Source organism: Camellia sinensis, chromosome 2 (genome assembly GCF_055761805.1).
Source record: "Camellia sinensis isolate YWXY chromosome 2, ASM5576180v1, whole genome shotgun sequence".
In the NCBI taxonomy this organism is placed as follows: domain Eukaryota; kingdom Viridiplantae; phylum Streptophyta; class Magnoliopsida; order Ericales; family Theaceae; genus Camellia; species Camellia sinensis.
This window is the reverse complement of record NC_138962.1, coordinates 182,451,712-182,523,800: the sequence shown is the minus strand read 5'-3', so window position 1 is coordinate 182,523,800 and position 72,089 is coordinate 182,451,712. Positions and strand designations below refer to the sequence as shown.

General features: G+C 37.1%; 1 long non-coding RNA gene across 1 annotated transcript; it reads left to right on the top strand.

The window, feature by feature from the left end:
• Positions 1-33,769: 33,769 nt before the first annotated feature.
• On the top strand, positions 33,770-66,461 carry LOC114279344 (uncharacterized). The gene is made up of 2 exons (XR_003635228.2): positions 33,770-33,903; positions 66,030-66,461. It is a non-coding gene; the product is annotated as an uncharacterized LOC114279344 (long non-coding RNA).
• The last annotated feature ends 5,628 nt before the right edge of the window (positions 66,462-72,089 follow it).

The following is a 72,089-nucleotide window of genomic DNA, read 5'->3' as shown; positions in this document are numbered from 1 at the left end:
AATTATCATTATTTAATTTAGATTCTTTTTTTGCTGCAAAATAATTTTTTTTGTGTTGCTATCATTAATATCCCCTGCGCTAACGGGTCGATAAGCACATGCAGTATGAATGCATGTTATAGTGGACTTACTCTTCCAAAGAGTGATGTTAAACTCACACACTATACAGATCATAGTCTGGCTTAAGCTAAGAACTAACTCAATCCTGGCTTCGTTTGACAAAACCAGTTGAGACTAAAAAAGCACAAAAGAGAAAACAGGTTAAATAAGTTAATAAGACAACATTCAAACCATGATTATTTTACTTTTCCTCTCATAAAAATCAAAAAAATCAAAAAAAAATTTGTCAAAGGAATTTTTTAGTTCCAAGCTAAAAAAGTCCTAACTCAAAAAGTTAATTAAATATTTTTTTGTCAAACGACAACCCTATCAATTTGATGATTTGAAGACCTAGAACCAAATCAATGTACTTAAAAATTAAACCAACCCAATCCATAAATGTTTGTTTGAGTTTCTGTCAACACAGGCTTTAACATAATTTTCACTAACAAAGTTGGTTCAGTTCGATTCTTCAGTTGATCGGATAATTTGAACACTCTTAGATTGTGCAGAAATAATTGTGATTCGGTTATGTTTGGAATTGTATTTTAGGAGATTTTATTTTTAAATTAGATATTTTTATGACAATTTTACTCTTATTTTGGTCAACATGCTTATATGACTTTTTTTTTTCCCTTCAAAACTTCAAAATATTCTATAAACTTTAAAATACATATCTATTTTTGATAAAATTTTAATTTTTAAAAATTACTCGACAAGATCTATCAACACAAGATATCAATTGAATATAAAATTATATAAAATAAAAAAAAATTACAATTTTTTTAGATTGAAAGTAAGAAAATTTTCTATTTTTAAACTTCACACTTTTGAGAAATATTTTTTGTCATGCGACTCCTCCTCTTCGCATTTATATCTATTATATATATATATATATATATAATAGCGTGAATTTTTTAATAAATGTGAAAATTATAAAATATAAATATTCACACTTTTAATTAATAAAATATCAGGACTTTTTGCAAGGTATAAAAGTTACTGTAAATATTCATATTTTTTTAAAAAAAATATTTACACTTTTCTGAAAATTCATATTATTTTAATTTATTGAAATTGTTAATATTTGCACTTTCAAAAAATTCGCACTATTATATTCATTGAAAATGTGAATATTTAAAATTTTTACAATTATTATAAAATTCACAGTATTATAAAAAAGGCTGCATATATAATCTTTACTTTGTAACCATAAATAACAATAATTAGTGAGATTTTATTTTGTAATTATAAACAAGCATAAGTAGTGAGATTGGATTTTTTTGGGAGGAAATTTTAGTGCAGTGCACACTTTTAAAAAATTACAGATAAATCGTAATTTTATAAGAAAATTATTGAAAAGTTCAATCTAACAATTGTATAAGGCATTAGGTTCAGTGAATTTTTTTTTATTAGTGAGAGGTTCATCTTTTGTAAAATAATTTAGTAAGAAATCTATTTATTATTTTGAAGGACATTTTGTTTTCAAATTTACTCTTTAATCTATCATTTAAATTTTTAACTATTTGTTCAAATATTTTATTTATTTTATTTTTTGACTACTGTTCAAATTTTTTTTATCTGTTTAATTTTTTCAACTATCAGTCAAATTTGAGTCTGTCTGTTGAAATATCTATCTGTTGAAATTCCTTATTTGTTCAAATATTTGTCTAAATTTTATTATTTGTTCAATTTTTCTACTTATCTATTTAAATCTATTTGTTGAAATATTTTATCTGTTTAAAATTTTTTATCTATTTAAATTTTAAACATATTTTATTATCTGTTCTATTCGTCAATTTTTTTTTTTAATTTATTACAATTTGTTTCATCATCATCATTAAAAACAACAACAACAACAACAACAACAGCAGCAGCAAAAAATTTGAGCCAAAAAAAAAAAAAGATTTAAGACAAGAAAATCCCTACTGGAATTAAACAAGGGAATCATGACTTGGTTCCTCTGATCTAATTTGGAACCCTTTAAAACTTATAGATCTAGTTCAAATCTGGTGTGAAACCCTCAGATCTTGGACCGTCCAAGCGAGCTCATACCTTTGATCCTTGGATGATCGACGGTCAAGATGCAACAAATAGAGGTTTCTAGGGTGGTAAAATGGCTTTGAGGAGTTGGAAAATTCTAAGGCCGTTGTTGTCAGTGCCGGAGATGAAGTAAGCGATTCTTACGAAGGAGAGAAACCCTAATCCTCTGGATCCACGCGGATCTCAACCAAAGCCATCGGTCGTTCATCTTCTTCGTTGATGCCCAAACAAAATATGTGTGGTGGTGGTCTTCACATAATATGGAGAAGACTTGGAATTATTATCGGAATTCGATTCGAAAGAAGACGATGACGAATTGTCGTCATGAAACTTTTCAATGATCGTCTCCATGAACGACTTGCCTTTGGAATCGGACTCATCGTGCTTGGCCATTCCACAAAGCTCCGATTCCAAACCTTAGAGTTCCAATGAAAACAATTGGGGCTTTTCCAAATTAAGTCAAATTAGCAATCTATTTTTTAAATTAGGTCTAGCTTGGATAGAATTCTTAAATTAGGTTAAAACGTGGTTTACAATCACGCTTTTAAAGTTTTTGTGACTGTCGCGTGAAAATTTCCTAAAATCGTAAAAGCGTGTTTCTAAATCACGCTTTTAATTAAGAAAGCGTGGTCACAAACCACGCTTTTAATTAAAATTTTTTTTTTCCTGAAAACGCAGTTGTGAACCACGCTTTTAACTGAAATTTTTTTTTTCTTCTGAAAACGTGGTTGTGAATTATGCTTTTAACTAAAAAAAATTTTCTTCTGAAAACGTGGTTGTGAATTATGCTTTTAACTAAAAAAAATTTTCTTCTGAAAACGTAATTGTGAATCACGCTTTTAACTAAAAAAAATTTTATTCGTAAAACGTAGTTGTGAACCACGCTTTTACTCACCAAAAAAAGCGTGAATGATAACCACGTTTTTGCTGTTCATGTATTTTTTTTTCTTTTTTCTTTTCTGTTGTCTTTGTTTTGGTAATAATGTAATTTAGAAATTTTTTTTGGCTTTACTAAAGCCGTTCTCATGTTAATTTTTTTTTCTTTTTTTTCTTTTGTCTTTGTTTTGGGTTAGAAGGTGTAATTCAGAAATTTTTTTTGACTTTACTAAAGCCGTTTTCATGTAAATTGTTTTTGTTTTTTCTTTTGTCTTTGTTTTGGGTTAGAAGGTGATAATGTAATTCAGAAAACTGGTTTAGTAAAACTGTTTTCTAGCCGTTTTCATTAATTTTTTTTTTCTTTCGTCTTTGTTTTGGGTTAGAAGGTGATATACATGCTCTACAGTCCGAAGCACACCTACACACTGTGCAGTTCGACGAACAACGACAAAGAGTGAGACGCGAAGAGCACCGCAAAGGAGGCCAAGAAGACGAAGGCCACCGCGAGAGCTGCAGCAAGAAGGAAGAAGAGAAAGACCTCAAATTTTGGTGATGTATTTTTTATATACAAATGGTACTTTTTTCGTTTTTTGCTATATAATGTGACTTGTATGTAATTTGAATTCTGATTACGAACAGGAACTTATGTAATGTAAATATTGGATTGGAGTTGATGTTATTGTGATTCAATTAGTTTCGCTTATTTCATAAGACTGATGTTGTGCAATAAATGAATGTTTTGAAAGGTTATTTGTTTTATTCAATTGGTAGTGTATTTTTTGTAAGAATGAGAACGTTATTTGTTATATTCAATGAATAATGGTTACATTTTTGGGTTGTCATGATTGAGAAGGTGAACAAGTTAAAAGAATGTGTATTTCTCCTAAAATAAATTTTGTCAACATTTTTTGTAATAAAACTTAATACATAATATACGAAGTCACTAATTTACTAAATACTTATACAGGCATGAAAACAATATAACTGAAGTTGCAAATGTAACGGTTTTTAGTTACATAGGTAGTACACACATAAGTCTCCCATAAAAATACATTATGGACACCATGAACTAAACACACAATACATACATTCTGGACACCCTGAACTGAACACACAATACATGAACATAATAGTTAGATAGACAAATATTAGGCAAACAATCTGACAAACTCATTACGGAAACACTTAGTCTAACACAGACATTACATATTAATGCATGACCTAATATTGCCGAAGTATAGACATAAACACCTAATTCGCGCTTAAATCGGCAATCTCAGAGTCTGAATAATCCGAAAGCTCAAGGTCAGAATCAAGTTCAGGATCCTTCATGATACCCTTGATAGCCGCAACATTTGGTTCTGTTCTGTTTTTCTGGGCATCCTTCTTAACTATGTATAGTTGCATATCGCGGGCTAACCTATGGTGCATTTGAGAAATCTCACATTGTAGTCTTTCACATAGTCAATCAACATTATCAGGATCTTTCTTTTGGATCTCAACAGAACATACTTTTAGCACCTTAAGTTGATTTTCCCGACTTAAGTTTTCCAGCTGTACCCGCTCTATAAATAGTGCGGGCCACTTGAGACGAGCAGCGTCAGATAAACCATATCCTGTTTGATTGTCAGATGGCTCCATACATGAACCTCCTTGAACTCGATAATACTTGGGCATCAAAAAATATCGCTTCCCAAACCTATCACAATAACCACAAGCATAATCTAAAACAGGTATTGTTGTTTCGTCTTCAGCATCACCACGTCCCCTTCCCCATCCTCGTCGTGAACTGTCACCCCTTTGCAAGTTCCTACCACCTCTGCGATTCGCACTCCCTCCCATGAATCGTGTAGCCATGCTAATTTTTTTAAACAAATGAATGATAATTTCATAGGACGAAATGAGTTGTAAGGTTGTGTCTTCACCTATAGTCATTTATATAGTTGGTTATGAACGACTTTAGAAAGACATTGAAGGAAAAACCATAGAAAATAAATGCCTCTGCATGACAATCCCACATATATGAACAAGGTATGAGTTGTCACTAGAATGAAAAAACAGAGAAAAGCAAATACTATGTACCAAGTCACGTGACTTGACAATCCATCTACATATACCGACAAAATAAGGGCATGCTCACTGTAAGGTAAATCAGTGAATACGAGACAGTTTCCATGTGACTTTCTGAATTGATAATCCCACATATATCAATAAGAGATGAGTTGTCACTGTAATCAGAAAACAGAGAAAAACAATGCATGTGCACCAAGTCACATGACTTGACAATCCATCTACATATACCGACAAAATAAGGGCATGCTCACTGTAAGGTAAATTAGTGAATTCACTGTTGCCATGTGACTTTCTGAATTGAGAATCCCACATATATCAATAAGAGATGAGTTGTCACTGTAATCAAAAAATCGAGAAAACCAAAGCCTATACACCAAGTCACATGACTTGACAATCCATCTGCATATACCGACAAGTCTCTCCATGATTTGACTACTCAATGTGTGAAAAAAAGAAGTTTATGTAGGCAATGTTGTGTTTCACTTAGCTATGCATCATTCGTTGTTACGACCAACTATTTGTACTTCATTGAAAAGTATGACTATTTGAATTTTTGTTGTCATTTGGAATTATTTTAAAATCAACTTCTGAATATTTAATTCGTAATATTTTGAGAAACATTTACAACATCAACTGAACATTGGTCGTAACGTACCCATCCGCAGATCAATCGTAACAAATTTGTAAATCCCACGCACGCCCACTTAACCCCATAGATATGGAAGATTAATTGTTATTTTGGTTTTTTCTTGAAATCACTCATAATAAATTTGCAAATCTCACGAACAACCACTTAACCCAATAGTATTGGAAGACTAGTGTATGAAAATATTGTTGGAATGAAAATGTATGTATTAAAATAATTGTTATAAATTTTAAATCCAAAACTTACTTGGTTTTCTAATTTCCAAGAATAATTTTTTGGAATTTATTAGTCCCCCAACTGGACCAACCACTTGGCTTTGAGCTTATTTGTTCTGCCCCCAAATTTAGTTTTCTGTCAACCCCCATTCCTTACCAGAGTCATCATTTTCACTGGACTTCCAAGAATTAGAAGGTGACTCTTTCTTCTTTCCTGATGGAGATTGAAATTCTCTACGTAGAGGTCATTATTTAAGGAGCCCTTGTTCAGGGAAAATTTTGATTGAGCTACCTGCTCTATGAGAACCCGAATATAAAAATTAAGTAAATAATTAAATAATAATAATATTACAATCTCAAATATTTTTGTGGTCAATCCTAAAGTTCAAATTAAATATTTGGAAGGTCTTTTAATTAATTTTTAAACCTAAAATAAATTTATAGTGGAAATCTCTAATTTAGAGATAAGATTTTAATAATAACAAAATAAATAAATAAATAAATAAAAGAAAAAGGATAAGGGAGTCAGATTTTGTAAAGTGTGTGGGTAACCCTAAACTCTCATATTATTCAACTAGCAGCCATGAAGAGGAGATAGGAATAGCTTTTGGTGAAAATTGAACAACTAGTTTGGTGCTTTAATAACTCCATCTCCAAGGTTGAAACCAATATTCTGTGAATATAGTTATTTTGTATTTATGTTTCTGTGCATTCATTGGAAGAGGATGGAATGAAAGCTTAACTGATTAGGTGGCTTGAATATCTATCAGGTTAATAGTTGGTGTGAAATAGTGTAATGGGTATAGTGGATGTATGAAGAACAAGTATATGGCATGGGTTATATTCCTTGAGTGTTTTTGCTTGTAATGGTGGATCTTGTGAGTGAAACGTGGGTTAGGTAGGAGTACTTGGCCACCAATGTTTGTGAATATCATGTGTATTTTATGTAGTTTGAGGAATATCAGATGGGTACATAAAGTTGAGGGTATAATCTATGAGTATGAAATTCTACACATAACCACAATCTTTAAAAATGAAGAAACCTTATCAAACGGATGAATTTTGAACTGAAATTTTTACAGTTGATTAATTACATATTGAATTGCATATCAGAATTTTCTCATAATTTTTTAAAGTCAAAATCTATATTAACTGGTGCATTCAAATCTGTTCAGAAAACTGGTGTTAAACAGTGATTTCAGAAGTGTTGTTCTCTTTGGGTATAAATCTGAAAAATATCAAATCAGCGTCATTAGAACTGGTTACAAGTCTAGTTTCTTACATTTTTAGCCTTGCATTGATTGCTATTCTATACTAAGAGAATCGTCAATTTCTTTAAAGATGTGCAGAAAACAATCTCTTTGGGTATAATTAATTGTAAGTAGTTATTTTGACAAGCAAATCAGTAAAACCAATTGGGTTTTAAACTTAGGCCTCGTTTGGGAAGGCTCTGTTTTAGCTAAAAAGTCAAAAAGTTACTAAATTAGCCAATTAGCCAATTAGTCATACCAAAAAGTCAACAATTACGGCTTCTCTCTACTTTTTGCACAGCTTTTCGTAATTAGTCAAAAAGTCATCCCAAACATACAAGTTTTTTTTACCTACCTTTTTAGCCAATTAGCCAAAAAGTTACTAAATTAGCCTGTTTCCAAACGAGGCCTTAGTTCCCCAACTGGACCAACCACTTGGCTTTGAGCTTGTTTGTTCAGCCCCCAAGTTTAATTTTCTGTCAACCCCCCATTCCTTACCAGAGTCATCATTTTGGCTAGACTTCCAGGAATTGGAAGGCGACTCTTTCTTCTTTCCTGATGGAGATTGAAATTGTTTATGTAAAGGATCACTATTTGACGAGCCCCAGTTAAGGAAAGCTTTTCACTAAGCTACCTGTTCTGTTTTATGTGCTGTTGAAGGTGGTAGTTCGTTTGTCTGAACTTTATTAGTCTCTCAACTGGACCAATCACTTAGCTTTGAGCTTGTTTGTCCTGCTCCCAAGTTTAGTTTTCTATCAACCCCCTATTCCTTACTAGATTTATCATTTTGACTGGACTTGCAGAAATTGAAAGGCGACTCTTTCGTCTTTCCTGATGGAGATTGAAATTCTTTACGTAGAAGATCACTATTTGAGGAGCCCCAGTTAAGGGAAGCTTTTGACTGAGCTACCTGTTCTGTTTTCTGTGCTGTTGAAGGCGGCAGTTCGTCTGTCGTAACTTTATTAGTCCCCTAATTGGACCAACCACTTGGCTTTAAGATTTTTTCTCCAGCTAACAAATTCTGTTTTATCTGTCAAGAAGAGAATTGGTTGATAATTAAATATTATCTGATTATCAACCAATCATCTTCTTCACACATCATCGAGTCTATAAAGTGGGTACAAAAAATGGAGTTGTATATCATGTTTGAAAAGAAAAAAAAAAACCTTAAGTATTCACATAATTCAGCATACATTAATCCAGAACATTCATTAACTCATTGCAATTCAATAAAGAAAGTCATGAACTAATAAATGTGTACTTATAAATGTAGTTATTTCATAAACTTTAGGTTCATATAACAAATAGTTGAAATACATCCGTAACTTAGATGAACAACAACATTGTCTTACACTCTAGTAAGGAAGATACGACACAACATACAAACATATATGAAAGATAAAGGTGTTTGATTTCTCATTCCTCATCTGACATGTAGTAGTCAAAGAGATATTTTTCATTGTTTAAGACATTATTTCGCTCAATCACTGTCAAATCTCTGTTGCTTGCTTCTGCCATTTTGGTGGCTAGCTGAAGCATGAAATGTCGACATCTCCGCATCAACATTCTGTTGTTCTCCTTCTTAATTCTGCTAACTGTTTTTTCATAGTCACTCACATTTCGTCTAGCCACGGTCAATAAACGACGATGAGGTACCGGTGCCTCAAAGTTACATAGATCATTAAACAATCCTTCTTGCTCCGTTACCCTGAATGCCCATTCTGCTCAGATACCAGCATAATAATCCTTCGGACTCGAGTATTTTTCGCTCTTGTAGTCATAAGTAAATGGAGGTAGCAGCCACACTTTTGGATTTCTTTGCCGGCGTGAACTTCCTGCACCTCTTGAAGACATTGTTCATAAAATAAAAAAATTAATAATAATAGTAATTGTAGATATATTACTATTGTTATGACTTGAACAAACATCATACTGGGGGTAGCGCTATTTATAGACATCATACTGGGGGTTAACTAGAGATGATCTGGTGACGATAATTGAGTCGGGGCACTATGGAAGAAGTGATACTCGTGATATTATTTTATCTTATTCATTTCATACAATCCTGAGTACCTGTGACTTTGTGTACCTGTGATGTAGTCACGGACGTGGTTGTCAGATAAAATCATAATTTCATACCGTCCTTTTCACAATGCAATCCCTTCATATTCGAGCAGTGAGTTGTCAAATTAATCAGTAATGCAGTGAGTTGTCATATCGCCACATTAAACTATTTTTTCATGCTTACTTTTTTAATACAGTAAGTAGTCACTTCGAATTGACGATTTTAGTACAAATTGGTGTTTTAAAAAAATTATAAATTAAATCATAAAATGAAACAGCGGCTTTAATTTTCTTTGTTTTAAAGTAATATTGTTCATAAACAACTATGAAACATAGTGCACGTAAATACACAATCGTCCAACTCACTTCAACCTACAAAACTATCGTTGATTTTTTCACCAAAACAATGTTCATAACAAAAGAAAACAAAATAATAAAATGGTCACCTGATATGTAAACAAGATTGGCACTACAACCTATATTTTATCTTATTTTCACTTAATGAACTTCACAGTCATCTCCTTTTCTCCTCTTTGCATTTTCTGCTTCTTTTTATATTCGATAAATTACACTTCACTCCTTTCACTCCTTCAGTCCTTTATATAATTGTTTATCAACACTATTGCCATGTTGTTGTATTAATGTAACTTAGATGAATTCTGAAATGTGAGGAAAAAACAAAGCATCTAAGTTGCGCTGCACAAAGTCACATGCATCACGTAATGTGGAAAAAAGTCACAAAGTCACATGCATCACTGCATCACTGCACAAAGTCACATGCATCGCTGCACAAAGTCACATGCATCGCTGCATCGCTGCACAAAGTCACATAGCATCTGAGGAAAAAATAAAGCATACAAATTATTACGTCTGTTCAAGTCACTGCACTGCATCACTGAGAAATGTTGGACGTATCACTGCATCGAGCTACAATTTATTATCGTACCATACCTACCGTGCCCATGTGAATTCTGCAATTCATAATGGGATGAGGGGGTGTCAGAACAAAATAACAAAACAATTAGACCCTTTGTGTTTAAAAAGCCACCCTATGCAGCTCCAAATAGATTCATAACCGTTGAAGATAAAATATTATAGAGTTAGAATGTATTAAAGATTAATTTGTAGTAGAGTTAGAATGAATGGGTTTTTCGATGTACAGAACTTGAAAGTGTTATAGATAAAACCTAGCCTAGTATGCAGACAAGAACAACACCGACTTAAATCAACACATAATTAACTTCAAATTAAATTGGTCAAATTTCTCCAATTAAATTAAATGAAATATGTAAGGTAAAAAGTGAAATTAAATATATTGTCAAGGCAAAATAAATTGAATTATATTTGTAAGCGGAAAAATTATATTAAATTTCTAAGTGGATTTGAACTATGCTTAAAACCTTCAAATATGCACTGAGTAGTAAATAAAAGTCGAAGTGACAACTCCTATAAAGTTGATGCATAGTTGTTCAGGTCATAAAAGTTGATGTGATAACTCTGATGCATAGTTGTTTACAATAATTTCATACATACAGCTACCATGTGTATATGTGGTATAAATATTGCATCATACCACAACAAAACTTTTATAGCTATTTCGAGCGATATCATCATGAGATATATGGTGGTTGATCTATATTCAGCAATGGGTCGCTATTGGGTTGTAGATGGAGATGAATTTCAATACCCATTAAATCCAAATTTGCGTTACTCACATGCCACCGTCAATACCATGAGAGCTGAGTGGGAATTTCGCATAACTCGAGCAAACGTTCTCGTTAAGCTATGTCGTGAAGTTAATATTAAATTTCCTCGCCGGTTAGCCATGTGTATGCCAACTGACACTCCACAGTTGTTGCAAAGGGCATTGCATCGTATCCGCGACGAAGTTAATCGCATGACCCAACGTTTGCGAAGGTCCAGACTAATGAAGACCGCAAATGAGCGTGCCGAAGATGGGTTAATGGATGATGCACACCAGTACTTCGCCTAGAGCATGGATGTTATGTATGAATCTGATATTGAGATGTCAGATGATGATGATAATGAATGAAATTGTTTGGATGAATGACCAAACCATTTATGTTGTAATGGATTTGTAATGCTTATCCACGACTTATCAATGAAGGGAGATATTTCAATTGTTTTTGAATAGTTCTTGTAATTCTACAAATAACAAATATCTTTGCTTTCTCTCCGTTATTGTTATTTTGAAGAACGCTACTTGAACTAGACTTTCATGATTTCATGCATTATTGATGTGGAATATAATGATGATACTGAATGAACTTGGTTGCATGCATGACCAAACGTTTTCATTCAGTATAATGGCTTTGCAATGCTTAGACATGAGTTATCAATAGGAAGAGAAATTCGTAACGAATCTTGACATGTGTACTTATAAATGTAGTGATTTCATAAACTTCAGGTTCATATAACAAATAGTTGAAATAAACGTTTCAGCTAGATGAACAACAAATATATAATTCTAGATTTTGTTTGGTTATAATAGAAAATACATGAAAAAAGAAAGTGAATGCAATCATACTGAAAAGTGAAATAAAAGGGGAAAAAAATTATGTGTTTGTTTAGATAGAGTCCTATAAAATAATAGAACTAGTTTGTTAGATAGGCTAACAATTTTTTACAAAATATATATGAAATTTTATTTTTTCTCAAAAATTTATTTTGTTTCCTTTTTACTCATATTTCTCACCACAACTAACCATTATGCAATGTTTTTTTTTTTCCCAAATAATTTTTGTATAAATTTTTTCATCTATTCATTTTTTTTTTCTTTTTTTTTCAATTCACTTCGTACTATTTTTATTTTCTATCATTGGTTTCTTTCCAAACAAATGAAACCTAAATATAACTTATAATCCTATAAATTCTTATCATTTTCTTTATGTTTTCCTTTTCATTTTTATTTCGCTCATCAAATCTAAGCAAACACTGCCTTTTTGTTTGTTTAGCACATGAGCGCTTCCAATGTCATTTGTTCAATAAGAAAAGCTAATACAATTAAATGAACATAAGAACTTTAGTAATCAAATAGTGGACATGAGGCTAGACGAAAAAGAACTCCATGAAAGAAAGTATACACAGAACCTTAACAATTTAAGTAGAAATATTACCTAATGAATGAGGAGCCATGGTCTCACTGGGCAAACCCTTTCCAATGAAGATTAATCTCTCTCTCTCTCTCTCGCTTTTCTTTGTATATTCTGTGTATGTATATATATATATATATATATATTAGGGCTTTTGAAATTGAAAAAATGTAGAGACTACGGAGAAGGAGAGAGAGATAGAGATAAAGATGTGAAAGAGATTTTGAAAATCATCAAAATAAGTTAGAATAAAAAATTGTAAAATTATATTTTCGAATAAATAAGTATGACAGATTTACATCATCTGCACAAGTTTGATTTACAAAAACTATAAATAAAAAAACTATACACTCCATATCACACCCGCTAATGCCCTAACCTGCCCCCAGTCCCACAACCCCGACCGTGGACCTCCCTCCTCGGTCTCCTGCGGTAGACTCTCTGAATATCTGGCTCCCCCAATCGTAAATGCGTATCCAGTGGCACTCCCTCCCCTGCATGTGGCCCTCCACTGACTGCCTGTGGAGCCTGTGAGTGTGACCCCCCCTCTCCTGCATGTGCTGCCCCTGATCCTGTCTCCGGCCGAAGATCGGATATTGCTGTGAGCTGTGAAACTCTCTCATCTGGTGCAACTGTATCACGATCTGTAGCTGGACCTCGACCTCGACCTCGACCTCGACTTATGCCTCTGCTCTCACCCCGACCTCGGCCGCGACGTCCGCCACGACCATAACCTCGGCCTCTCCTTCGCGCTCTGGGGGGGTTCAATATGGGCCTGATCGTCAATGTGGGAGATGTTAGTGAGAACTGCATCATGTGAACTCATGGTTGCGGTCGAACTAGTCCCCACAAAAGTAGGTGTATGTAGTGTGGGACTATGTGATGTACATGTATCAACCCCAACACTACAAACACCTGAACTGTCTGGTGGTGGTAACTGGGTGGGTGGGGTAACAACGTCATGCATGTGTCGGGGCGGTGTCCAATCAGGGTCAGCTACATAAGGTATGCCAGTATGCTGGGTAGGAAGTACGTAGAGGGAATCTGGAGATATGTATAGGGTAGTATGTGGTGGGGTGACTTATGTCCAAGGAGCTGATATGGCCGGCGCTGAAGTGGAAGGCGCTGACGTGGACGGAGCTGATGTGTCTGGAGCAGCTGCTGCACTGTGTACACCGTAGTGGCCAAAATGCAAACGATCTCCCCGATGGGCAAGCTGGATCGCCTGGTACAATAACTCTCGGATCTCTGCAACGGCCTGTAAGGCATGCTGTCCATTACGTCTGAAAAGGGTGTCCTCAACCAAGTGATATGACCTCCCAGCTCCAGCCACCTGAACAAAAATTCAGACGTATTAGGCTATAGTTGACTCAAAGTAAATCAATTATGATCTTAATAATTATCTAACACATACTATGATACTCACCAATGCCTCAAGATAAGGCCCAACTCCCTGATATCCAGAGTCAGACAGGTGGCTCGGATTACCGACTAGTAGGTGTGTATGTCGCCGATACCACAACATGTAAGGGTCGGAAGAGGGGAGCACCTCATCGCTACAATCAGCTTGTACAATATTGTCTCGACGGGCATCCCACAATTGTATATATGGCATATAAAACAAACTCCAGTCAGTGCCAGCTTGGCCACGCCTATCAGTGACGTGCAACCGCCACTCGGTGTCGAACAGATTCGGCACGGACTGGACCCGACCAAACTGTCGGAGGACACGATGGGGGAGATGCCACTCAACCACGTCAAAACAAATAAGTGGCACTCTCACTATCCATATCTCCTGACCTAGTCGGCAGTAGTCGGGAAGCGTACTGAGGACCCCAGCGTAAGGCTGCCAGACAAACTACAATGACGACAAGTATGTTAAAATTCGCTCGTGAACTCAAAACATATACAATGAAGAAGACAATTAAAATTGAGAGAAAAATTTCATACCTCACCCTCGATCATTCGGTCGAGCTGGTCTCTATAAACTACGACTATGTGGGTCGAGACGACCTCGTGACCCATGTTAACCCTCCACCGGCTACCTCGCGGTCCGGGGGGCAACTGCATGTCTCCCTCACCCATGGGAAGCTCACCAGGACCAATCACTTGCCGTCTAGACGGGGCAATGCGAATCAATCTCTCCCACACCCAAATCTGCAATAGTTTGAACACAATTACAATACTGATATATGGCATACAATATGAATTGACATGTAATAAAATTCTTACTAACTTGTAGCAACACAAGTGGTCTTCCAATCTCCCTCGCACCCACCTGAGCTACTCGACATAGCATCCTATACAAGCATGCCAGAGCCGCGCTACCCCAGTTGTACTGCCCAATCTCGTCAATGTCTCTCAGCAGTGGCAAGTACATCAGCTTGAGCAGGTTCTGTGACTTATCAGGGAGAAGTATCCCCCCAATAAGCCACAGAATATATGCTTGGGCATGCTGCTGTACCAACTCATCTGGAGCATGATCTGGAAGATGAGCAAACTGCTCGGCCAGCCACCTCACCCTCTGTCTACCTGCCTGTAAGTCTACAGGTGTAGGTGCTACTCCCAATAGCTCAGCACATAGGGCTATCCACTGCTCCCTCACCAATGATAGGTCAACTCCAGTAACTGCTCGCCCATCAATCCGTAGACCATATAGGACAGATACATCTTGCAATGTGACAGTGGCCTTCCCGATTGGGAAATGGAATGTATGAGTCTCTGTGCGCCACCTCTCGACGAAAGCAGTGATGAGTGGGTGGTCTAGTCGAATATGCCCGATACGGTACACACCACAGAATCCCGCGCGTAGTATATACTGCAAGACTCTATGGTCTAACGGATGCTCCCACAATCTAGAATCTACCCGGCGGCAGGTCAACACGGTGCGTGCCTCGTCCTGCATAACAGAATGACTAGTTTAAATAATAGCATTATCACGTAATATAAAAAAAATGCAGGGTATTTTAATTGTAAGCGTAAGTCCAACAAACGTTATTGCATACCGGACGCTTCCATATACTGTCATCTCGATGTGCCTGACTGAACAGTGGAACCTCCTCAGGTACATGTGCCATGAAGCCTGTACAAGTGAAATACTAGATCATAACAATAAAAATCTCATTTAATCATAACAGAAAAACTGTAATTATTCCATAAATTACGATTTGTAAAAAAAAAGTATACTCAGCTATTTCAAAATTTAAATTTGTGTGATACTATATATGGAAGCAATTGACTAAAATGTAATTAATTTTTATTTCAAAAACCTCTATTGGTTAACTGTAATTTAACTATAACAATTAAACTCTAATTAATTCCATACATGACGACTTAACAAAAAAAATGTGCTCGGTTGTTTTAAAATTATAAATTTATGCGCCACTAACATGGAAGTAATTCACTAAAATCTAATTATAATCATAAAAAAAACTCTAATTATTCCATAATTTATGATTTTTAAATACAATGAACCAAATCTTATGGCTTCGACAAAAGACAAATTTCTGTGCCACTAACATGGAAGCAATTCACTAAAATCTAATTATAATCATAAAAAAAAACTCTAGTTATTCCATAATTTATGATTTTTAAATATATATATATATATATATATATCTATTTGTACTTTAAGATTTAAAATTATGTGTCATTAAATATGATAAAAATTCAACAGAACCTACCGTTATGTATGCTATAACTAATATAGAAATCTTTTCGAAAATAATTTTAGGGCCTCAGTTACATAAGCTTAATAATGACCATGAACATAGTGCAGTAACATATGGATAATTTTCCTACATAAATATTTGCCAAAAAATTGAATGAGAAATTTTTTTTTTCCCAATAATAGGTTCATGATTACATTTATGGCATATTTGACAAGACTTAAATATTGATTTTGTAATGCTAGAAGCTTGAATAAATTATAAAATTTTTAAATGACATAAATTTATTCATAAATTGTAAATGTGAACAATGGTTGCAGCATTCGAAAATATTAAATTTATTTATAAATATTAAATTTTCAAATGGTAGAAGAACTACGCGATTAAGTATAGAATTTTGTAATACACATTTTGAATCAAGTACGCAGTAAAAAACTTAGGGCTATGTGGTACAGTTAAATGTTTTTGCATATATATTTAGTTTAATTTATTTGCTTAGTATGTTAGTTGTAAATTTTTTTTAATATAAAACAACTACAATATATAAAGACTTAAAAATTAGAAATGATCTATTACAAATAAAAAATGATCTATTTAAATATACGACCCGTTTACAAATAAAGAATTAAAAAAATAAAGAATTCAATGACCTATTACAAATAAAGAATTTCAAAATGATATATTACAATATGTAAGTATTACATAGTCTTCATCGACCAAGTCGCGCTGGACATGTTCGCCTGTCATGACCTGTCTGCTGGCACTCAATGCAACGAGCGGTCAAACGCCTATCTGATATATCCATCTTATTCGGAATATGAGACATAGATGTACGACCCCGTTTTACTTCTTGCAGACGAAGTACATTAGGCATTAAGGTCCACTGCGGATCATCTTAATAATCTTGATGCGATATTGGATTGAATTTAGTTTCCCAAACCCTCATGTATACAGGAAGCCTATATACTGGATCAACGTACTCGAATGGATTGTCACCGCATTCAGACATTACAGCAAACATATGGGAACATGGATAGTGTCTTATCTCATATTTCCCACAACTGCACGTGGGTTGATTCATCTGCACAATCTGTCTATTGTAACCTAGTCCATGGCGAAAAGATGTTTGCACCTCAAATACGTGGCGGGGCCTATCAGACAATATTGATACAAACTAATGAAGTTCATGTTTTTAGGTGTAATTAACTTAACAACATAATAATAACTTTTTAGTTCACATTACAAACTAACCTGTCATACGATATCAACCGGAAAGTATTTCCCCTTGCGATGCCTCCTCGATAGTTTTTTGTATCTCTCTAGGGTATTGGAACTCATTTCGTACATCTGTTTCAGCTTGGGCTCCCATCTTGTCAAAATATTTGACGAGCCGTCGAAATGTAAATTCAACCATAGCTGAGATAAGTAAGTTCTTGCACCTTTCAAGACGCTGTTGAAGCACTCTGCATCATTGCTGGTCAATACCCCCCACCGATATCCACCGTCATATGCAAGGACCCACTCCACAGGATTCATCTTGTCGACCCAATCGATGGCATCTTAGTTAATAGCCTGTATCTGTTCTAGTAAGCATTACACTTTCGTCGTTGATCAGCACTCCCTGCTTTCCATAGAAGTTGTTTCAGCTCTTTATTTTTGAACTTTGTGTTAAAGTTACTACAAACATGTCGAAGGCAGTGTCGATGATATCCAAAAAATTAGAGCGAGGGATTCAGCCAATGCCGCCTCACAACAGCTAAAATACTCTCAGCTCAATCAGATATCAAAGTCACTCCTTGTTGGTCTATGACAATATGTTCCTTGATATTTGAAATGAAGAACAACCAAGACTCCAAACTTTTCTTGTTGACAACAGCGAATGCAAGCGGTAATAATTTTGTAGACACCCCATTTTTAACCGACCTTAAGACTCAGACATCATCGATTGAGCGCTCGGTGATTGCGCATGTTATGCTCGTTCTGAGGTTACGGAGTCTCGGCTGACAGCCTTGCCTCCGGACTTCGGGACTCTTTTGTGCTTTGCCTCAGTTTGCGAACCAGGTTCTGTTTTCTCTTCCCGAAGGGAGGGAGAGGTCTCGTAGACCATCTCTCAGTGGCCGTAGGCTACTTTTCTTGGTCGTAGACCACTGTTCTCGTTTGGAGACCAGTTTTTGATTTTCGGAGCCGTCGACCGTGCGCCTCGGTTCGGGACCGCTTAACTTTCTCCGTTTGCTTCGATTTTTGGCACACACCTTTTTTCCTCTCTCTAGAGGGACACTGTGCCCCAGGAGACCACCTTCGTGGTCGCACACCACTTTTGATGCTTAACAGTCAGTTTTCGGGGCACCCGGTTACGCGTTTTGGCCCTCGAACCCTCGTTTTGCATCCGTCTTGGTTCATTTTTAGCATGGACCCTATTTTCATTGTTTTGAAGGTGGTACAAGGGTGGGAGACCACATTTTCTCCTTGGAGACCACTTTTCTCCCGCTGGTCGATTTTCTTGTCAAGTAACTGGTCTCCCTCATTTTTGGGCCACAATTACTGGTCTCCCACCATACCACTTGCTTGCATTTCATGTGGAGACCACCCTGGGAGGCTGCAGACCACTTGAACCTTTTGACCTTGGTCGGCCGACCAGGGCAAGTGGTCGGCCGACCACTTGAACTGGTCGGCCAGCTCCGATCAGTTCTGTCTCAGTGAGTTGATTCCAGCTGTGCCAGTTGGGAGGCACAGACTGCATCCTCCATACACGTGTATGGAGGATGTTTGCCCTTGGTTTTAAGCTTCTAGGAGAAGCTTTAGTCCCTCTTGTCTATAAAGGAAGGGCTCCCCTTCCTTGTAGAGGGTTCCAAAAAAAAAAAAAAAATTTGTCTAAGGCATACAAGATTTCTCCCTCTATATCTCTACATCCAAGCTCAAAAAGTGCATGGTTCTTGCACCTTTGCATACCATCTCCCAACCTAACCCCTCCACCATCACTCTAAGCATCTTGGAGGCCATTTTCAGAGATTGAGAGGCTATCTTTGTGGTCTAGAGGTTGCTGGTCCTTTTGTGCTACAAGGGTAACACACTTTCTCCCTTTTAAGGCTTTATTTTGCTTCATCTTTTAACTATACTTGCAAGCATATTTGAGCTTTGGTGTAAACTGAAAAAACTTTTATTTTGAGGCCCTTAACATGTTTGTTTAAGATCATTTTTATTTTGGGGGTCATCTACCCCCTTGCATGCTTCATTTTACCTTGTTTTGAGCCATGCCTTAGAGCATTTGTGTTGGCCTTTGTTTGGCCTTTTAGCCACTGAAATCCAATAGATTTTCAGTGGCTAGCATGCTATTTTGAGTGCCAAAATCAGAGAGGGGTGACCCTCTCTCTCCTTGTTTTGTTTTCTAGCATTTTTGGCCTTACAAAGGAGCCCTTATTTTCATGCTTCCAAGCCATGTTTCAGGCCATTTTTGATGAGTTTTAGGACCTGCATAGGTTCTGTCCAGAGCTTTTTTTGCCATATTGGATGTCCGTCTTGCATGTGTAGAATAACCCTTTTCATAGCATATCAAAGGAGCATCTCATTCTTGCATGCATTAACCATGTTTCAGTGGGTTTTGGGGCTTTATTTGGCATGTCATACCTCTGAATTTTTTTGGTTTAGTGGCCTCTTGATTGCCTCACATGCTTGTAGTGCAAATCCTCTTTACTAGCTTACATTGCATGCTATTTTGGCCTTTGATTCTAGCACTTTTTGGCCATGCCTTAAACTGATTTTGTGCATATTTTAGACTGCCTTAGCTCTTTTTTTTGGGCCTCATGGTCGAATGATGTTTTCTATGCATGGTTGTAGTTCATTACCCTTGCCTAGCTTTGAGTTTTGAAGCCTATTGCATGCGTATTTTGAGGTGTTCCCATGTTTTGGCATCATTGTAAATCATATTTTAGAGCTTATATGTATGTCATATTCCCATGTTTTTCACTCTTTAAATGTGTTTGAGAGTTATGCATGAATACCTCATTTTTGGACTATTGCATGAGCTTCATTTCCATGCTTTGCGAGCCATCATTTTAGTCCATATTTGCTATTGTTTTGGCCTGCATAGGGACTTTTTGGGGGTGGTTTGGCCATTTGAGTATTGCTTTGCATGCCTATAGTGTAATCCACTTCACTAGTTTCGGTATTTGGGCCATCTAGCATGCATTGTGTGAGGTGTTTGCATGATTCGGGACCATCTTGCATGTCATTTTAGAGCTGGAAAATATGTGATTGTATGCCATATTTCATGCTTACCATGTTTTGGTGGAGTTGCACTTTGTGCCTTAGGTTTGGTCCCTTGTATTTGTGCATGTTTGCATGTGTGTTGTTGCTTCATTTTCATCATATATGACCACTGATTTGAGTGTGGCTGAGGCCTATTCATTTTAGTTTAAGTCCATCTTGCATTATGTATGCCATATCCATGTTGTCGCATGCTTGATCGTCGCATTGTATATGCCTTGTTCATGTCTTCGTGCATGTCCATCTTCATATGTGCATTGCGTATGCCATATAGTTCATGTGCATGGAGTATGCCATTTTTAGTTCATAGCATTGTGTATGCTAGTTGCATGTTTGCATATCATCCCTTGCATACTAGTATGATTAGGTTGCATTGCATTTAGGGTTGCATGCTAGTCGTATTGTGTATGCCATGTATATTGCATTGTGTTTGGAATAGGGTTTAGTCTAAACACGGGAAACGAGGGATGTTTCGTACTCCAAGTGACGAAACGTGCCTCAATTCTCAGTCGCCGACACTCCGGATTACCCATGATGGAGTTTAGGCCTTGTTGTGTTTATATGTGCATTCATTTTACATCAAGTCGTGCAATCTGACTCTTCGACCATGATGCATTGAGATGCGTGATTGGTGGCACGAGGATCGAGGACTACACTCCCTGGAGCTTGTGCAATGATGGGGAGAGTGGTCATGCACACATATGTTGAAAATATTTTGCTATGCCCCTTTCTCGCTCTCTGTTGTAGCAAATCGGAAACCAGCAGCAAAAACGGGTCAGCAGCCTTCTGGAGCTTTGTACAGTGTTCTGGGACCAGTTGCAAACAGAGGCAAATCGGGGCATCGCGATGGATTTCCCGACAAGATGACTTGAGCATGCATGCATCCCTATCATTCGGAACAGAGCTGAGGCAGTCCATTTTGTTTAGTTTGCATGCTAGTTTCCTTACTTACTTAGTTAATTCGTTGATTAATTAATGTTGTGTAATAATTAGTTTAATTAGCTTAGATTAGCTAGTTTATTCTTTACTATTCATTCGGACCCTCCGAAAAGGGCAATGTTGTAATAAGTGTGCATGTGTGTGTGATGCATGCCTTCCAACCCCACGTCTTTCTCCCTTTTATTTACCAGCTTATGATGGTTAGTTTAGGGCACGTTTCAATTAGCATACTTATGCTCGCATGTTTGCATCCATTTATCTGTCTTACATGTACCGGGCTCGGCGCATCATACTAACTGCATTGTATTTCAATTCCGAGTTGAATACGTGTGTCAGTTGTTGCATTTCATATGCCATTTTAGAATAGCCGAGCCTATCTTAATTACATTTTTGCATGTGTTGCATTAGGTATTTTAGCATAGTTAGGATTCATGCATGATTTCTAATTAGCTTCTTTCTTTGGCTTGGAGTACTCAAAAAGTATTTATGCTTTAGCATCCTTGCATACGTGTGAGTGACTGCCATAATAGCATGCTTACCATGAGGCTATTTGCTTATGTGATATAACTGTCTGAATGCCTGTGGGTGAAGGTTGGGTTATTTGAATTGGAACAATTCACCAATTGAGAGTTTTAAGCCCACTTGAGAGTGGCAAAATCATGTTTTCTTAAGCCCACTTGAGGGTGGCAAATCCACGCCTTAGCCTACTTGCGAGTAGCACCATCAAACCATCTTTCAAATAAGTAAACATGAAATATTTTGTTCCAACTCAAACGATCCAGTCTATACTTATATGTTGTGTGCATCACATAGTAATTCTAGGCTAATAACCGGAATAAGAGCACATAATGTTTTCAAAACTCGATATCATGGTTAGTAGAGGTCGATCTTTGATCGGGCGAGCGGGGGTGCTCACGAAGTGACCTTCCCCAATTGTACCCAAGTTCTTGAGCCGAGGTAACTTTGGTGATGACGGATACGTGGCCTTAGGCGCGAGTCAGGGTTTCCTGAATTCCCCCAAAATAAAATATTTAGGTGGCGACTCTGTATCTGGCAAAGCAGTCCATGTTTAGCACTTCTTTCTAAAAATTAGTTTTTCAAAACGATTTGCCGGATTTGAACTCTTTGATGATTCATCGGTCTTGCATTGCACTCCGCGAGATTAGATACAGGACTGTGACATTGAGTCCGGACTGTAGTAAGCCCAATGAATAAAACGAGATTCCCTCCTGGGATGTTCGGGGACGTCTACACTTTGCCATTGGCAATGACAATCGTTGCTACAAGCAACACACCAGTGTATTTACCGTATAAGAACGTACCATATCTGAAGCCATCGATGACAGGTTTGAAAGACCAAAAAACAAAGTGGAAGACGTGCATAATGGTTGTATGCCCGGTATATCTATGCTTCCATTGAACGATGGTGCCAGGATTAGATGTCTGTAATGTATGCATGAATTTAGGCAACTGCCTATATGATTCATCCCAATCCCCAAATACCATTCTAATTGCCTTTGCCCTTGCATGCCATGCCTTCTTGTATGATATACTATAGTTCATGGTCTTTTTGATATCTTCGATGACATTCTTAATTGGCATATCAGGTTCATTTTGCATACGACAATCAAACAAGAGTTGGATTATTTGTGTGTGAACACTATAAACAAACAAATATGTATATATATGTAAACATTTATTTTTTATACCAACCACAACTTGTCCCAAAATATGAGAAGCAATGTAACTGGAGCTAATATTAGTGTGGTCCCTGTTCATTCGTGGGTATAAACAATGGTGAGGACCCCTATACTGCTTCATTTCAAAAAGACCATGTTTCCTACTAAGAGATGCACGCAACCACCAACTGCAATCATGCTTGCAAGCAGACACCCAAACGTCTCGCTTGGAGGTTACGACCTTATACTCTCGATTATTTGTTGCATGGTACAATTTCACAGCATGTACAAGTTGCTTCTTATCAACGAAAACCATCCCTTTGTTCAACTTTGGATTTTCAGCGTTCCAGATCCGGTTACGGGGAACGACATCATGGCTACTCATGTCAAAATTACCACCCATGTGAATGTTCTCATAGAAAGGGATTTCAGCTCTAGGTGGAATGGGGGCATTTTCAGGGTCAACGAGAGCGTCGGCATCATCTTCTTCATCATCATCATCTGATCCGCCCAATAAATTTTCTTCATCACACATTTCATTCCCATCATCGTCTAGGGCGACATCAGGACCCTACATCTCACTGTCAGCAAACTGCACATGTTCACTGTTTCAGCCATATTACTAGCAACTTCAACTGGAGTGGTATGATAGCTGTAGGTGGGCACATCTTCTGTGTTATTGTGAAATTCATAATCATATCCACCACGTGAACTTGATTCTACACCATGGCCCTCAAATGACTGTTGTGTGTAGCCCACTGCATAACATTAATCTGATTCATACATAGGAGACTGAAACGCTGTCATGTCAATCCCATATATCAGCAATGTAGTGAACGGACGAGAATCCATCTGTGTCATATTCGGGACATTGTGTGCAACCTCTTTATCAATGTAGACTTCCAAACAATTTGGTGGTTGGAAACTTGCACCGATACTTAATACGGTGTTCAACGCCTCATCGTCATTGATCGGTAATATCTTGTATTTGCTGAGTGCTTGCCACTGGCGATAAGGATATCTACATTTGAAGGTCAATTGGACACTTTCCCCATAACTTGCCACCTTGGACATGAACATCTCCTCCAAATTGGTAAGTGTGGTGCCAAGTTGCACCCCATATATCCCTTTCGGCTTAGCATCATATGAGACGCCTTCATCGGGATCCCGAATTATGTTTCTCCCCAGTAGAAAATAATTGGAACAGTCTTCATATACTTGCTTCAATGAAACAAAAAACATTAAAATAGCAACAATATACTTATATCGGATTTTACTTCTAAAAGAATTATATGAATTTTAACTCATTCAGTTACAATTACTTGTAAGGCAAAAACTTTATTTAAATAATCAGCAATTGTAATCCAACAATCATTATTGATTTTTTAATTAAAATATGAGTTAAAATAATGATTATGTTTTAGATTTTTTAGCTTTTTAAGAAACAAAGTTTACAACACATACAAAATTAACATCATGCTCTTGTGTTCTGCTTTTTCCATTATTTATTACGATTAACATCATGCTCTTGTGTACGGTAAATGTAAAATTTTCTTTTTCTATGTTTCTTGTTCTTTGTTTTGGTAATATTTCAGTGTTGATTTGATTTTTGTAAATTCACCTGCTTTATTTTTGTGTTGGCTATTTGAATTTGTTTAGGCGGATACTTGGTGAAAGGAAGTTGTGGGAGTAAAAGACAATTTATATTTTCCTATAAGTGACATTTATATCATAAGTGACATTTTCATATAAAAAGCAGCCCTCTCATTTTTGTCAATTTATATTTTCCAGGGTAGAACGAACTGTAGAGGTCAAACATTCCTTCAACACAACTAAACATTACTTCAATTTATATTTTCTCGCTTTTTTATTTTTGTCTCTATGTGTTTATTATTGTTTATTTTCTCATTTTTTTCCACTTATTTTTATTCATATAAAACAACGGTTGAGGTTTCATCTGTACGTGGAGTTTTTTTAATTTCCTATGTGGAGACTCTTATCTTTTCTGCATGAAGGTTTTTTTTAGTGGCATGAAATTTTTACAGTACAGTGTATACTAAATATATTTTTATTAAATTATATATTTTTTAGTGGCATGAAATTTTGAACTTCATTCTGTGTAAATTATATAAAAATGATTGTAAATTATAAATTATAAAGTAACAACATTTCTAATCATTACATAAATTTAACTGATGTAGGTTGATTTAGGTAATTGATAAATTAGAAATATAGGTAATTTACATGAACTCATGAGTGTAGGTTGTTAATCTTGTTGCTTTGAGTGTAGGTAAACTTATGAGTGTAGGTAAATTAGAAATCTTATGAGGTAGGTAAACTTATGAGTGTAGGTAAACCTAACTTTACATCAAACTAACAACCTACATCAAAGTAACAAGATTTCTAATTTACCTAAATTTCTAATCATTACATAAATTATGAGTGTAGGTTGTGACTTTACATAAATTATAAAGTGTAGGTAAACTTGATTTATACATAAAGAAATTTGATTTATACATATTCGTGACCACACTTTTAAGTAAATTATGTAAAAACGTGTTTTCAAAACACGTTTTGAACAAAAAATCAAAACCAGCACCCACTCTTCTTTCACACACACACTCACTCACTCTCTCTCTGTCTCTCTCTTTGACATACACACACCCACAACACTCACACACTCACATCAAACGTATATAATTTTTAATATATATAAATTTTATTTTATAAAATTCAGACCAATATTAAATATATACAATAATAATTTATAATAGCAAATAATAATCAACTATATAAAATGATTACTTTTTTACTTTAATTCTTAAAATGTATTTTTTTTTTATTTAGGCAAATTACACTGACACCCCCTCAAGTTTATGTTTATGACAGTTCTCCCATCACCTTTGAAAAAAAAAATATTCATTGAAAAAAAAAATTTTAATTGGAAAAAAAAAATTTGAAAAAAAAATTAATTGAAAAAAAAAGTTATTTGAAAAAAAAATTAATTGAAAAAAATTTTTGTTAGTAAAATTTTTAAATTTTTGTTTAAAAACCAACGTAAACTCATTTTTTGAATTTACGTTTTCCTCAAATTTACAAATTGAGACAACCATTTATAAACCAAAAAAATTATCAAACAAGTTTTTATGATAGTTTTTAAATTTTTGTAATATAAATTGAAAACTGAAAACGAAATGGTTACCAAACATACCTCAGATGGTAAAAGTGTCATAAAATTAACAAATAATTAAATAAGTTACCAACGTAAGAAATGACTTATCAAAAGATTTTTAGGCTATGTATGGTTTGATTTTTAGAATTTTTTTTTAAAAATTAAAAATTAATTTGGTTAAGAAATAAAAAATAAAAAATAATTATCATTTAAGGGTAAAAAATAATTATCATTTTAACTTTTGAGCAAGTTATATGGATATGTATGATTGTTTAAATTTAATTTGTAAAAAATTATTTCTAACCAATCGAAAGAAAAAAATTATATAAAAATAATTTATATTTACAAAAATTATATAAAAATTATGTTTGATATGCGTGTGTGAGTGTTGTGGGTGTGTGTGTCAGAGAGAGAGAGAGAGTGAGTGAGTGTGAGTGTTTGTGAGAAAGCAGAGTGAGTGCTAGATTTGATTTTTTTGTTGAATTTTTACATTTTGGTTAAAAGCGTGGTTATCATCCACAGGTCAACAGTAAAAGCGTGGTTTGCAACCACGTTTTCTGAAGAAAAAAAAAATTTACTTAAAAAAAGCGTGGTTATGTATAAATCAAATTTTCTTAATCAAATTTACTTTAAAAAAAAATTTATTTAAAAATTTAAGTATAAATCAAATTTCCTTAAAAGCGTGGTTTGTAACCACGTTTTCTTAATTAAAAGCGTGGTTTGTACCACGCTTTTAAGATTTTACAAATTTTCCGTGGGAGGGCCACAAAAACGGTGAAAGCGTGGTTTGTATCCGCGTTTTAGCTTAGTTTGGAAATTCTGTCCAAACTAGGCCTACTTTGGGAAATAAGTTACTATTTTGCCTTAATTTGGGAAAAGTCCCTAATTTGGACAATGAGTTAATCGTACGCATATAAGTGGTAACAATTTAAAAAACACTTATTTTGTTTTATTTTGATAAATCTTGATATATTTTTTTAGTATTTCAATAAAGTAGACAGATATATCACTAATTTTAAATCTGAAGACGTTATGAAGATTCTTCTTTTATTTTTCTCTTCATATAATTTTATAGTATAATTTGTATTAAGTATTGTATTTATTCAGTGAGATTGGATAAAATTGGACAAGTCATACAAAAATCTTAAATCATAGTGTAAGTTTTGTATGAAATTGTTATTTTTTTCATTGAGTTGAAATAACTCGACTGATTTTGTATGACTTGTTCTTAATTTTTATTTCAAACATTGTTCTTAATTTTTTAAAACTGGTGATCCAATTCTTGAGATTTATGGACAATTAAAGAGAAGTTACTTTTATTTGCTCAAGCTTGTGCCATTAGGGACCTTAATGACAAAGTTATTTCCTATGTGAAATGGTAACCCTCGTCCACTTTTTTGAGATCATAGAGGCTTTATTATGAAATTCAAACAAAAAGCTCATTTTGGCTTGTTTTGAAAAGTAAGAAAAAAAATTAATTTATTTACTCTTTTTTTTTTTAAACATACAAAAAAAAAATAGAGAGATAATATAATCAAAATAAACCAATCAATTAATTTTTTTTCATGTTCTCAAAAGAGGCTTGTGCCTTGGCTTATGGGCTTATGTTGGTGGTTAAATCTATATAGTAAATTTTGGATACTAATCCATGTCAATCTATTGGGCCATCCGTAGCAATTATTTGGTATTATGAAACACAGACTTAGCCATCAAAGTGCCATTTTTTTTTTCTTTTCTTCTTACCTAGGAAATTTCTATGGACTCTTAATTAGAATGTTTTAAGACTCTCTTTTGATGCATATATTATAATTTTAAATTTAGTCGAGGTGTGTATAAATTGACTTAGATACTCAGTTACAAAAGATAAAAATAAAAAATTTTAAAGTTAATAATTATGAGTTGTAATTTTATATTATTTCTGGTGATATTTGAAATACTTCTCCCAAATTCCCAATCATGAGTCGTTTCAAATAGGGCTGCAAATGAGTCGAACTTTTCATGAACAAGCTCGACTGAGCTTGTTAAGGGCTCAGCTCGATTTGTCAAGCTCAACTCTTTTATTTTTATTTAAACAATATAAATAACATTAAAAAAAATTATCGAGCCGAACCGAGTCAAACTTGAGTTTCATTAATATTAATGAGCTCTCATTATGTGTTAAAAATTAGGTATGCTCCTTTCAGGTCTCAAGTTGAACTTTCAGTATGTGTCATGTTTATAGGTATTATTTGAGATTTGTCCGATCTACGTGGAAGGGACGTTTGGTGTGGATTCTAAGAGTAGTCGAGGAATACGTAAACTGATTCAGACATCCGACTATCATAAAAATATAAAACCTAATTGAATAAACATAATCCAGACGCATAGGGAATAAGTCAATTGGATAGTTCAAGTGGGTAAAAATTATTGAGAATGAGCCATTTTATAAATCAAAATTTTTAATTTTTTCAAACATAATTTTTAAACAATTTTTTTTTTTATTTATATAAAATGTTTTGGTAATAGCATTTTTTAGGACGACTTCAAAGGCCTCTTTTGGCAAAGAGGTTAAAAAAGTCATTTTTTGACTTCTAATTTTTTTTTGAGTCACATCATTTTTCTACTTTTTTTACACGTTTTTCCAAAAAAAGTTTTTTTAAAAAAAATGAAAAATTAGCTTTTAACATATTTCCTAAAACAACCCAAAAAAATTGTTTGTACTAGTTATAGTGGCATAATGATGAAGCTTAAGAGATAAGCGAAAGAATAAGAAGATTTAACCATATCGACAGGATTAACAAGTAAAAAATAAAATTTTCAATTCAAAAAATATAGACAGGATTCACAATTCAAAATTCAAAACCCTAATTTCAAAAAATATAGACATGATTCACAATTCACAATACAAAAAATATAGACATGATTCACAATTCAAAACCTTAATTTCTGAAACCATAACCCTAATTTCTGATTTCACAATTCAAAACCCTATAAAATATATTTGTAATTCACAATTACTTTTTTTATTTATTAATTTTTTTTTTGGTGCAATGGGAAGAAATTACTATAGCCTAAATTTAAGAAAAATGGAAAGGGGGTTTAACTTAAATGAGAAAAAATTATCACATAGGTCCGTTCTATATCTTATATAATATATTCTTGCAATTCTATTGGTTACATATTTATTATTTCTTATTTTTTTCTCCTATGTATTATATAAAACAATTAATAAAATTAAAAAAACACACAATTTAATTAAATTTTTTGAAAGATATGATAATTCCTCCAAAATGATGGTTTGAGCTTGCATCATTTACTATGAAAAAGTTAGAGAGGATACCAATGTAATACAAGATCATATACTTTACCCTTTAATTATGTGTCATTAAAATCTGTTCTATTTTGTTTCTTAATTTTTTTAATTTATTTCAATTTTATCATTTCTATAACATCTATAAAAAAATGAAAGCTGCTTGAATTTAACACAAAACGCCAAAATAATGAATCTAACACAAAACGCCAAAATCATGTCCAATTGCCCAAAATTGCCTTTCATTTTCTAAGTTTAATTGTCTATGGTTTAAAAAAAATTGTAATCAAATTAAATTATTAAAATTATTGAACCAATTTGACCCAAATCATTTAAACACAATTCGGCTCGATTTGGAACTACGTTTTTACATAATTTGTTCCTAAAAAAAATCATATAACATTATCAAAAAAAATTAACTTATCATAAATTTCTGAAACCCTAATTTCTGAAACCATAACCCTCATTTCTGATTTCACAATTCAAAACCCTAACCCTAATTCATGATTTCACATTCAATTGAAAACCCTAGAAAATTTTCACAATTCAAAACCACAACATTTTACAAATTCAAAACCACAATTTCAATTCACAAAACATATTCTGCCCACATTGATATCAATTTCAATTCACAACATTTTAATAGTCACAAACCCTATTCTACCAATATTTCCATCAATTCACAACATTTTCACATTCATGAACCCTATTCTACCTACATTGTACCCACATTCACATTTTCACAAACACAATAAACACATAAAATTCAAATGAGACAGAGAGAGACAAATGCCATACCAGTGAGAGAGAGCAACCCACGGACGGAAAAAGAGTAGAGAGAAAGACTGAGAGCAGAGAGAGAGTCTGAGAGCAGAGGGAGCGAGAGCAGAGAGAGAGCGAGAGCAGAGAGAGACCGAGAGCGAGAGCAGTGAGTTGTCGAAAAAACCTAAGTGTGAAAAGCGTGATTGCAAATGAGGGCTGGGGGAGTTTTTATATAAGTTTTAAAAGCGTGGTTACGAACCACGCTTTCACTTAAAAACGGAAATTTTTTTGCTTAAAAGCGTGGTTCACAATCACGTTTTTAGAAGAAATTTTTTTTTAGTTAAAAGCGTGGTTCACAACCACGTTTTCAGGAAAAAAAAAATCAGTTAAAAGCGTGGTTGTGAACAACCACGCTTTCAGAAAAAAAAAATTTAAAAGCGTGGTTTGTAACCACGCTTTCTTAATTAAAAGCGTGGTTTGGAAACATGCTTTTACAATTTCAAGAAATTTTCACGCGACAGTCACAAAAATGTTGAAAGTGTGGTTGTGAACCACGTTTTAAGCTAGTTTGAGAATTACGTCCAAACTAGGCTTCATTTGGGAAATAAGTTGCTAATTTGGCTTATTTTGGGAAATGGCCCAAAACAATTAGCAAAGAGAGAGAGAGAGAGAGAGAGGAACGGTGAGAGAGTGACAAAATGGTTAGGCTAGGGGTGTGCGTGGTGTGATTCTAACAGTTTGAGAGTAAAATTACAAATTCAATGGCGGATTAGCAGATTGACAAATCACGATTTGGGTGGTTTTTGGCGAATTGACAGATTGAAAAATATTCTAACAAATTATTAAACATTCACATAATATATAATACTAATTTGTATAATATTATATATATAACATAAATTAATTTTACATAATATGTTTCATATATATAATTACTAATTTGTAACAAATTTCACATTTTAAATTTCTTTCACACTCATTTTTACTTTGATATTCTATTGGAGGTTAAAAAATATATATGTATTAACTACAGCGGAGCAGAGCAGTTTGAATGACGGATTATAAATTTTAAAGTTTAATCCGCGGTTAGCGGATAGAGCGATGCGAATAGATGGGGATCGGTGCAATTTTAGCGGATTGTGTGGTATTTTGCACAGCCCTAATTAGGGCTTGGTTTGGAAACAATATTTAGGCCTCGTTTGGGAACAGGCTAATGTAGTAACTTTTTGGTTATTTGGCTAAAATATAAGCTAAAAAAAACTAGTATGTTTGGAATGACCTTTTTGACTTTTTACGAAAAGATGTGCAAAAAGTAGAGAGAAAAGAAAATCTTTAACTTTTTGATATGGATTGTTGACTTTTTAATTTTTTTAGTGATTTTTTAAGTTTTTGACTAAAAAACCTACTTGCCAAACGATCTTTGAAAAAGTTGTGGCCACTTGCCAAACAATTTCACATGGGTAGCTTGTTCATTTGTGGGAGCTTGTTCTTATATACAAAGTATTTTAGAGTGCAGATCCTTGAAAAAAAAAAAAAAATTCAAATTAGGTTTATGGACAGAGCATCCTAAATTTATATACATTAATAATTAAAATCATAAACTTTTTCATTAATGTACAGTAATTTTTTCATAATATAACTGAGGGGTAATTTCTCTCTTTTTTTTTTTCTTTTTTTTTTAAAGATAATTGTGGATTTGATTTGATAACCATAATTAATACAATATTCACTTGACTTTTTTTTGTCATTTGACATAAAGACTTTTAGAAAAAGTCTGTGGTGCCAGAATTAATCATTCAGAATTTTTTAGATGGGAGTTTGTGGATTGGAGATTAAATCCGTGTAGTATGAAATTTATGTACAGAATAAATCTAAATTATAAGATGATAATTCTAAATAATTTTTAAGTTGTTAAGTATAAATTTATAGTATTGCTGTTTGAGTTAATAGAAAGTCGTTTATAAGTTTCATATATATGAGATTTTTAAATTCCAAATATTAAAAACGTTCCTACCACATTATTGAAGGGTAATTATTCAGTAATTTTGAATTATGAATACGTGGTATTCTATAGTATTATGATTAGTGGAGAAGAGGTGGGTGGGTGGAATATTGTGTTGGGTGATTAGGGAATATGAGAAAGCATATTAAATGATAATTGATAAGGGAGTACAAACATGTGATACTCCAAGAATATTAAATAATTTCCCATTATTGAATTATGTTTATAAATAAATTTTGCATATTTTATTGGTTATTTTAATTAGCTTTTTGATTTTTTGATTATTTTACCATGGTTAAAAAAGTTGTGTTTATTAAAACAGTTGGCTTTTTTTTTTGTTTCATCCTTTATTTTCATTGTCCCAAAATATTGGTCTATTTTAAAATATCAAGGATTAAAATAACATAAATTTTCTATTTTGCCATTATTTTAAATTTATTAACAATATAAAAAGTACAATTATAACAATTGATATTCTCAAAAAGTGTACTATCAAAGGGTAATTTTGAAAGTTAATATTTTTAAAGTGTAATAATTATACCACAAAAAAGTTAAATTGGTTAATATTTTGGGACGGAGGGAGTAGTTAATTTAATTGTTGTGAAAGAATAAATGAAATGATTATAATTTAAATGTGATATTTTGTCTTATCGATTATTTTAGCCTATTTTATCTTTATTGGCTATCATATGTAGAATTAAATTTTAAACAATCATAACTAAAAAAGATAATGAATCATAATTAAATACGGATAAAAAAAAATCATGATTAAATACCACATATGATACAATTAAAAATCCTTTTTAATTACAATCAAAATAATAATCACAATAAACAATAATTAAAAGGACAAACATCATAACTATTACACATGTTTAGGGTGCATAAAATTTTGGATGAATTATAAATATACCATTTAAGATTTGCTTAAAATAAGAATTATCTTATGTGACTTTGAAAATTACATTTCATCCCTTAAAGTTTCTAATTTCATAACAAATAACTCATTTTATTTATAAATTATCAATTCAATTAACAGTTTTAATGATGCTCATAAATACATTTCAATTAATAATTCATGTAATTTTATTATTATAAAATAGAGTAGTTAAGAATTTCATTTTTTCAGTTAACTCTGTTAAATAAAAAATCGTGACAATCAGATATTTGTAATTTTTTAAACCATAGAAAACAATAAGTATTTTAAGTAAATCTCAAAGAGTATATTTATAATTTATCTTAAAATTTTGGATAAATTACAAATACAAGCGGTTCTAAAAATTACATCCCAACTTTTAACGTTTCTAATTTCATAACAAATGACTCATTTTATCCATAAATCATAAAGTCAATTAATAATTTTTAATAATATTAAAAATATATTTTAATTAATAATTCAGGTAATTTTATTATTATATAGGAAAATAGTTAGGAATTTCATTTTTCTAATTAATTCTGTTAAATAAAAAAAAATCTTATAAGAGAATATTTATAATTTTCTAAATTATAGGAGATTTTCTGTAGTTTAACTATTCATCAGGAGTGTATTTGTTATTTAATTTAATTTAAATTTTTTTGGGGGGTATATTTTAACGTTATCTGCCACGCCACTCGTTACGTAGGCTTTCACTTAAATTTTAAATTTTTTGTGCACCAACCAACCAACCAAAACACAGAGTATTAAAAAAGATGGATTGGTAGAGCAGAGATTAAAGCAAAGACATTATCAAAACACGAAGAACTCGCTAAGGTTGGTTCTTTATAGGGTTTTATGTAACTGTCAATCTGATTGATTCTATTCATACTATAATTATGATAATTACCCCTTTTGTATGCTGTTTATTTTGATACTACTCTTGAAAATATTTTGATTATTTTGTAATCTTAATACTTAGATTAGTACTGGTCTCCTAATTGACTCACAGGGTTTAATGGGGATAAGTTTAAATTAGGGTTTTAAAAGGGTGTTGAGGTTTGAATCCAGTAAGGCTGTGTTTGGATCAGCAATTTGGGTAAGGATTTAGAAAGGGAAAGAGAAAATGTGGGATTCAAATCCCTTTCCAAATTCATGATTCAAACACAGTCTAGGAGAGTTTTTGAACATGAACCTGAGATGAAAACATCTGAATGTAAGTTTAAGAAATGGTTGTTCATTGCTTGTATCTATTCTATTGCATAAAGGGAAAACCCATTTATTGGTTATGTAAGAGAAGTTGTGATATATGAAGATAACTATCAAGAAGAGTAGCCAGAGTGAAGCAACCAAAACTATGATGGTCTAGGTATTCTTTTTCTGCATTTAGTGACTAAATTTTTTCGATTTTATTTCCAATTGTTGCCTGGAGTTATATACATATGCATGATTAATATTCTTTGTTAGAAACTAGGTAATATAGTTATGATTTAAACCTTAAGGTGGCATTTGCATAACTGGATGGATGGATGGACTTGAAATAAATGAATTTGAGGTTCAATTTACAATTATGTAGGATTAATTAGCTATAGAAGTTAGACTGAGAGACCTAATGGGGAGCTATTTTATTAAGATCCTTGTGCAAGTAGTATCTTATATTTTATTCTTTTTCCAGTTTTTCCTTGAGATTGCCTTCAGATACTCTCTTTATCTTTCCATTCCATCAGCATATGCTCCTAGATTATCCTTGAGTGTTGTTGAAACTGAAACTGAAACTGAAAATGTAAGTTGTTAAATACTTGAATCTAAATTTAAGCTATTATAGCTCCTCCATTGCTTGAATATAATCCCTTATTTTCTAATGGGGCCCATGGAGATATTGTACGAGATGTTGAATATTGGGGCAAGGGAGGATTCATTGAGATGGATTCTATTTAGATTGGGTTTCTTTCAAGTAAAATCTTATTATGAATCATTGGTTGGTTGGCACACGTCTTTATTTCCTTGGAGAGCAATATGGCCCTAGGGTTCCTCCCAAGATGGCTTTTTGTTGTGTGGTGTGCTACTCATGGTAAGATTCTTACTATAGGCAACTTTATTTGAAGAATGTGCAAGAAAGATAGCGAATTGATGAATCACCTTCTCATCATTCATTGCCAAGTAGCAAGAGAGCTGTGGACTTCTTTGCTTTCCTGGAGTGAAGTGGAGTGGATGGGTGTTCCTCAATGGTGTGGTGGATCTTCTACTACATAATTGAAGGGGGGCCTAATTCTATATTTTCTTTTATTGCACCTCTATAAGTCGTATGATTGGAATGTGACAATTATACATTCAAGGTATACTTGATCTTCTTAAGTGTAAGGATGTGGGTGTGTTGTTGCACTTATAAAAAAAAAGGTTGGGTAGGTTGTTGGTTATCCAATTTAACTTTTTTTTTAACTCAACCTAGGTTAAATGGATTAGTTAGTCAAACTTTTTGTCTCAACCATTGAAAACTTAAAATGGGCAGGAAGATTGCCCCAATTAGTAGTGTTGTGTTTGGCATATCTACTTGCTTAGGGTTTACCTTCCATCACTTCTTGTGGGTTACTAAAAGGCTTGAACATGTGGAAGGATTTTTTTTTTTATTTTTTTTGTTTTTGCAGAGTGAAGGATGATAAATGTGGTGAGATGGAAATATGTTTGATATCCTACCATTGTGGAGCTTTGGTTTTAGAGGTCTTCTTTCTAACATATAAACTGGGGTTGAGATGTTTTGGTTGGGGGGACGAGATTAATACTATGTTAGATGTTTCCCAAAAACATAAGTAAAAATGCTTAACCGCCAATGCTAAGTACCAATTTGAAAAAAAAAAAAAAACTGTTAGGTTTCTTCTATAATTCCTATTTAGAAAAAGATTTCTTTTATACTTTGATAATTTTTTTTTTGACACTAGCGAATTGGGTAGAGCCAAATAGAGTTTTAGATCTTTCATGAATAAATAAAGGGCACTAATTCTCAAGAATTAGAATACATGAACCTTTCGTACTATTTAGAAGAGCCAAAATAAAATTGATTCAAACGAGTACTAATTAATGAGAGAACTTACGAAAGACCATATAATACACTTCCTAGCTCAAATCAAACATAAAAGCATATCATATCAACGACACATCACATATATCAGTTCTATTAACTTGTTGAATTTGATCTTATGCAATGCGTCAAATTATAAGGAGAAACACTTGAAATGTATGGCTGTGGAGGAAAAACTTGAAATGTACTAACAATAGCCCTCTAAATCAACGGGCAATATAGATGACTGAATGGGTAGGTTATTGGGACCAAATTTCCAAGACCTAGTGATGTCGCTTATAGATTAGACCAAAAAAATAAATAAATTTACAATGATCTATAAAACCCAACAAGGTGGAATTAGGGCTTATACCATCAAGATCTGTCTGGTTTGATCTTGTTTAAATGATGAACAAAAGATTGTAGTTGATGAATTCCGAACTCGGTTGCATCTTATGATTTTCTACTGTATTCCTTTCTTATGCCTGATCACGAACTGAGTGTGGGTTAAAAAACGTGAACTTTCTTGCTCTCTCTCTAAACCCGAAAAATTGTATCTTCTATAGTTACAAGGACGCATATATATATATATATATATATACTACGGCAGGGACCATTAGGAGTAGATTAGGATTAGGACCTCCTATGGAATTAAGAAAACTTAATTCAACCTGAATTATAATTCCTAATTTTATAAATCATCATTCATACCACTAAAGAATTAGAATTCGGCTCCTCTCCAATCCTATTAGAATTGGAGGATCTTCCAGTGCTTTCTAATTGTATGACACGTGACAACTACTGCATCCAATGGACCAAAACGCTTTAATCAATCAGTTCTTTGTTTCTTTTCTTCTCTTCTCTTCTTGCCCACAAAATCCTTTTTTTTTTTTTGACGGCCTCTTCTCTCTCTCTAGACTTTAACCCAGCCCCAATCGTTCTTATCTTGTCTCTCTCCCTCTCTCTATGTGAACGTCCTTGAGAAAACCACACTCTTCCATGTCCATCACAGTAATGTAAGCATAAAACGTTGATAGCTTCAAGGATCAAACTATTTCCATCAAAAAAGAAAATGATACAAATTAAGATATTTTTTAGTTAATTACATTTACAATTGGACATCATTGTGTTTGATACATGCATATCTAAAATCAATGAATACATTGGAATATATATATATATATATATATCTTGTGTGCATATATTAAGATTTTGAAATTGCAATTAATTTCTCTCATATTAATCAAACTCAATCTGTGTGGTTGAGAAATCAATTTTGGAAAACTAATTTGCTCGAAAGGCATTTGTAGAGAGAGAGAGAGAGAGATTGGGCTGGGGGTATTTGAGGACTCGTAAGAGGCAGATAATGTTGAGAATTTGGAGTTGGCAATGGTAGGCAAGGCAAGGGATAGGAGTAAGAAGGTGGATCGGTGGAGTTGTAGTAGAGGAGGCGGTATAGGTATAGTGTATTGGTGCTAGAGCAAGAGAGGATTTCACAGAGAAAAAGGGATTTTCTTTCTCTTGTGATGAAGATGATAAAAGTTGGGTATGATTACGTGTGCATAACCACATGGCCTTAAGATGGGATGGGTTTAATGTAAAGATCTTGGCCATTGGATGTAGATTGGAGGATCCTCCAATTTGGAGAGGAGCCAAACTCAAAGAATTATAATTGCACTTCCATCTTAATCTCCAAATTATATTTCGAGCTCCACATTATTAAATGCTTGTTTATCTCCCCACGTTAAGATTACTAATAACCGTCAATTAACTAAATTTTGGACAATTAAATTTAATCGACTTCTTAATATTTCCTTGAGACCTTCCACTTAACTTATTTGATATGTCAGATACAAAATCCACCTGCAGTGTTTGACATAATCAAAACTTATAAGCTTCTTCAAGGGGGTATTATCAATCCCTAAATTGGGACGTAGATTCTGTCAATAATCAATATCCACCATACACATAAAGTGATCACCCAACTCACTAAGCTTATTGAGCCATAAAGAATCTCACTCTTTTATGAATCAAAATGACCAACACTAAATGCACGTGATTATTAATTATTTCAGATTAAGAGCATAAACACTCATAATAATTATGGGATGTAAATTGTCTCATCTAATTAGTAGATGAACAATTATCCTAAGATGGTCTTGCTCAATACACACAAAACGTACCAGCACAATGAGTTGAAACTTTACCGTTTCCTACCATGCTACAGTTGTACCAATGGTGTGTCCAAATCCATCTTAGACTGTGAACCACTTATATTCTACAAGACTAATGATCTGATCTTCCGTGTGTAAGCTGAACTTTACACACCAGATTATATACTTTGTAGAATAGATGACACACATGTAGAATATTAGACAAATAATATAATGCAAATATGACTCATAATGATTCTCATTAAAATTGGAATAACTGATATTAATAAATCCAAATACTAAATCCCATTACACAAAAACATGGCTTTTAGTATATTTTTCTAACATAGATGACTGAATGGATAAAGTTATGAACGACTTGCAAGAAATTGAATACACCATTTTTTCCTAAGATTCAAGTGATGTGGGCAAGGTTCTGAAAAGCGGTTGCGGTCGCCGTAACGGTGGCGGTGACGCGGTTGTGGTTGTGGGGTGTAAAGGCCGTAGTGTAACGGTTGCGGTAACCGGAACCGTGAATTTTTTTATTTTTCGCACAATTTGAAAAAAACTTACCGATACGCATATTTTTTTCCCATGATCATATTTATTGGGTTAAAAATAAATATTGATCAATTTTTATAAATTTTTAAGTATGATCCAATATATTTCATATTTTTAAATTACTATAAACTGAGTTTTTTACATTTTATTTTAAAAATTAATGGCTTTATATTTTATAAAAAATTAATCACTAACTATTATATATAAGATAAATAATGACAAAAGTAAGAGAATAAATAAGAGCCTAAATATATATATATATATACATATTTTAACCAAGCCAAATAGATAATGACCACACTTATTATTATTATTATTATTTTCAAACAATATATAGATAGACACACACAAACAAAATGGTTTAGTGATAGCAGCTGAATAGGATAGCATAGGTCTTATAGTTTCAACAAATCAATAACATGTTCTTCATCTTCCCTCTTCTCTCTCTCTCTCTCTCTATCTCTTGTTCCTCTATTTTCTCTTTTATCTTCCCTCTTCTCTTTATCCCTCTTCTCCCATTTTCAATTTTTTTGTGTTTTTTCGAAAGAAACAGTTTGGAACTATTAGGTAACGGTGCGTAACAGGCCGTTATGACCGCTATGGCAGCCACTACGGCCGACATACCTGTGAATCTCAATCACACTGCAAAAGCGGCCATAACGGGTGGCGGTAACCGCCAAAACCGTTACGTAACAGCATTACGTAACGGTTGCGACCGCTTTTTAAAACCTTGGATGTGGGTCTTGATTCAAGCCATTTGGGAATTCAAGCCCTGAAGTACCGTTTTTATAATTTTTTCTTGGCAACCATCAACAAGGTATATATTTATATTACATGTATATATTTTCATAGTATGTTGAATGGGGACCCTGTTTCTATATTTTTCTAAATATATATGTATGTATCTATACATCTACAAAAAAATTGCAAACGAAAATTATGTTGAGTTTAGTGGTGAGAATGAATTTGCTGGTAAAAAAGGCAGAATTAGGGTTGAAAGGATGTCAAACCCTTGGGTGAATTTTCAGATCACAGTTTATTACAATTCCAATCTTTTAGAATTTCAATTTATTACTAACAGTTCATACAAATGTGTATATATATGTATAATGAATATATATACATATATAAATGCATATTATGTCATTATAGTATAACTTATTATGTGACTAAATTAATAATTAGGTTGAAAATTTTGAAATTAGAGAAAATCAAATTTCTCAATTGATATTTAATTTAAGATTTTTCTTTTTAAAAGTTATTCCTTTGATAGCTGTGATTATGAAAGAAAGTTTGCTCTTTTCTTTTTCTTTTACTTTTTTTCACAAAGATAATGAAAAGCAGAATACCAAGACAAAGGGAATAATTGTCATTTTAGTACTAATGTTAACGGAGTTAGTGTTGCAATTTAGTTCAAATTCATATGGGTATGTGGCTTTTTTTAAAAGATAGGGTAGAGTGCTTCAGGCCAGTACTAGCCTTGTTTGGTAGAGTTTTTTTTAAAGTTAAAAGCTGATAATCAGAAAGCAGAAGCTAAAAGCACCCCTATCCTAACTTTCAAATAATCAGTCTTTTCAGCTTATTTAAGCTATTTCTGCCTAATAAGCTGTTAAAATCCACCTACTCTCCACCTACTTCACCCACTTAAACCTACTCCACTAAACCTAACCCACTACACCACTACCACCTCACCTACTCCACTAAACCTAACCCACTACACCACTACCACCTCCACTTCACCTACTCCTTACCTACTACACACTCACCCTCTTCTATATATAGGAATCATGAATCATTGTAATAGAAATCAATATATCAATCAATAATAATACATACAATTTATTCTCTCTCTTTCTCTATACATTATTTCTTACATGGTATCAGAGCTGGTTTAAAACCTAGTATTTTCGCTTCCCCGGCGGGCGACAACCTCACCTTAGCCGCCCGCCGGACCTCAACCTATTCCGCTGATAAAATCAACAAAGATTTGTGCAACTGTAGTCATGTGTGAGGCTGATGGAGAAGAATTCTTCACCTCATATGACGAGACAGTCTGGAACTGGAAACACTGCAACATTCTGCTCTGGAATTCTGCAGCAGCTAGATTATAGCTTGGTTGAGTGCCAAGCTTTGGTTCTTCCACCCACTCTTGAACTTGCCCAGCAAAGTGTGAAGGTTCATGCTTGTGTTGGAGGGACTAGTGTGCGCGAAGATCAGCGCATTCTCTCCAGTGGGGTTCATGTTGTTGTTGGTACTCCTGGTCGTGTGTTTGACATGTTGCGGAGACAATCACTTCGCCCTGTTTACATCAAAATGTTTGTCTTGGATGAAGCTGATGAAATGCTGTCACGAGGTTTTTAAAAATCAGATCTATGATATTTTCCAGTTGCTGCCACCCAAAATCCAGGTTGGGGTGTTCTCAGTTGCTGCCACCCAAAATCCAGGTTGGGGTGTGTAGACACCCCATTTTTGACCGACCTTGAGACTCAGACGTCACCGATTGAGCACTTGGTGATATTGCATAATGTGCTCGTTCAGAAGTTTTAGAGTCGCGGCTGCGAGCCCGCCTCCAGACTTCCGGACCTTCTTCGGTGCCTTGCCTCGGTTTGCGAACCAGACTCGGTTTTCTCTGTTTCTTTTCCTAAGGGGAGGGAGAGGTCCCGTAGACCATCTCTCAATGTCCGTAGGCTACATTTGGTGGCCGTAGGCCATTTTGCCCATTTCGGAGTCCGGTTCCCGGTTTTCGGAGCCGTCAGGCCGTGTGCCTCGGTTCGGGACCGCCTAACCATCTCCGTTTGCTCTGATTTTTGGCATACATCTTATTTTCTCCCTTTTGAGGGACATTGGGGTCTGAGAAACCCACTTCGTGGCCGAACGCCACTTTCGGTGTTTAACGGGCAGTTTCCGGGGCCCCGAACTGCGTGTTTTGGCCCCCGAACATTCGTTTTGCATCGGTTTTCGTTCATTTTTGGCAGGTACCTCTGTTTTATCACCAGGAAGGTCACTGGAGGGTGGGAGGCTAGTAATTGTTGCAGCAACCAGTTATCTCTCCTCCGGAGCCTCCCGGCGCCCGTTTTTCCAACTTCCGGGCTAATGTTGAACACCCTAGGGGTAGTGTTGCCAACTTTCAACCACATAACTGTGATCTACACACCTTGGAGGACCCAAAAAAGTCATGGCCGGCCATTAATTGTTATTTCCATTTTTGTCCCTCCTCTTCCGGGCCAATGTTGAACACCTTGGGCCCACTTTCTTGAACTTTGAACCACATATCTGTGATGTACACACTTGGGAGGACCCTAAAAGTTTATGGCCGGCCATTAATTTTTCTTTCCATTTTTGCCCCTCCTCTTCAAATGCAATGTTGAACACCCTGGAGTCACTGTTGCCAACCCCAAACCACCTATATGTGATCTACACACATGAGAGGACACCAAAAGTTGGTGGGAGGCTAGTAATTTTGCCAAAAAGCCAACTTCTTTTTGGTCAAAAGTGGTTCAGCATGAATCCGGGAAGGAGAAAAAGCTGCGCGGCTTCACCGAAACGGGCGTAACTCTTTGCACAAGAGGAATTAAGATATGAGGCCACCACCATTGGAAAGCTTACTTCCGGGGCTTCATTTTGCACTCAAGAATCTCCCAAGTCCAAGTCCGGGGGGGAGAGATGTGGTTGGTTGAAGTCCGCTTGGACTGAATCTGCGCGGCTTCACGGAAAAGGGCATAACTTTTTCTACAGGAGGAATTTTAATGCAAGGTTTGCGCCATTGGAAAGCTAACTTCTGGGGCTTCATCCTAGGGGGTGACCGGCCATTTTTTCTGGCCGGCCGGCCGTTTTTTTTCTTTGACCTAGCCGGCCGGCTATGTTAAGTGGCCGGCCGGCCACCTGCAACAAAAGTGATAGGCCGGCCTGCTTCTTCAGGTTGAGTGCATTCCAGCTGTGCCTTGGTTTTTTCCCAAAAATATCTACATCCGGGGGGACCCTTTTGGGGGAATTTTGCTCTCCTTTATGCCCCACCTTTACACCCTTTTTTTGGTCCATATAACCAGCTACCAACATGCATTAGAGGGGTTAGAAAAATTACTCTTCAAGCTTCCATAGCCAACTCCATCTTCTTCCTTCTCAATTCTTCAAAAAACCCTAACTCCCTAACCATCATTCCTTCTACACCACCAAGCTCTACCACCACCATCTCATTTCCAGCAACAAGGAAGGATTCTTGAAGGTTAAAGAAGCTGCAAATCCATCCAAGAAGCAACAAAAGCTTGAATCTTCAAGGGTAAGTAACACTTTTACCCTTTTGACCCTTTTTCTTGATCTATTTCTAAGCCCCACTTATTTTGGGTTTCAAGCTCCGGCCCTAACTGAAAAGGGCCATATTTTGAGCTCATCTTCACTTCTCATTAAGGGCTCAACCCTGTTTGAGCCCTCCATAATACACTTGCTTCATTGATCATCTTGTATGTCATAGTTTTGCATGCTATTTTTGACCCATGAGCAATTTATTTTCGAGCATGTTGTAAACTGATATAAGGCTTATTTTGAGCCCCTCTTCAACATTGGAGAAGGGCTCAACATTGTTTGGTGTCTCCATGTGGCACTTGTAGTTCAATCCCTTATTTGGCCCCCATTTTGTATAAATTGATAACCCTCTTTGCTTCTGTTTTTGGACCTTGGTCCGAACTGAAAGTGGCCTTATTTTGGCCTATACTTCATGTTTCATTAACACTTTTTTTCTGTTTGGTGATTATTTTGTATACTTCATGTTTTAGCACCTTTTGAGCCTCATTTTGCATCATATTTTTAGCATGTTTGTATACTGATTTTGAGGCTTCCATATACTGTAAATGTTCATATTTTTGGTCCATCTTCAGTGTTGTAGAAGGAAATTTTTCAGTTTGGGTTTTGCTTATACCACTTGCTTCATTACCGCTCTTTTGGCCCCTATTCTTGCATGCTATTTTTCCCCTACCTATACTTTCTGTTTGGCCATGTTTATAACTGTGAAAGTGCATCTTTTGGGACTGTCTAGCTTCTGTCTTTGCATTGCATGTCCATATTGCGCATGTTTGGCATAGCTATAGGCCATTTCGGATGCCTAATGTTGCATTTCGGGACATTTCCTTGCATTTCATGTCATTTCGCCTCATTTCGGGACTGTTTTCCCCCATATTTTAGTGCTGAAATTTTGTTAGCATGCTTGCATATCATTTTTGCCATGTTTCATCACATTTTGTCATTGCCTCGGTTTGCGTGCCCGTGTGCACGCATTTCGAGGCACTCCATTTTTATCCGACGGCATCCTATGTGAGTGTGGCTGAGGCTCACTCATGTTGGTATAAGCCCATTTGTCATTTTCATGCCATTTCATTGTATTTTATCATTACCTCGGTTTGCGTGCCCGTGTGCACGCATTTCGAGGCACCTCATTTTTATCCGTCGGCATCTTATGTGAGTGTGGCTGAGGCTCTCTCATGTTAGTATAAGTCCATGTTGCATTTTCCATGTCATTCGCATCGCTTTTGCATCGCCTCGGTTTGCGTGCCCGCGTGCACGCATTTCGAGGCACTTCATTTTTATCCGATCGGCATCCCATGTGAGTGTGGCTGAGACTCACTCATGTTGGTATAAGCCCATTTGTCATTTTCATATCATTTCATCATATTCTGTCATTGCCTCGATTTGCGTGCCCGTGTGCACGTATTTCGAGACACATAGCATTGTCTCGGTTTGCGTGCCTGCGTGCACGTATTTCGTGACACATACTATTGCCTCAGTTTGCGTGCCCGCGTGTACGTATTTCGAGACACATATCATTGCCTCGGTTTGCGTGCCCGCGTGCACATATTTCGAGACACATATCATTGCCTCGGTTTGCGTGCCTACGTGCACGTATTTCGAGACACATAGCATTGCCTCGGTTTGCATGCCCGTGTGCACGCATTTTGAGACACTTCATTTACACAGCATTTTACCATTGCCTCAGTTTGCGTGCCCGCGTGCATGCATTTCGAGGCACCTCATTTTCATTGCATTCTGTCATTTTTTCGGTTTGCGTGCCCGGGTATACGCATTTCGAGGCATTTCACTTTCATAGCATTGTGTATGTTAGGATTGTATATTAGTTGCATTTCATGCATATCATGCATATTGCGTCATGTCCGGAATAGGAGTTAGCCCGGGCACGGGAAACGAAGTACATTTCGTACTTCGAGTGACGGAATATGTCTCAATTCCCAGTCACCGACACTCCGGATTATCCATGATGGAGTTAGGTTTTAGCTGTAGTTTCATGTGCATTCATCCTATATTGAGTAGTGCATTTCGACTCCTCGGCCATCATGCCTCGGTATGCGTAATTGGTGGCACGAGGTTCGAGACATGCATATATCTGTGCAAATACATTGCTATGCCCCTTTCCTGCTCTCTGCTGCAGCAAAACGCAGAATCAGCAACTTCTTGGGACTTGGCACGCATTTCAAGAACAGGTGTAAACAGAGGCTAATTGGGGCATTCCGGTGGATTTCCGCGCAAGACAATCCGGACATGCATCATCCACCAGAAGCAAGGCAGTCCCTGGCTTGCACGCCAGTTTTTTTATTTGCTTTCTAGTTTATTCATTAATTAATTAGAATTCTGTAATATTTTAGACTGTAATATTCTTTTATTTGGGACTGTAATATTTGGACTGTATTACTTATTCGGACCCTCCGAGTGAGGGCATAACTGTAATAAGTGTGCGTGAGTGTGATGTATGTCTTCCAACCCCACGTCTTTCTCCCTTTTATTTATCCGCTTATGATGGTTAGATTAGGGCATATTTAAATTAGCATACAGTATGACAGCATGTTTGCATCATCCATCTGTATTGCATGCACCGGGCTCGGCACATCATACTAACTGCATTGTACTTTCAATTCTAAATTGAATACATGATAGTTGTAGCATTTCATATACCATCTTAGAATAGCCGAGCCTGCTATAGTTGCATTTTGCATGTGTTGCATTAGGCATTTTTGTATACTTAGGATCATGCATGATTTCTAATTAACTTCCTTTTTTTGGCTTGGAGTACTCGGTAAGTTTTATGCTTTAGCATCCTTGCATGCGTGTGAGTGACTGCCATGAATAGCATGCTTACCATGAGGCTAATTGCTAATGTGATATAACTGCCTGAATGCCTGTGGGTGAAGGTTGGGTTATTTGAATTGGAATAATTCATCAAATGTGTGTTTTAAGCCCACTAGATAGTGGCAAAATCATGTTTTCTAAGCCCACCCGAGGGTGGCAAATCCACGTCTTAGCCTACTTGCGGGTAGCACCATCAAACCATTTTCAAATAAACAAGCATGAAATGTTTTGTTCTAATTCGGACGACCCAGTCTATATTTATATGCTGCGAGCATCACATAGTAACCTAGGCTAATAACCGGAATAAGAACATACAATGTTTTCAAAAATTGATATCATGGTTAGTAGAGGCCAGTCTATGACCGGGCGAGCGGGGGTGCTCACGAAGTGACCTTCCCCAATCGTACCCAAGTTCCCGAACCGAGGCAACTTTGGTGATGACGGACACGTGGCCTTTTGGCACCGAGTCAGGGTTTCCTAAATTTCCCAAAATAAAATATTTAGGTGGCGACTCTGTATCTGGCAAAGCAGTCCATGTTTGGCACTTCTTTCAAAAATCTGTTTTTTCTCAAAACGATTTGCCGGATTTGGACTCTTTGGTTCAGACTTAGAACCGTGACTACAAAGTCGAGTCCGAGCTGTGGCGAGGTCCCCCGCGGGCTTGTTACAGTTTCTGGCGACTCTGCTGGGGATTTAGAGAACTTGACTCGAACTCTTGATATCTGTTTTTAACTACACTTGTGTGTTTCTTTGCATTGCATTTGCATTGGTGCGCCTAGGACACCGTGTTTGCCATCTGCTATTCCTGAACGGTTTGCCAGAGGCTTGTCTTGTCAAGGCATGACCATAAGGCTGACCGGTTGTGGGCTCTGCCAGTATGGGAACACAAACCCCGGTTTTACCGGGGCACCCTCTTTGACCATTCGACCTAGTGCATATTCGGATCCATAGTGACCATTCCAAATTAGGACAGGTCGCTTACCCGTTTATAGGTTGTTTGAAGCCGCTGTGTGCGTAATGAAACCCTAGCTCCTGACAAAATAGGACAGGGAAACCCTACCCCAACATAGGGGTGTTTTGGCTCTCACTTATCTGTTATGTGCTTTAGAGTGCGTCTCTACAGGAATGCATGTATCAGTATATGAGTTTGGGCATCAGGCCTGCGGGCACCAGTTTGCGAATTTTGGCATCAGGCCTGCGGGCATTACTATCAGTGTTTGGGAGTCAGCTTTACCCGTGGGTTTCAGACTCAGATTTTGAGGCCGAATTTTGGGCAGAATTCAGTAGAGGGCACACTCATTCAACTATGCTCGTATCTGTTCAGGTGAAATCAGGCTGAGGTGCTGTCTGTTTTCTCTTTTGCTAGGTAGTCTTGGAACTGTCGCTTCAGAAGGCTCCGATATCCCCCGAGGTTCATCGAACTTGTGCTTATAGACTTTGTCAGGTCAGAGATTCAGTTCAAGGGTAATCAGTGTTCTTTCGCTGAGGCAAGGTAAAGAAAAGCCGGTCAGGGCTCATATGTTCATCTAATCCGTCAGTCGCCAGTCACATCACCTTTGTTCAGACTCAACAGGCCATGATGGCACAAGGTTCGGAGGAGTTTGCGGCTATGACAGCAACGCTAAATCAGGGAACTACCATGCAGGCTGAGACCAGTATTGAAACGCAGCGCCCATCTGAGGCATCTGCCTCACATCCAGCTTTGGGACCCCAGCCGAACTTTGATCCAATTCCGCCAGTTGAAGACTTGCAGTGTCTGAATCCTCGAGAAGGCTTGGCTCAAGCTCAGATGCTCAGACCCCTGGTGCAGCCTAATGAGAAAACTCAACCCTTTAATGTTGATGAGTTCAATCCGACTGCAGTGAAAATTGCAAACCTTGAGAAGCAATTCAAAAGGGCACAGGGCCTTAACTCCATTCCTGGCATTGAGGATGGGCACACCGAGGCTTCCATCCGGCTCCCAGACAGATTCAAAATGCCATATATCGACCGTTTCGACGGGTCTGGAGATCCAATGGTACATATCCGACTTTTCTTGGATGTCCTAAAACCGATGGGTCTGACTAAGCCACAAAAACTCTCTCTGTATGGAAGAACCCTGTCGGGTGTAGCAGCTACCTGGTATACCAAATTGGAGGATACAGTGAAGCAAAACTGGGAAGAACTGGCTGAGGCCTTTGTCGATCAGTATTCCTACAATACCCAAGTTGAAATGACCATCCAAGAGCTTGAAGCAACTCGCCAGAACCCAACAGAGCCTTTTGTGAAATTTGTTGCAAGGTGGAGAGCAAAGGCAGCACAAATGACAGATCGTCGCCCTTCTGAGAAGGATCAAGTGCAGATGATGGTCCGAAACCTCGAGCATGATATGTTGCAAAAGTTGATAGTCGCTCCACTATTCACTTTCAAAAGTTTGCATGAACTGGGGGTTCAAGTCGAGAATGCGTTCAACAGCGGGATCATTCCCAGGACAAGGGAACTGACAAGGAAAGTGATTTCAGGAAGTACCAATGCTAGTAGTAGCGCTATTCCCAAACCCACCGAAATCAATACGATCGCCACAGCTGACCCTTTTGCCAAACCAAGCCTACAAACAGCTGGCCCAGTCCGAGCTCAGGGTAGAACTTTCACCCCCCTCTATATGAGCCTGACTAGCACACTGAAAGCCTTGATGGAAAAAGGGCATCTCAAACCCCTCGATCCTCAACCTCTTCCCAACCCACTCCCAGCCAGACATAACCCCGCCAAGTACTGTGTGTACCATCAGCAGCGCGGTCATGGCACCGACCGTTGCTACCGCCTTCGTCATGAGGTCCAAAATCTCATCGACAACCGGACGATAGCTCCACCTTCAGACCCCAATGACCAAACATCTCCTGCCTACCTCAATCACATCCACATACTGCCATCCACCTTTGACCCCAGTATATACATCACCCCGGCCCATCTACCCAAGCCTGAGGTGTTTATCCCAGAAAGCATGGACTTATGCATGATGGGAACACCCGAACCTCAACCATCTCAAACCCATGAACCCACTACTTCTGAGTTGATGGGAATGATTAAAGATCTTCAAAAAACCGTGATGGATCTGGCCTCCGGGACATTGGCTCCATCATCGACCATACCACATACCGGGAACTTCATGTCAAAAGACTCCCCGATGTTGGGACAAGCTGCATTTGAGGAAGGCCAATCCCTTGGCAAAGTGGAAGCGACTGGTAAGAGCAAGGTAGGGGCAGGCATTGGTCCCCATGAACACCTTCGGTGGGATATTGAGGCTTTGAAAGCCGAAGGGCTGAACAAGCAGCAAGTACTCGCAGTTGTTGCAGAAATTGTAGATAACACTTTCGCCACTCAGCATGAGATTAGTCTGAATCAAGGGGCAATCCGGGAGAAGGGCCGCTGTACCAGGAATGTTCCTTTCAGCTCTAAACCCTTACTCGGAAGAGATCGGCAAACCAGGCCAGCACCTGCCAATCCCTTTGCTGGTGCACCCAGTAAAAATCCACAAACCTCAAAATACCCACCTCGAGGCCAGAGGGTGTTCGCACCACTATACATGTCTCTATCAGCGGCCTTTAGGATCTTGGTTAGAGAGGGGGATTTGAAGCCCCTGGAGCCGCAGCCATTACCAAAGAACCTCCCTCTCTCGCACAACCCAGCCGACTACTGTGCCTTCCATCAGCAAACCGGTCATGACACTGACATGTGCTTTCGTCTCCATCACGAAATACAAGATCTGATCGACAATGGGGTCATCCCCGCACCAGGTCCTGCAAAGTCTATCAGCACTTGATCAGTGAACTTGTAGGGGATAATGTGATGTGATTGGAGGGATGAACCACCTGCGGGCAGCGCTCAGTTTACTCCAGATATGGTGGATGGCATGCACTGTTTTGAGCATTTGCGAATGCCGGTTTCTGACTCGGGTATTGGGTCAGTCTTGTTGTTTTGTTTTGAGTCTGTCTTTTTGTTTTGAGTCAGTCTCTTTTTATTTTGGATCTGTCTTGTTGTATCGAGTCAGTCCTGTTGTACAGGAGTCGGGTGATTCCGGGGGGTGTTACCTCGGGCGTCACCATTTTGTTTTGTGTTTGTCTTTTCGTTTTGTTTTGAGTCTGTTTCTGCCAGGGAGCCAGTTGTACCAACAGATTTGAATGAAACAGCAGTAATTTTTGCACTTCTATGTTCGCTTCTGCCGTGTGCTAGTTGTGACGGAATCTGAATGAAATGGCAGTACATTCCACCTGCTCTCTTCTGCACCCCAAAATCATTGCATTTAACCTAAGTTTTTCAAAACTTTTTGAACACTGCGGTGAAAACGAAGAGGAAGGAATTCCTCGGGATTTGCAAAACTTTGATCATTTGAGAGAAAGAGAGGCATGCTAAGCCCTTAATGAATGAAATCATGCTTGTTAGCGTGAGTACTGAGAAGGACCCTGGCTTGATCCAGACTGGTTTCACACTACCTTCAGCGCGAGCGATTTGTCGCTTTCTTAAAAACTTTCAAAAACAAAATGTTTTGCGCGGTCTTGCGAAGACCTGTGTGGAATCGCTCTTGAGATTGTGCAGCCTAGGATCGCTCTCAGCCTTGAGACTCAACCCCTTCGCTTCCAAACCTTGAACTTGAAATCAGAAGGTTCGACGGTCAACTACGATGTGAGGCCTGTGTGGCTAGATTTGAAGCAGCCCTCGAACAAGAGGCACCAAAGTCAGGTCAAGAAGATCAGATCTCATCAGAAGAAGCTTGCAAAGCAAAGCAAAGCAGCAGCCATTCTCCTGGATTCAGATGACTCCAGGATCTCAAAACCATTTGGCACGGACTTGTTATACTTTTACCCTTGAGAGGCTCGCTGGGCCGAAAACCCGGAAGGGCGACCCAGGCAAAAGTTAGAGCAAGAGGAAAAAAATACAAAAAAAGAAGAAGCAAAAAATGCAAAAAGAAAAAAAAAAGAAGAGAACAAAAAAGAAAGATGCAAAGAAAAGAACGAAAAAAATCAAAAAAGGAAAAAGAAATGAAAAGAATTGAAAAGAAAAGAAGAACAAAGCTCGCAAGGTCGAAAACCCGCAACGGGCGCCTTGGCAAAAGTTAGAGCCTAAAAAGGAGAGGTTAATACCCGAGTGTACCTTAACCCCGAACTACGTAAGGCTTGATTCCCATCTTTGAGATACGTAGGCAACTTCATTCTGAAGTCCAGCCGTAAAACACTTCAAACTCAATCATGTCCATGTAATGGTTCTGATAATCTTTGCCTTCTCTATATCTGAGAGTCTGGTTGCGTTCGTCGCTCTGAGGACTGACTACAATACACTACGGTGCCATTCAAACAAGGGGCAACTTTCCGTTGCCATTCAATGCGCTGCGGTGCTATCCAAACAAGGGGCAACTTTCCGTTGCCATTCAGAACGCCGCGGTGCCATTTCAAACAAGGGGCAACATTCCGTTGCCATGCAGTGTCCTTCAGACAAGGGGCAATTTTTCATTGCCATGGATCCGAGGTTGCGCATCTCAAGAGTAGGTCCCATGCTCGTAGAGCAGTGGTCGTTTACGAAAATAGTTTTTGAGAATTTTTACTGAGGTTGACTAATCTTCTCGAAAAGTATTCCATTTTCAAAACTGGACCATTTCTTGGACCCAAAAAAGGAAAACTCTCAGTGCTCACTGCCTAACTTGCATGATTTTAAATCAGAAAATTGAACAAGTATGTTAATCTAACTCTCATTTTGGTCAAAAATTTTTTTTTAGGAGAAAACTAAAACTAAAAAATGGTCAAAATGATGAACTACGGGCACAGTTGAGTCAGGCTTCCTGTCTTTTCCCCATTGTCAACATACTTGCCAAGAAGGGCACTTTACCTGCCAGAATAGGGCACAACTGAAGTTAACAACAAAGGGCTGAAAGCTCTCTCATCCTCCAAGCAACGAGGTATCAAGCCAAGTGCGAAGCACGAACCGGACTGGGACAAGATATTCCACTCCCTTATCTGGGCAGATCTTATCACGTCCAAGCTCCCCAGCAAAGCATCATCAACTGATGTTAGCTGCGGATTTGCCACACACCCAGTTGTAGCGCAACCCTTCCGTGGGAGGAATTCACTAGCTGTGAGCGGAAGAAAGAGAATCTAGCAGAATGCTAGGGGCACGAGCCCACAGTTTGCTATTCGTCCATCAACCACCCAGGGGAGGGATGAAAAATGAGAGAATGAAGAATAGAGAGATGTGCGATGAGAGGAAAAGTGAGAAGAGGGCTTTTTCAGAAAAACAGAGCTTGAGGGCCGAGTGATGTGAGAACCACAAATGAGAAAGGGTGGGAAACACTACCCGGTGAAACAGGCTCCCTGTGCACGTCTGAGTGTCGTGTCTTTTTGTTTTATCTCGATTCTTGTTTTGAGTCGTTTCGAGTGTTACTCGATGTGTCTAGGTTGTGTGCCTTTTATTTCCTTGTTGAGTCGTTTGCTGTGTTCAGTCGTAGGCTCGATACCCGGTCAAGAGCTCATTTATCAATTTCAAAATAAAATCGTTTTGCGCTCCGAGTGTCGTGCCGTTCTCCACATCTGTGCAAAACAAGATTCATTCTTTCATAAAACCGCAGGGTTCAGCCCAAGTCATGTCAGAACAGCAAAACAAGGACCTATCCGAAGCTATATAAGTTCCGGACTGCGAAGCAAAAGAAAATAGGGAAAATTTTGAGCATCTGAGTGTGTTTCACCTTCGGAAAATTCTGAGATTGCATTCCATATGTACCTCTTCAGGCCTTGCCAGTGCCCTGAAGAATGAGCGTGCCTCTACTCCAAGCTTAAGCATGCTTCAAGTCAGAATGGCAATTAAAGCAGCGGCAGCAGATGTTACCTCTCGCCAGTATGAACAGGGTGTGCCCCTTTGAGCTAAGTGTGTTGCAAAGTCTTCTAAGAGGTAAATCAGAGGCATCAGAGTACATATTTGATACTCCTCAACTACATAGAATGTGAATTTTCATATACACTATTGTTGCATGCATAGAATATGCTTTGCTCTCGATTCTGCATAGAATTTGCTTTCAATATTGCATAGAATATGCTCCTGTTTCTTGCATAGAAAATGCTCATATCTTTTGCATAGAAAATGCACTCTTCCATACTCGCATAGAAAATGCACCTCATTTGCATGGAACATGCATTCACTCGCACCATCTTGTGCACTTACACTTTGTATCTCACTAGCACTGTCTTGTGCATCTTGTGGTTGTATTTCACTCGCACTATTTTGTGCATTGCATTTCAATTGCGCTGTTTAGCGTATCGCACCGTCTTGTGCGTTTCAATCGCGCTGTTTAGCGTATCGCACTATCTTGTGCATTTCAAAATCAATCGCGCTGTTTAGCGTATCGCACTGTCTTGTGCGTTTCAATCGCGCTGTTTAGCGTATCGCACTATCTTGTGCATTTCAAAATCAATCGCGCTGTTTAGCGTATCGCATTGTCTTGTGCGTTTCAATCGCGCTGTTTAGCGTATCGCACTATCTTGTGCATTTTAATCGCGCTGTTTAGCGTATCGCACTGTCTTGTGCGTTTCAATCGCGCTGTTTAGCGTATCGCACTATCTTGTGCATTTCAATCGCGCTGTTTAGCGTATCGCACTGTCTTGTGCGTTTCAATCGCGCTGTTTAGCGTATCGCACTATCTTGTGCATTTCAAAATCAATCGCGCTGTTTAGCGTATCGCACTGTCTTGTGCATTTCAATCGCGCTGTTTAGCGTATCGCACTTTTTGTGCATTTCAATCGCGCTGTTTAGCGTATCGCACTGTCTAGTGCATTTCAAATCAATCGCGCTGTTTAGCGCATCGCACTGTCTAGTGCATTTAAAATCAATCGCGCTGTTTAGCGTATCGCACTGTCCTGTGCATTTCAAATCACTCGCGCTTTCTTGCGCATTGCACTATTTTGTGTACCTTACTTGCATTTTGCATGCATTCCATCGCGCTATCTTGCGCATCTCACCTGTACTTGTTAGTGCATTGTATCGCGCTATCTTGCGCACCTTATTGGTATCGCACTGTTTTGTGCATTCACTCTGCATCGCACTATTTTGTGCATCTGTTTAGCACTGTTTTGTGCATTCACTCTGCATCGCACTGTCTTGTGCACTCCCCGGTCTAGGAGATCTTAAATCCTCCGGTCTACGGAGACCTTAAATCCTGCATCTTTATTCGCACTGTCTTGTGCACTCCCCGGTCTAGGAGACCTTAAATCCTCTAAAGGTGCAATTCCTTTGGTGTTTGTCGTGCCCGAACGACTTCCGGTGGCCCGGTATAGCCACCTGCCTATGTTTGCAGTGAGTTCCTAGGAGACCAACTGCGACGGTGGAAACTAGAGTTCGAATGGCTCATGCCTAGAACACAAAGGTTCGGGATTTCCGTGACTAAAGTCTGGTTTAAATACCCTGAGGCGCGTCCTCGGCTTGAAATCTGTATGGAAGCCCCATAGGTTGAGATAGCATGTATGCACCTCAATTCTGGATACTGAACCAACCTAGTCTGTCACCCCGTTGGAGAATAGGGAAAGCTGCGACCTTGGTCAGGAAGAAAAGTAATACCTGCAGTTCAACCAAGAAGGAGCGAAAGATCCCCAGCAGCATGAGGTAAGTCATTGCCAATTGCCCCTGTAAGGTACCTTTACCTCTTAGCTATTACATTGCATTTTAGCCACTACGTTACAGTGCATTGCATGAATCCCCAACTCTTCAAACCGGCTTCGCTTAACGTATAAGTCCAACTTTCAAACCGGCTTCGCGTGGCGTATAAGTCCAACTTTCAAATCGGCTTCGCGTAGCGTATAAGTCCACTCTTCAAACCGGCTTCGCTTAGCGTATAAGTCCAACTTTCAAACCGGCTTCGCGTAGCGTATAAGTCCACTCTTCAAACCGGCTTCGCTTAACGTATAAGTCCAACTTTCAAATCGGCTTCGCGTAGCGTATAAGTCCAATTATCAAACCGGCTTCGCGTAGCTTATAAGTCCAATTATCAAAATCTCCCTGCATATCATTTCGCATTTTGCCCCCTGCCTGCGGGTACATTTCTGTTTATCTTGTATGTTTGTCTAAGTCTTCGGCCTTGTCAAAAATGGGTCGTCTCTGGGCTTTGACATTCACTCCCGTCACTTGTGACTTCCGAGTTCTGTCAAAGAGGGGCAACTGTAGACACCCCATTTTTGACCGACCTTGAGACTCAGACGTCACCGATTGAGCACTTGGTGATATTGCATAATGTGCTCGTTCAGAAGTTTCAGAGTCGCGGCTGCGAGCCCCGCCTCCGGACTTCCGGACCTTCTTCGGTGCCTTGCCTCGGTTTGCGAACCAGACTCGGTTTTCTCTGTTTCTTTTCCTAAGGGGAGGGAGAGGTCCCGTAGACCATCTCTCAATGTCCGTAGGCTACATTTGGTGGCCGTAGGCCATTTTGCCCATTTCGGAGTCCGGTTCCCGGTTTTCGGAGCCGTCAGGCCGTGTGCCTCGGTTCGGGACCGCCTAACCATCTCCGTTTGCTCTGATTTTTGGCATACATCTTATTTTCTCCCTTTTGAGGGACATTGGGGTCTGAGAAACCCACTTCGTGGCCGAACGCCACTTTCGGTGTTTAACGGGCAGTTTCCGGGGCCCCGAACTGCGTGTTTTGGCCCCCGAACATTCGTTTTGCATCGGTTTTCGTTTATTTTTGGCAGGTACCTCTGTTTTATCACCAGGAAGGTCACTGGAGGGTGGGAGGCTAGTAATTGTTGCAGCAACCAGTTATCTCTCCTCCGGAGCCTCCCGGCGCCCGTTTTTCCAACTTCCGGGCTAATGTTGAACACCCTAGGGGTAGTGTTGCCAACTTTCAACCACATAACTGTGATCTACACACCTTGGAGGACCCAAAAAAGTCATGGCCGGCCATTAATTGTTATTTCCATTTTTGCCCCTCCTCTTCCGGGCCAATGTTGAACACCTTGGGCCCACTTTCTTGAACTTTGAACCACATATCTGTGATGTACACACTTGGGAGGACCCTAAAAGTTTATGGCCGGCCATTAATTTTTCTTTCCATTTTTGCCCCTCCTCTTCAAATGCAATGTTGAACACCCTGGAGTCACTGTTGCCAACCCCAAACCACCTATATGTGATCTACACACATGAGAGGACACCAAAAGTTGGTGGGAGGCTAGTAATTTTGCCAAAAAGCCAACTTCTTTTTGGTCAAAAGTGGTTCAGCATGAATCCGGGAAGGAGAAAAAGCTGCGCGGCTTCACCGAAACGGGCGTAACTCTTTGCACAAGAGGAATTAAGATATGAGGCCACCACCATTGGAAAGCTTACTTCCGGGGCTTCATTTTGCACTCAAGAATCTCCCAAGTCCAAGTCCGGGGGGGAGAGATGTGGTTGGTTGAAGTCCGCTTGGACTGAATCTGCGCGGCTTCACGGAAAAGGGCATAACTTTTTCTACAGGAGGAATTTTAATGCAAGGTTTGCGCCATTGGAAAGCTAACTTATGGGGCTTCATCCTATGGGGTGACCGGCCATTTTTTCTGGCCGGCCGGCCGTTTTTTTTCTTTGACCTAGCCGGCCGGCTATGTTAAGTGGCTGGCCGGCCACCTGCAACAAAAGTGATAGGCCGGCCTGCTTCTTCAGGTTGAGTGCATTCCAGCTGTGCCTTGGTTTTCTCCCAAAAATATCTACATCCGGGGGGACCCTTTTGGGGGAATTTTGCTCTCCTTTATGCCCCACCTTTACACCCTTTTTTTGGTCCATATAACCAGCTACCAACATGCATTAGAGGGGTTAGAAAAATTACTCTTCAAGCTTCCATAGCCAACTCCATCTTCTTCCTTCTCAATTCTTCAAAAAACCCTAACTCCCTAACCATCATTCCTTCTACACCACCAAGCTCTACCACCACCATCTCATTTCCAGCAACAAGGAAGGATTCTTGAAGGTTAAAGAAGCTGCAAATCCATCCAAGAAGCAACAAAAGCTTGAATCTTCAAGGGTAAGTAACACTTTTACCCTTTTGACCCTTTTTCTTGATCTATTTCTAAGCCCCACTTATTTTGGGTTTCAAGCTCCGGCCCTAACTGAAAAGGGCCATATTTTGAGCTCATCTTCACTTCTCATTAAGGGCTCAACCCTGTTTGAGCCCTCCATAATACACTTGCTTCATTGATCATCTTGTATGTCATAGTTTTGCATGCTATTTTTGACCCATGAGCAATTTATTTTCGAGCATGTTGTAAACTGATATAAGGCTTATTTTGAGCCCCTCTTCAACATTGGAGAAGGGCTCAACATTGTTTGGTGTCTCCATGTGGCACTTGTAGTTCAATCCCTTATTTGGCCCCCATTTTGTATAAATTGATAACCCTCTTTGCTTCTGTTTTTGGACCTTGGTCCGAACTGAAAGTGGCCTTATTTTGGCCTATACTTCATGTTTCATTAACACTTTTTTTCTGTTTGGTGATTATTTTGTATACTTCATGTTTTAGCACCTTTTGAGCCTCATTTTGCATCATATTTTTAGCATGTTTGTATACTGATTTTGAGGCTTCCATATACTGTAAATGTTCATATTTTTGGTCCATCTTCAGTGTTGTAGAAGGAAATTTTTCAGTTTGGGTTTTGCTTATACCACTTGCTTCATTACCGCTCTTTTGGCCCCTATTCTTGCATGCTATTTTTCCCCTACCTATACTTTCTGTTTGGCCATGTTTATAACTGTGAAAGTGCATCTTTTGGGACTGTATAGCTTCTGTCTTTGCATTGCATGTCCATATTGTGCATGTTTCGCATAGCTATAGGCCATTTCGGATGCCTAATGTTGCATTTCGGGACATTTCCTTGCATTTCATGTCATTTCGCCTCATTTCGGGACTGTTTTCCCCCATATTTTAGTGCTGAAATTTCGTTAGCATGCTTGCATATCATTTTTGCCATGTTTCATCACATTTTGTCATTGCCTCGGTTTGCGTGCCCGTGTGCACGCATTTCGAGGCACTCCATTTTTATCCGACGGCATCCTATGTGAGTGTGGCTGAGGCTCACTCATGTTGGTATAAGCCCATTTGTCATTTTCATGCCATTTCATTGTATTTTATCATTACCTCGGTTTGCGTGCCCGTGTGCACGCATTTCGAGGCACCTCATTTTTATCCGTCGGCATCTTATGTGAGTGTGGCTGAGGCTCTCTCATGTTAGTATAAGTCCATGTTGCATTTTCCATGTCATTCGCATCGCTTTTGCATCGCCTCGGTTTGCGTGCCCGCGTGCACGCATTTCGAGGCACTTCATTTTTATCCGATCGGCATCCCATGTGAGTGTGGCTGAGACTCACTCATGTTGGTATAAGCCCATTTGTCATTTTCATATCATTTCATCATATTCTGTCATTGCCTCGATTTGCGTGCCCGTGTGCACGTATTTCGAGACACATAGCATTGTCTCGGTTTGCGTGCCTGCGTGCACGTATTTCGTGACACATACTATTGCCTCGGTTTGCATGCCCGCGTGCACGTATTTCGAGACACATATCATTGCCTCGGTTTGCGTGCCCACGTGCACGTATTTCGAGGCACATATCATTGCCTCGGTTTGCGTGCCTACGTGCACGTATTTCGAGACACATAGCATTGCCTCGGTTTGCGTGCCCGTGTGTACGCATTTTGAGACACTTCATTTACACAGCATTTTACCATTGCCTCGGTTTGCGTGCCCGCGTGCATGCATTTCGAGGCACCTCATTTTCATTGCATTCTGTCATTTTCTCGGTTTGCGTGCCCGGGTACACGCATTTCGAGACATTTCACTTTCATAGCATTGTGTATGTTAGGATTGTATATTAGTTGCATTTCATGCATATCATGCATATTGCGTCATGTCCGGAATAGGAGTTAGCCCGGGCACGGGAAACGAAGTACATTTCGTACTTCGAGTGACGGAATATGTCTCAATTCCCAGTCACCGACACTCCGGATTATCCATGATGGAGTTAGGTTTTAGCTGTAGTTTCATGTGCATTCATCCTATATTGAGTAGTGCATTTCGACTCCTCGGCCATCATGCCTCGGTATGCGTAATTGGTGGCACGAGGTTCGAGACATGCATATATCTGTGCAAATACATTGCTATGCCCCTTTCCTGCTCTCTGCTGCAGCAAAACGCAGAATCAGCAACTTCTTGGGACTTGGCACGCATTTCAAGAACAGGTGTAAACAGAGGCTAATTGGGGCATTCCGGTGGATTTCCGCGCAAGACAATCCGGACATGCATCATCCACCAGAAGCAAGGCAGTCCCTGGCTTGCACGCCAGTTTTTTTATTTGCTTTCTAGTTTATTCATTAATTAATTAGAATTCTGTAATATTTTAGACTGTAATATTCTTTTATTTGGGACTGTAATATTTGGACTGTATTACTTATTCGGACCCTCCGAGTGAGGGCATAACTGTAATAAGTGTGCGTGAGTGTGATGTATGTCTTCCAACCCCACGTCTTTCTCCCTTTTATTTATCCGCTTATGATGGTTAGATTAGGGCATATTTAAATTAGCATACAGTATGACAGCATGTTTGCATCATCCATCTGTATTGCATGCACCGGGCTCGGCACATCATACTAACTGCATTGTACTTTCAATTCTAAATTGAATACATGATAGTTGTAGCATTTCATATACCATCTTAGAATAGCCGAGCCTGCTATAGTTGCATTTTGCATGTGTTGCATTAGGCATTTTTGTATACTTAGGATCATGCATGATTTCTAATTAACTTCCTTTTTTTGGCTTGGAGTACTCGGTAAGTTTTATGCTTTAGCATCCTTGCATGCGTGTGAGTGACTGCCATGAATAGCATGCTTACCATGAGGCTAATTGCTAATGTGATATAACTGCCTGAATGCCTGTGGGTGAAGGTTGGGTTATTTGAATTGGAATAATTCATCAAATGTGTGTTTTAAGCCCACTAGATAGTGGCAAAATCATGTTTTCTAAGCCCACCCGAGGGTGGCAAATCCACGTCTTAGCCTACTTGCGGGTAGCACCATCAAACCATTTTCAAATAAACAAGCATGAAATGTTTTGTTCTAATTCGGACGACCCAGTCTATATTTATATGCTGCGAGCATCACATAGTAACCTAGGCTAATAACCGGAATAAGAACATACAATGTTTTCAAAAATTGATATCATGGTTAGTAGAGGCCAGTCTATGACCGGGCGAGCGGGGGTGCTCACGAAGTGACCTTCCCCAATCGTACCCAAGTTCCCGAACCGAGGCAACTTTGGTGATGACGGACACGTGGCCTTTTGGCACCGAGTCAGGGTTTCCTAAATTTCCCAAAATAAAATATTTAGGTGGCGACTCTGTATCTGGCAAAGCAGTCCATGTTTGGCACTTCTTTCAAAAATCTGTTTTTTCTCAAAACGATTTGCCGGATTTGGACTCTTTGGTTCAGACTTAGAACCGTGACTACAAAGTCGAGTCCGAGCTGTGGCGAGGTCCCCCGCGGGCTTGTTACAGGGTGTTCTCTGCCACAATGCCACCAGAGGCTCTTGAAATCACCAGGAAATTCATGAATAAGCCTGGAAAGAGAAAAAGCTCATGCTAGGATTTGCGAAGTGATTCGCTGCAGGAATTTTGGCTTTGGATGAAACCCTTACCATACTCCACTCATTCTCTCCAACTGTTCTAACTTTTTATTTTTATTATTATTATTATTATATCAAATAATCAATGCACTCATGTTCCCCACTAACAGTGTCCACTTTTGACCCAAACCATTTTCAATCCATCATTTCTCCTTCACCTTTTGCACCCTACTCACCGACTCTCTCTCCACTTTATCACATGGGTTTGTCCCTCTCTCTCCTCCATTTGATTTCAAAAATCACTTATTTTTATTTATTTTTTCCAAGTCACTTTTCCTCTTTTTTAAATACCCCACTTTATTTTGAAACAATCGCACTGATGTTTTTCATATAATCCATCTATAAATATTTTTTATCTATTTTCTTTCTCCCTTGTTTTCTTTCATTTTATTTTTATATTTTCAACAAAACACTCCCAAAACAAAAACCAAAAAAAAAAAAAAAAAAAAAAAAAAACATTTTACAAACTTGTCATTTCTTCATGCCGGGGATCAACCCCGATCAGCATTTTACACCATAAAAAAAAAATAAAAAATAAAAAATAAAAATAAAAAAACACAAAACAAAACAAAACACAACCGACACAAATCGGAACAGTGGGATTTTTCTTCTCGCTTATTCCGCCGGTCTTTTCTTCTTGCCACCGTCTTGGGCGGCCCTTGCCGGTGTTGCCTCCGTGTTTCCCACTCCACTGGGCATGATCACTACTCCCTGCTCCTCCACTGCAGCATATGGCGGCCCTCCAAATCGGAACATAAAACTGGCCTTCCGCTTCAGCTCCTTGTTTTCCGCCTTTAGCACACTTATCTCTGCTCGCGCATCCTTATACATGCGTTGGAGCAGAGCCAGCTGGGAGTTTAACTGTTGCACCTCATTTGTCCTGCTCTGCAGCCGGTGCGACAAGTTTGTGACCGCAGTCATGGTTTCCACACATGACTTCAGAGTATACTGATTGGCCTCAATATCAGTTTGCACCGCCATTTTTTGCTCCACCGACCGCATCGGAAAGTTCAACGGAGCAAACACAGAGGTGTTTGGTTGAGGTTCACTGGCCACCGCACCAGTTCTCTCTCTTGTTGACTCATTGAGGTCGGGAAAGAGAGTGAGTAGACCACGGGATGAAGAGGCCATGTTCTGGGTAGCTGGACGGGAAGAAGAGGCCATGTTGCTGAGTGTTTCAGAGACGAGTTGGTTACAGAGTATTACCGAGTTTCTCTCTCAACAAAGGAAGAGTTGTTTTCAGAGGATTTTCAGAAGTTTTTTGTCTGCCTCAGCCTCAGCATCAACCTTGGTTAAATAGCGAGGCAGCCACGCGTATCGCGCGCCACTTGACGCCAGACGACAAACGGGCGCGCCAGTCAAGGCACTCACGTGCCTCGCCATCATGTCCGACACATCTTTTTATGACTTGGGCTCGCCTTTTGATGGCACGTCTTTTTATGGATTGGGCACGCCTTTTGAAAGATTGGGCACACCTTTTGAGGGTGCGATTTTTTATGGGTCCGACAAGACTCTGTAAACTGTCCCGACATAGATTCCGGTTAGTTTCTACAAGGGTCCGACAAGACTCTGTAAACTGTCCCGACATTGATTCCGGTTAGTTTCTACAAGGGTCCAGCAAGACTCCGTAAACTGTCACAACAACTGTCACACACTGTCCTGCTACAACGGTCCGACATGACCCCGTAAACTGTCTTCTACAACGGTCCGACATGACCCCGTAAACTGACCTTCTACAACGGTCCGACATGACCCCGTAAACTGTCTTCTACATCGGTCTGACACCGCCATCCAGTGTCCTCTACACCGTTATGACACCACCATCCAGTGTCTTCACCAATGGTCTGACACGACCATACAGTGTCTCCTATCCTCTTTTATTTTTATGTATTTTCTTGTTTTGTTACTCTCTCCAAACTCAAGTTGGTTAGTTCCTATCCCCCTTGAGTTTGCGGGGGGCTGTTAAAATCCACCTACTCTCCACCTACTTCACCCACTTAAACCTACTCCACTAAACCTAACCCACTACACCACTACCACCTCACCTACTCCACTAAACCTAACCCACTACACCACTACCACCTCCACTTCACCTACTCCTTACCTACTACACACTCACCCTCTTCTATATATAGGAATCATGAATCATTGTAATAGAAATCAATATATCAATCAATAATAATACATACAATTTATTCTCTCTCTTTCTCTATACATTATTTCTTACATAAGCTATATGCAAAAGCTGCACCAAACAATTTGGTACAGACTCCCAAATCAAAATAAGTTATAATTACTCCCCAAAAGCTATAACAAACAGTCTAACCAAGTGAGTAACATAGATTTTGCCTAATATAATTATATATATGTACATGTATACACACAGTGCTTAAAATGAAATAAATATCAATAAAACTAAAACTAAATTGTATATATGTATATGCATATAACTACATATATCAACATACTTAATTGGACCTTTTTTTTTTGGGGTAGAAAACTACACGTTTCATGCATTATGCAAAACATAAGTGAATCGTAATGAATCGTACAATTCACTTAATTTAAGATTTAACAACATGAATCAAATTGTTTTGGTTGAAACTCATATGTAATTGTGTGTATTGAATTGCGAATTGCAAGATTCTAACAACCATGGTTGTGAGATACACTTGCAATAGGGATAGATTTGGGAGAAAAGTGATGAAGGTGTTGGTGAAGGTGAAATATGGGTGTATGTGGGGTGAGCAGGTGATTGAATAGCTTTCTTTGGCTCACAATGCGGGGATTTGGAAGAGTATTAGAAGGGGATGGAATGTTTTCTAGTGTCATATGAGGTTTGTGTTGGGAAATAGTTTGAAAGATTTGGTTTTGGTACTACATTTGGTGTGGAGAGAGAAGAGGTTGGAGACGTTATTCCTTGCCTTGTCCAGGATGATAACTGAAAGACAAGCAACTGTTAGTGACTATCTTAGAGCAACTCCATTGGTCATTCCTATAATTTGGAATGCTACAGTACCAAAATATCAAATTTTGGCAACGTTGCTCCATTGGTACAAATACTTTTTTCGCACATCCAAACCATTGCTCATTTCTATCTATTGGATGTCTCACATCCTGACCAGTGGATCAAAACCCTTTCTTGGGTGAGTTGAGTTGGCAAAAATGACATTGCCAAACCTTGTACCAAATTCAACACAAGGTTTGGCAATGCTATTTTTGCAGGCCACTGAGAAATGTTTTTGAGTGGAGACACTATAAATATCAGCAAGTATTGCAGCCTATAAGCTGATTGATTGGGAGGTGAATGATTTATTCACTTTTTGAGTGGCTTAATGATCTGGCTAGTTTTGGGCCATGGTGAAGATGTTTGTGGTGGCTATGTTTGAAGTTCAGAAAAATTTATGCTGAAATCATTCTCCCTATCCAAGGTATATATATATTTTTTTTGTGGACAACAACACGTGGTAAGATTCTCATAATTGACAATCTTATTTGTAGAAAACAGGTGCATGTCAATTGGTTTTGCATATGTAATAGGGATGGTGAATCGGTGGACCACCTTCTTATCAATTGCTTGGCAGCTAGGGAGTTGTGGCTTTGGTTGATTGGTTTGGTGTGGGTCTAGTTTTAGGGAGGTATTACAGTCTTGGATGGGAGCTATGGTTGACAATAATAAGAATAAGGCTTGGAACTTGGGCCCTTTGGTGTTGATGTGGAGTATTTGAAAGGAGCGCTATATAAGATTTTTTGGAGTGGAGACTCCTCTTTTGTGTTGAAGAGTAATTTTTTTGACTATTTTGCGTAGTTGGTTCGTGTGGTGTTGATCTGTCCTTGAACAAATTTTTGGAGTTTGTTGAGAATTTCAAATAGTTTTTGATTTATAGGTGTTTTCCTTTTTGTTCGAATAGCTAGCTTTATGCACGGGTCACAATCCCTTGGTGCCTTTTAATTTCATGTACTTTTATTTTTTTCAAAAAGAAAGAAGAAAGTTTCCTTTGTTTTCTAAGTGAACCGAGGCAATAAGGCTGCCTGAGGCCTAAGCGTGAGGCAATGAGGCAAGTACTCCATAATTCTTAAAAGCATGGAGCATCCAACATTCTAAATACTAATTATCCATAAAAACTTAAAACAACCAACAAAATCCAATATTCCAAATACCAATATCCAACAAAAACATAAGACATCCAACATACACTAATAACATCTTAATATTGGGAAACATACAAAGGCAAAAGAGTTGATTAAATGCTCAGTAAATAATGTTGTCCCCAGTTGTGGCCAAAGTATCAGCTGTGTAGACCATATGAAGAAAAAATGTCTTTACTTTACCAAAGAAAAATAATCAAAAATAAAAAAGAAAAGATGCACCCTATTCATAACATGTTTATTAAAACTTAAAAAATATGCGGCTGTGATCAAATCATAATGGTAGAAAAACCCACTGCATTGAGCGCCTCACGCTTGAGCCTGAGGCGAGTTCTGTGGCCTTGCCTCGCTGAAAGTCACCTCGCTTTAGGCTTTTTGAGGTGTTGTGCTATTCAAAACACTGACTGGTTTCTGTGTTTAACTTCTACATTTCTTTGATAATAAAATCTAGCTTTTCCTTAAATTATTTAATATTGATCTGATTGACAGAATAGTTAAAATCACAGTTTTTTACCAATAGTTGTCAGGATTCTTTTTCCTTTTCCCTTACCTTTTAAAAGGATGGTGAAAATGAATCAGAGAGGGAATGGAATATTCAATGTTAGAGTGAATATTGGTTTCTTGAATTTGTACTATTCTTGAGATGAGGATGAAGATGAGAAGGAAAGTACATTAGGTATGCTAGGAATCATTGTGGCTAACTTTTGTTCTCCAAGCGCTTTCATAACTGTAACTTAATAGAAATTGAATGTCCTTTTTCTTGTAAGAGAAACTCCTACTAAATATGGTTGTTGAAGAAACTTAAAGTGAATTTACCTTAAAACTCGTTATGATGCCACAAACATACATGTAATTCAGAGCTTATCAAATCACAAACCATTGTAGGACAAATTGTAGATGTCCCAGCTGTACCGTAGGGTGCATTACTGCAGTCTTTAAGTGAATCAATTGTTGTAGCCTTTTGGTATGCAATTCTTATATCACTGGACACTAACCATATTTGCTGATGTTTGTGCTTGGATAATAGATAAACAAGAAAAACTGAAAGTAATCAACAAATTGTTGGCTTGCAATACTGTTCAAATTGATTAAATGCATGTTAAGTCACTTGAGATTAGGTTTGCTTGAAGCTCAATCAATGGTTTTAGATTCTTGGAATAGGATTGAAAGTGGAGTGTTTTTTTTTTTTTTTTTTCGTTAAAAATTGTTTTTTTTTTTTTCAACTCAACCTTCTCCCAAGACTCAAATAGTAATGTCATTTTATAATTTTGCAGAACAAGGGCTATCATTTGATGGATAAGAAAGAACCTGGGAAGGAGGTTTCTGAGGACGTGACACGGGAGTCACTAATTGCTCTCTCTTATCGTCTTCCAGAGAAGGATCTTGCTCTAGGTTTCTCACCTGAAAATTTGAATAGTGAGAGTCTGGTTGAAGGTATAGATGGTGATGGAGCAGAGAGGTATAGGTCTAAGCTGATTTCAATATCTTATTCAGAGTCACCAGAGGTCAAAACTGTACCAGTTGCACCGGGAGAATTCAAGGGTTAGCCGAGATTCCTGGTTTTGTATTGTGGATTGTACACACACTTTGTTGTTATGGTTTGTTGTGATTTAGAGCTCAAATGTGTTCTGTGTGAATGACACTCTACAGGTCATCATGATAATAAAATTAAAAACACCTGTAGTTGTCTGCAAGGTTTCTAACAATATGAAATTGTTTGTTTCCTTGTTTTCTTTTATCGCTTCATTAATTTTCTTCGTAGTTAGATGTCGGTATAGTTTGTTTCTTTAATTTTTTTGGGGGGATTAAATGGAATACAAACGAATATAAAGAAAGATGTGATAATATGATTTGCATCTTTGAATTCCTCTGCTGTTTCAGGGCTGTTATTATTTGGTTTGTAGAATCAAATCTGCTTGACCTTTTGGTGATTTGTTTGAGTTTAGTTTAGTTTAGTGTATTTATTTATTTTTTTTGTTGACTGTGATTGATTTGTTTTTGTTCGGATGTGATTTATGTGAATGACTCAAACACAGGGAATTATAAGATTGATAAAATGTTAAACTCAAGTTTTTTATTGTATTGGTACTAAAATTTTGATTTTGATGCAAGAAGTGTATATTTTGGAAATAATGTCGGCCATCTTTTTTCTTGTTGGGTTGGTGATTGAATGACCAAGTAAAAACATAATAGCTTGATTCGGTATTTGATTGTGTTCACATTTGATTTGGAGTTACCTATTTTGTGGATCATTAGATAAGATACTTCAGTTTTGATGCAGGAGGCTTCTGGGCTATCTTTCCACATTTTATTTTTTCATTTTCTTTGGTACATTGACATTTCTTTGAATAACTTAAGTATTGGTTTATATCTTCAGGATTTTGTTAAGTTGCAAAGCTGCATACACCATTATCTTATCCAATGAAGTACAAACGATGTCGTAAAATCATGCTTTGAGGTGGATTTCCATTTCATTATGTCATGTAGTTTTGACTTTAGGATAGGAAGCGATGGTTTAAGAACTTAGTTTGTTTGAGTTTACCTTCAATTGGATCTCCACTGGATTTCCATTACATTATGTCATGTAGTTTTGACTTTAGGATAGGGAGTGATGGTTTTAGTTTGTTTGAGTTTACCTTTCAATTGGGTCTCCACTCAAGTTGTTTGGCACTGTTGCGTCCATTGCATTGTTATGTCATATTTCTGAGTTCACCAACTGCTGCTGATGTTATGAAACATGCTTGCAATGTGTTTTCTTCTTCTTTTTTTTAATTAATTTTCTTTTTTTAAAATTTTTAAATTTTCTTCTCAACTGTGGTCGGAATTAATTAATCTGAGTAGATTCAACTGCTCTTGAACTCATCACCTTGTTTGCTATTTTTATTGTAAGTCAGTTTCCATTTAAAATTCTTTCTACTAAACCATGATATTCTCATTTAGAACATGACACACTACAAGAAAAAGCACCTTTGGCGGTTAAATTTTTAGTCGCCAAAAGTGGACTTTTTACTTTCCCCGACTAATTTTTTTAGTTGCTGGTTTTGTCGCATATAGATGGTCGGCAGAGGTATTGGTGACTAAAACTTTTTCAGTCGCCAAAAAGCAGCTCTTTCGCAACTAACATTTTAGTCGCCAATAGTGATTTACACTTTTCAAAATCATACATGTAGCGACTAATCCTTTAGTCGCCAATACTCACTGAATCGCCGACTAATCCATTTAGTTGCCAAAATAAAGACTTTTGGCGACTAAAAAGGTGCTTCCGTGAAAAAAAAAATTACCAACTTTTTTGCTTTTTCTAAAATTCGAACCACGGACCTTCTACTTTGTAAACCTTTTTACCAACACACTCCCTCCACTATGCCACCACAAGATCACATGAATATATATGCAATATATATTATTTATATAGTATATTGACCCGTATTAATTTAAAACTATATATATAAATATAATTATTTTTATTCAATATTAATTTATGTAAAAAATAAATTAATTATTAAAAAAAAAAGGGAGCCACTTTTGGCGACTAAAGTTTTTTTTAGTCCCCAAAAACCTTAGTTTTGGCTACTACCAATAATTTAGTCGCTAAAAAAATTAATTTCAGTCTAAAAATAACCACTTTTGCTGACTAAACTCAATTTTAGTCGCCAATTGTCCACTTTTAGCTACTAAAAATTTTTTAGTAGCCAAAAACCTTTACATTTGGCTACAACATTTTTTTTTGTTGGTAAAACACCTACAATCGGCGACCAAACCATTTTTTAGTCGCCAAAGCCTATACTTTTGGTTACTAATCTTTTTTAGTCGCCAAAAACCTTCACCTTTGGCTACTAAAATTGTTTTAGTCGCTAAAACCCATGTAATCAGTGACTAATCTGATTTGTAGTCGCCAATAAGTACACATTTGGCTACTAAACTGTTTTAGTCGCCACTTTTGGCTTTCACTTTTGGCTACTAATTCAATTTTAGTCGCCAATTGTCCTACTTTCAGGGACGAAATTTACATTTATGGTCGCCAAAACTACTTTTTGTTGTAGTGACAGGATGAAGTTTAAAGTCTGCTGCCTGGCTTCTATGTCTCCCCAGCAGAACAACAATCGATATATATTAGAGTTTTTCATTTGAGTCAACGTCGATGATTATTTTATTTATTTTTCTACTGATTGATAGGTTTTGGAATTCATATACAATGTTGAGGAGTAGATTGATAATCTTGAGCTAAAATGCTGTTATATTTTTCACCCCTTGATTGATTAAATTTTTTATGCATATGAGTAAAATAGTTAGAATCATTCTTTACTGATGGGAAAGTAAGTGGATAGTGTTGGGATCGTTCCTCAGTGTCAATCTAGTGTTGTTTCTTCCTCAATGTCAATCTAGTTGGGATCGTTCAATTTAGCTGTGATGTTCTTTGTACCCCTCTTTTGCTTTGTTGATGTACGTCATTTGTAATATTTTTAAGTATCATCAATAAAGTGCTCTTTTTTAGCTGTTCAAAAGAGAGAAAAAAGTGGCTGGTGTTGTCTAATTTTATTATCATTATGAGACAACAATATTATATAGCTTAATGATAAGGCGAGTTTATTTATTTAATGATGAGTAATTAAGTACTTGTTAAATTATCATTTAAGAAGACAATACATTTGTTTTGTAGCTTTGAAGAAAGAAAGAAAGAAAGAAAGAAAGAAAACAAACTAGTTTGTGTTTTTCTTAATCCTTTAAGCTAGGTCAAGGCTTCTGATTTTTTAGCGCTGTGTTTGGTTGGAGTATTTAGGAAAAAGATTGGAAAGAGAAAGGAAAAATGTAAGTGAAATGTGAATAAAATATATTTACATTTCACCTAATTTTACATACCTTCTCTCTTTCTTTTTCCAAATCAATTTTCAAATTTCTCAACCAAACACAGCATAAATGGTTCGTGTTCGGAGGCTAGGTTTTGCATAAGATGTGGAAATTTGAAGGTAACCTATAGATCAACTTGTTCCTCTTTTATTTATTTTTTATTAAAGTAATATGTATGTAGATTATGGTTGAGCTCAATCATTACGGGTGGGGCAAGTCTGGCATTTTATTTTCGTTGTATATTTCAGGGTTTTCATGCAATGTTTAATTTGATGACACAAGTGAAGTACTTGTAATCAATTATTACAATTATTCTATGATTTTTGGCTGGCAACTTGTTTGCTCATTGCTTTCTTTTATCAGTAATTGACACTTTTTATATATATACACACTTATATATATACACACATTAGTGATTGACGCATACATTATTGTTAGTTGATTGTTATTAATGCAGTAACTTTTAGACATGTTTGATTGAATGGATTAGAACATAACATTGAGATTATTAATCTGTAGGTCCGATTATCCTATATTTGTTTGAACATTTTGGTTTAAGATTATTAATCTAACAAATTTATAGGATTATTAGTAATGGGGTGGGGTGAGATTATTAATTCAATGAATAATTTATCATATTAATCCAATTGGATATTGAATACCACACTAATCTAATAGGATTATTAATACTTCACTATTAGTCTTGTGAATCAAACATCACATTTCAGTTTTAGTAGGTACGTGACATTTATTTATTTATTTACTTTTAGGCCATGTTTGTTTGGGTGGACATGAGCTTGGGATTGGACTAATAGTCCAATAAAATTATTAATCCGATGTTTGGTTAAACAATTGAAGTGCGCTCTAATTATTTTAAACTTGACTATTAGTTAAGATAGGATACATAATCCAACGGATTTGTAGTCCTAGGACTATTAGTCATGGGAATGCTAATCCAGTCCGCCCAAACAAACATGGCCTTATTGTGTTTTAGCATGCTTGTCTGTATCTTTTGAAAGATAGTCACTAAACACCTATAGGATACATTAATATATTCCTGAGGATGACTTATATGAACCTTTCTGTTAACTTGATTTTCATATCTAAAACTTGAGTGACATACATCCATAACCATCAAATGACAACATTTTCATCATTTCCTATATATATATATATATATATATATTTGTATCTTATGTAGTGGACAAGATACATATGCCTTTCTACAATCAAAATAATGGAAAAAAATATAGGTATCTAGGGTTTACTTTGCAAAGTTTTTCCCAAAAGGCCCTGTATTGTCTTTGAATGTATCTAACAATGTGGGAATCAGCTATTTACCTTGTGATTTGTGGGAGAAAGAATATTTTACTATGAGCATAGATATTTTTTGAGCAATGTTACACAAATAAAATTTATGTATAATATTTTAAAGCTAAATGATTTGATCATTTGTATTAAAACACTCACTATCGTGTCTCATATATAAAAAATACTAATGTTGTATCAGTCTAGATAAATTTTAATATAAATTATACTTTTCACTCCTATAGTTTTACTTAAATTTTATTTTGGTTCTATTGTTTCATTTTGAACAATTTAGTCTTTACATTTTAAGGTAAATTTCAATTTGGTCATTCCGTTCAAATTGAATGTTAAAATCAACGATTTTGTAACATGTGTCAATCGGTGATTTGAGCATAAGGATTGAATTAAAATTAGCTTTAAAATTTAGGGACTACATTCTTTAAATTGAAATAATTGAGATTAACATAAAATTTAAGTCAAACAATAATAATTAAAAGTATAATTTGCCCTAAATTTTATATATAAAATTTCTATTTGCAAATATTTTCTAAGTCTTCCATTTAGGGGAAATAGGAATGACCCTAATGCATGGTAAAGCCATTACATTTGTGGGGTAGATATCCATCTCAATTTCAATCTCAATCTCAATCTCATCTCAATCACAAAGGTGTGAGAGACAAGCGTGATCCAAATAAGGATCTGAAATTAAGATAAAATCCACTCTTGTGTTGCCACTTTAGGAAACATATATTATGGTGTTATAAATAACCCTTATCAGTTTTTATTTGATATCATGGTTCTTTGAAATAATTTTGATAAAAGACTTTAATGCCAAAAGCATACTTGTCCTCATGAAAACTTTTAGTGCCACATCTTTATGTGGTTGAAGCACCATCAACACAAAAATATGACTAACAAATTTGAAAAGGAGAAGAAAATTAGTTGTCTATGAAAGGTAGGGGCCCTCTCACACATAATTGTATGGGAATGAGAAGAATGGAGAAATTATTTGGTGATCCATAGTTTATGCCGCTCAAAGAATGACATCCGAACATTTAACGGTGATACACATATTTTATAGAGTTTTATTTTGAATAATACATGGTAGCTCGAAAATAATTGGTTTGAATTGGCTCGAAACACAAAATGACGTCGTTTTGGACTTTTTTTTTTTTTTTTTT